Consider the following 72,089-nt stretch of genomic DNA (forward strand, 5'->3'; position numbering starts at 1 on the left):
CCCTCAGAAGCTGCCTGGAACATGAACATCAGCATAGCTTCAAGTGGCAGCAAACGTCAGACAAATCAACATGTCCCACTCTCCAGAGGCAGCATTATGGGTCATTGGTATGGCTTCGGGCAGCAGAACAGAGGAACATGGACATATGCATGGCCTTTAGTGATAACAGAGGCCACAGATATCACCATAAACCCAGGCTGCAGTAGGTCCTCAGAGCCAGATATGGCCAGATATGGCAAGGACCAAGACTTTACCATGGCCTGATATAGCAGTACAGGCCACTCACATCAATATGGCCCATACTGGTGGCAGCACTGCCCATGGACATTGACATGGCTTCAGGCTGTAGTACAGACCATGGACATCTGCATTGCCCTTGGTGGTAACATGTGGGACAGACATCATCCCAGTCCCCAGCATCATCCCTTTCTGTCTGGCTTGGCTGGCTGCTGGCTCTTCTGCCCCCAGTCTGCTCCTTACTTGATAGAGTTTAGATTTCCCAGAACATACAACCATGGGAGCTAGCATTCTCTGTCACTCTCTCTCTGTATCTGTCTCTCTGTCTCTTTATGTCTTTCTGTCTCTCTCTTTCCCTCTCTCCCTCTGTTCCTTCATTCCTCCCTCCTTCCTTATCACTTTTCCCTCTCTCCTTCTGTCCCCAATGTCCTTACTCTCTCTCTTATTAATCCCCCCTTTCTGTTTTTGTTTTACTAAAGTCTTATTGTGGGGTGAAATACATTCAAGAGCAGACTTGCTTCAGAAGATAAAAATGGGGCTGGAGAGATGACTTAGCAGTTAAGAGCACTGTGTTTCATGAGGACCAGCATTTGATTTTCAGTACCCACATGGTGGTCTACAATCATCCATAACTCCAGGTCCAGAAGATCTGGCACCATCTTTTGGCTTCCATAGACAGCAGGCACATGTCTTATGCATAGATATATATGTGCAGGTACAAACATTTTTGCACATAAAATAAAAATAAATAAATCTCCAAATTTTGGACTAGATTAAATTTTTATAATTAGTTCCCAGCCCAAAAATTATGCATTCTATACCACTGATTATCAATTTCTACTGAATCCCATTGCAAGAGCACTGATACAATTAGCATTTTTAATGATTTAAAAATATTTTAATTCATTTTGGGTGCCAATGCTTTGCCTGCCTGCACGCCTAGTGCCCACAGAGCCTGGAAAAGGTGTTGGAACGTCTGGAACTGTAGTTACACATGCTTGTGAGCCACCATGTGGGTGCAGATAATCTACCCTGAGTCATCTGAAAGATCTGTCATTGCTCTTAATCCATGAGCAATCTGTCTAGCACCTGTAATTAGTATTTTATCCATTCTTTTGTTCTCTGGAATTATACAAGATACTGAATATTTATTTCTCTATGGCACACTTAAAATAGCAGGCTACATATAAAAATGACACTCTTAACTGGTCATCTAACTTCAAGTGGTGAGCCATGAAACCTTACAGAAATGAGTGAATTAGTCGGATCACTGGGTCGTATTTATAGATTTGTTCATTTATGTGTGTACATATGTAACAAAGACAATTAAAGAAAAAGAAGCCATGTATTTGATAGTAAGCCATAAAGGGAGAGGAACTGGAATGATTGCAGAAGGAAGGCAGGGGACAATCTACACATAGTACATAAATGTAAAATTTAAAGAAAATGATCATAAGTTATTGAACATGATGGCCTATTAATATGAGATAAGAGAATCTTTGTTAAATTATAGAGGTTGATGTTTGTTGACTATGATGTAAAATCAAATTCTATGCTGGTTTAATAGTAAAAACCCAATAAAGGTTTAAAGGAGTAAATAAACACGTGGAAATATTGCAAGTGAAATGCCTTAGGAAGCCTCGACTCTATTTACTCTATTCTTTGGTGTTTCATAAGCAGGAAGTAACTTCAGTTTCCAATGCTGACATAAGTTCATATTTTTAAATCTATTGGTACACTTTAGTAGCTCATAACTGAGAATGGCATTGTCTTAAGTTATTTTAGAATTTTACTGTGTATTTCAAAGCAAAATACTAGTTATTATTGAAATCTATGTTCGCAATTTGACTTTAAGAAAATGTATTACTACCTAGTATAAATTTTACAGTGTATTTATCAATATCATATTACAGCATTTACTGAAATTTTATATAATTAAATTATTGATTTTCCAGTCTCTAAAAGTAATAATAATATTTTCTCTAATAATTCAGTATACTAGCAGCTAAGATTAACATTAAAATACTTTGGAGAATTCTAAATATTTTGATCCAAGGTCTTAAACAACTTACACATTTAGGAGCAAATGTGACAGCAACAGAAATCTTTTTCTGTACTAAGTGATGTATTGCCTTCAGGATGATAAATATTTATCTTAAATAGAAAGATACGGCACAATAATTTACAGTTGAGGAATGTTCCAGATTAACTGAAGTGTTTCAACAGAAATGTTCCTTCAGGTTATTTTCCCAACCTCAGGGGATTTGCCTGTTGTTTGTGTCACATTTTGTTTTTGTCCACATCTTGAGGAGTGTTAATATGTTCCTTGGACTCACCAACTTTTATGCATAACATTTCTTATTTTTTACAGCTGTTACTTCAAGCTATATCAAAATGTCTGCACAAAGGTACACAGTGTTGTAATTCAGAAGTTAAGGTTGACTTTCATGGGGATCTTAAATGAACTAAATTTATCATTAAGCAAAATTAAATGTAGATAATTATCAGAGGAGTGAAACTAGGAAAATTCTTACCCCTTCTCACTCTATAATTTCCCCACTTTTGTGGTCACAGTGGTTAAGAGCACAGCTGGGGAGGGAAATGTTGACCGGGAAGGCAACTGACTCCTTGCACGTGGCTGCCCAGATGCAGTACTTCTCAGGGACGTGGGGCCAGCTCTTTCTGGGCAGCTCAGCTTGTCTTTTTATTTAGAACACTGATGAAAAAACAAAGCAACATTATTTTTTAATGTGTTCATCCATCCTCTCCTTTGGTACTGTGTTTAGCAAGAGACACAAAGTCCTGTAACTGTAGTCCTCAATGCCATAATACTTAAAGTCCAGAGAGGAATCACAGAACAAAGTAATCACAAATTGGTGTGGTACTGACATCAATAAGCCAACTCCTGATCTATAAGGCAATGCCCTTCCAGAGAAGATAGTATCTGAGATGTAATGAAAATGAAGATAGACCAGAAATTACACAAGGAACTTTACACAATAGGCTTCTGAAGATGGACATACCTGATTACAAGAGCATATGCAGAGAACAAAGCGGCTCTGTAGATGTGATTACAGTGAGCATACTGAAATGGAGAGATTATACTCATCTAAGTAAGTTTAATATAACCACATCAGTTCTCAATAGGAGAAGGGAAGAGGGCAACATCCAAAGAAGAAATTATGATAAGGGAAACAGAGGTTGCAAGTATCCATAAGCATGATAGAGGGATGATCTGGACTCTAGAGTCTAGAGACTACTATTTGCATGAGAAATGAGAAAAGCAAGGAATGAATTCTATAGAGAGTCCAGAACAATGCAGTCCAGTGAACACTTGGATCTTTAGCCATTTATAATGTGTTTTGGACATCCAACTCCATGATACATAAGGGAATACATTTGTTTTGTCTGCAAATGACACCCCATTTGCAAAGGAAAACCTAGTTTTGACCATTGGAATCTCCAGATTTCATCTGTGCAGGCTCAAAGCATGCTGCCACAGTCTCTATTAGTCCAGTTCTTCTTTGATCTCATGTGATAATCTGTTGCTAGCATGATATATGTATATATGAGTTTGTGTTTGTATGTATGTTAATTCTTTCTAGATCCTTGTAGAATTTTACCTTTAGTTATTATAATAAAAATGTTCAGATGTAGACAATCTTACATTTAATATAGATCTTTGCAATGTATAATTTGTATCTTACTATTTGAAATTAAGTCTGGTCAGAAGAAAGCCTCCATACAGAAACTTGTATTCTAGAAATTGAGGTTTTCACTAGGTTTTCAGGTACACTCAGATGTCCAGATGATGTACGGAAGAATTCCCACACAAGAGCAAGGGAAATGTGGTATCTTCACGGAAATGACAACTTGGGTCCCCAAATTATTAAATGCCTTTCATGAAAAAGATTTATTTTATAGGTGTGTGTGTGTGTGTGTGTGTGTGTGTGTGTGTGTGTGTGTACATGCCTGTGTGAACTTGTGTGCACTGTGTGCATGTATGAATCTCAGGAGACCAGAAGAGAACAACACATGCCCTGGAACTGGACTTATAGGAAGTTTTGAGCTGCCATTTGGGTGCAGAGAACTGAACTGAGGTCTTCTGCAAGAACAGCAAGTTCTTAAATGCTGAGCAATCTCTCCAGCTCCCACATGAAGTTCTCTCTCTCTCTCTCTCTCTCTCTCTCTCTCTCTCTCTCTCTCTCCATCTTAAGCATTCCTGTACTTCCTGGTCCCTCCTTTACAGAGTCCTTCCCCTGTACCCTCAACTAAAGAACATACATGGGCTGGAACGAGGCTCCCAGCATATCTGTAGCAGACATGAAACTCACACTCCATGGCTGCCTTGTCTGGCTCAAGTGGGAGACAATGTGCCACATGAAGTTCTTAAGGCCACGCATCTTTGCAAGTGTATCTAGCCCCTATAGGAAAATAACAACATTCAAATTGCTTGCTAAATTGTTGATCTCCATTAACTCTGCCATTTCCTCTAGTTACAACTCTTTAGACCCCTGAAATACATGTTCTTAGGCTAGTCATAGCTCATAGACATGACCCACCACCCCACTAACCATGTGAGCAGTACCTATCCATCTTGTATCAACTACATTGGCATCCCCATTAAGACTAGGATGTGAGTACATTATTACAACTGCTTGTAGTAAATCACATGTATGCTCACAGAAGATAGTTAAAGATGTTGCTACTGGTTTCAGGCAGTAGGACTTGTTATAATTATAGTTAGGGAGCTAATAAATTATAAATATGCAGTGAAAGGCAGCTCTTGATCTAAATGAATGACCTTGAAAATTCCGAGGATGTGATAACTCTACAATCTAAGAATATTGCTAAAAATTGAGTGGTGAAGAATAGCAACTATACATTTTTAAATTCATTTTTTATAAGATATTTTCTTTATATACATTTCAAATGCTATCCCGAATGTTCCCTACACTCTCCCACCACCCTGCTTCCCAGGTGGGGGAGTCTTAGCTCCAAACTTTTTCCACATGAATGTTGGCTTTCTATCATTTATTAGATATTTTCTTTATTTGCATTTCAAATGTTATCCCCTTTTCTGATTTCCCCTCTGAAAACCCCCTATCCACTCCCTCTCCCTCTGCTCACCAACCCACTCACTCCCACTTCCTGGCCCTGGCATTCCCCTACACTGGGACATAGAGCCTTCACAGGACCAAGGGCGTCCCCTCCCATTTATGACCCACAAGGTCATCCTCTGCTATATATTCAGCTGGAGCCATGAGTTCCTCCATGTGTACTCTGTGGTTGGTGGTTTAGTCCCAAGGAGCTCTGGAGGGTACTGGAGGGTACTGGAGGGTACATATTGTTGTTCCTCCTATGGGGCTGCAAAACTCTTCAGCTCCTTGGGTCCTTTCTCTAGCATCCCCTTTGGGGACCCTGTGCTCAGTCTAATTGATGGTTGAGAGCATCCAACTCTGTATTAGTCAGACACTAGCAGAGCCTCTCAGGAGACAGCTATAACAGGCTTTTGTCAGCAAGCACTTGTTGGCATCCACAATAGTGTCTTGGTTTGGTGACTATATATGGGATAGATCTCCAGGTGGGATGGCCTTTCCTTCAGTCTCTGCTTCACACTTTGTCTCTTTAACTCCTTTCATAGACATTTTGTTCCCCTTTCTAAGAAGGACCAAAGTATCTACACTTTGGTTTTTCTTCTTCTTGAGCTTCATGTGGTCTGTGAATTGTATCTTGGACATTCCGGCTTCTGGGCTAATATCCACTTATCAGTGAGTGCATACCATGTGTGTTCTTTTGTGATTTGGTTACCTCACTCAGGATGATATTTTCTATTTCCATTCATTTGCCTAAGAATTTCATGGATTCATCATTAATAGCGGAGTAGTACTCCACGAATGTACCACATTTTCTGTATCCATTCCTCTGTTGAGGGACATCTGGGTTCTTTCCAGCTTCTGGTTATTATAAATAAGGCTGCTATGAACATAGTGGAGCATGTGTCCTTATTACATGTTGGAGCATCTTCTGGGTATATGCCCAGGAGTGATATTGCTTGTTCCTCAGGTAGTCCTATGTCCAATTTTCTGAAGAACTGCCAAAATGATTTCCAGAGTGGTTGTACCAGCTTGCAATCCCACCAGCAATGGAGGAGTGTTCCTCTTTCTCCACATCTCTAGCATCTGCTGTCACCTTACCTTTTGAACTCTACACTAAATCTATCGTGTCCTGTGCTTTTTGTTTGTTTGTTTCTTTCTTGTTTTTGTTGAAAGACTATTAATGAGAGTTTCTACTTCTTTAGGGGGTATGGAACTGTTTAGATCATTAATATGATCCTGATTTAACTTTGGTACCTGGTATATGTCTGGAAAAAAAATATCCATTTCATCCAGATTTTCCAGTTTTTTCTTTTTTGAGGATAAGCTTTTATAGTAGGATCTGCTGGTTGTTTGTTTGTTTGTTTGTTTGTTTTTTGGATTTCCTCCATTTCTGGTTTCTGTTCTTATGTCTCCCTTTCATTTTCTGATTTTGTAAATTTGGATAATGTCTTTGTGCCCTCTGGTTAGTCTGACTAAGGGTTTATCTATCTTGTTTTTCTCAAGGAACCAGCTCCTGGTTTGTTTGATTCTTTGTATAGTTCTTTTTGTTTCTACTTGGTTGACTTCAGCCCTCAGTTTGATTATTTTCTGCCTTCAACTCCTCTTGGGTATATTTGCTTCTTTTTGTTCTAGAGCTCTCAGATATGCTGTCAAGCTGCTACTGTATACTTGCTCTAGCTTCTTTTGAGAGGCACTCAGAGCTATGAGTTTTCCTCTTAGCACTGCTTTCATTGTGTCTCATAAATTTGGGTATGTTGTGGCTTCATTTTCATTAAACTCTAAAAAGTCTCTTTATTTCTTCCTTTACCAAGTTATCATTGAGTAGAGTGTTGTTCAGCTTCCACATGTATGTGGTCTTTCTATTGTTTATGTTGTTGTTGATGACCAGTCTTAGTCTGTGATGACCTGATAGGATGCATGGGATTATTTCAATCTTCTTGAATCTGTTGAGACCTGTTTCATTATAAATTTTATGGTCAATTTTGGATAAGGTAGCATGAGCTGTTGAGAAGAAGGTATATTCTTTTGCTTTAGGATGAAATATTCTATAGATATCGGTTAAAACCATTTGGTTCATAAATTCTGTTAGTTTCACTGTGTCTCTGTTTAGTTTCTGTTTCCATGATCTGTCCATTGCTGAGAGTACAATGCTGAAGTCTCACACTATTATTGTGAGAGGTACAACATGTGCTTTGAGCTATAGTAAAGTTTCTTTTATGAATGTGGGTGCCTTTGCACTAGTAGCATAGATGTTCAGAATTGAGAGTTATTGGTAGATTTTTCCTTTGACCAGTATGAATTGTCCTTCCTTATCTTTTTTGATAACTTTAGGTTGAAAGTCAATTTTATTTGATATTAGAATGGCTACTCTAGCTTATTTCTTGGGGCCATTTGCCTGCAGAATTTTTTCCACATTTTTACTCTGAGGTAGTGTCTGTCTTTGTCACTGAAGTTGGCTTCCTGTATGCAGCAAAATGCTGAGTCATGTTTACATATCCATTCTGTTAGTCTATGTCTTTTTATTGGGGAATTGAGTCCACTGACGTTAAAGAGCTATTACGTTAAAGTGACTGCTGCTTCCTGTCATTTTTGTTGTTAGAGTTGGGATTCTCTTCTTGCAGCTATCTTCTTTTAGGCTTTTCTTTTTTTTTTTTTTTGACATACATTTTTTTATTAAATATTTTCTTCATTTACATTTCAAATGCTATCCCCAAAGCTCCCTATACCCTCCCCTGGCCCTGTTCCCCAACCCACCCACTCCCGCTTCCTGGCCCTGGCATTTCCCTGTACTGGGGCATATGATCTTTGCAAGACCAAGGGCCTCTCCTTCCATTGATGGCCTACTAAGCTATTCTCTGCTACATATGCAACTAGAGACACAGATTTGGGGGGTACTGGTTAGTTCATACTATTGCTCCTCCTATAGGGTTACAGACCCCTTTAGATCCTTTGGTACTTTCTCTAGCTCCTTCATTAGGGGCCCTGTGTTCCATCCAATAGATGACTGTGAGCATCCACTTTTGTATTTTCAGGCACTGGCATAGCCTCACAAGAGAGAGCTATGTCAGGGTCCTGTCAGCAAAATCTTTCTGCCATATGCAATAGTGTCTGGGTTTGGTGGTAGTATATGGGATGGATCCCCATGGTGGGGCAGTCTCTGGATGGTCCTTTCTTCTGTGTGAGCTCTGAACTTTGTCTCTGTAATTCCTTCCATGGGTATTTTGTTCCCCATTCTAAGAAGGAACCAAGTATCCACAATTTGGTCTTCCTTCTTCTTGAGTTTCACGTGTTTTGCAAATTATATCTTGGATATTCTAAGTTTCTGGGCTAATATCTGCTTATCAGTGAGTTTATATCTTGTATGTTCTTTTGTGATTGGGTTACCTCACTCAGGATGATGCCCTCCAGATACATCCATTTGCCTAAGAATTTCATAAATTCATTCTTTTTAATTGCTGAGTAAAACAAGATTATTTTCTTGTTTTTTTTTCCCTAGGGTGTAGTTTCTCTCCTTGTGTTGGAGTTTTCCATCTATTTTATTTTGAAGGGCTAGATTTGTGGAGAGATACTGTGTAAATTTGTTTTTGTCATGGAATATCTTTGTTTCCCCAGCTATGCTAACTGAGAGTTTTACTGAGTATAGAAGCCTGGGCCAGCATTTGTGTTCTCTTAAGGTCTGTATGACATCTGCCTAGGATCTTCTGGCTTTCATAGTCTCTGGCGGGAAAGCTGGTATAATTCTAATAGGTCAGACTTTATGTGTTACTTGAAAATTTTCCCCTACTGCTTTTAATATTCTTTCTTTGTTTATGTATTTGGTGTTTTGATTATTATGTGATGGGAGGAATTTCTTTTCTGGTCCAATATATTTGGTGTTCTGTAGGCTTCTTGTATGTTCATGGGAATCTCTTTAGGTTAGGGAAGTTTTCTTCTATAATTTTGTCGAAGATATTTACTGGCCCTTTAAGTTGGGAATCTTTGCTCTCTTCCATAAATATTAACCTTAGGTTTGGTCTTCTCATTGTGTACTGGATTTCCTGGAAGTTTGGGGTAGGATCTATTTGCATTTTGCATTTTCTTTGACTGTTGTGTCAATGTTTTCTATGGTATCTTCTGCAACTGTGATTCTTCTATCTCTTGTATTCTGTTGGTGATGCTTGCATCTATGACTCCCGATCTCTTTCCTAGGTTTTCTATCTCCAGAGCTGTCTCCCTTTTTGATTTCTTTATTGTTTCTATTTCCATTTTTAGATCTTGGATGGCTTTGTTCAATTACTTCACCTGTTTGTTTGTATTTCCCCTTAATTCTTTGGGGGATTTTTGTGTTTCCTCTTTAAGTGCTTCTAGCTGTTTGCCTGTGTTTTCCTGTATTTCTTTATGTGTGGGGAGCCGCCCTCACATTAGCCGTTACAAGATGGCGCTGACATCCTGTGTTCTAAGTGGTAAACAAATAATCTGCGCATGTGCCAAGGGTAGTTCTCCACCCCATGTGCTCTGCCTTCCCCGTGATGACAACTCGGCCGATGGGCTGCAGCCAATCAGGGAGTGACACGTCCTAGGCGGAGGATAATTCTCCTTAAAAGGGACGGGGTTTCGCCATTCTCTCTCTTGCTTTTACACTCTTACACTCTTGCTCTCTTGCGCTCTGGCTCCTAAAGATGTAAGCAATAGAGCTCTTGCTCTCTTGCTCTCTGGCTCCTGAAGATGTAAGCAATAAAGCTTTGCCGCAGAAGATTCTGGTTTGCTGCGTTCTTCCTGGCCGGTCGCGAGAACGTGTGTAAGAGTTGGTGCTGAGACCCGGGACGAGAAGACCCGGGACGAGAAAACCCGGGACAGTTACCATCACCGGCGCAAGGAAGATCCCTCATTCCGGAACCAGAACTGCAGGTCATGGTAATGAAGTGTTCCCGTAAAACAGACTGTTGAGAAGGATTCGGCCTGGATTCAGAACTCCTCAGCTGGGGAACGGTGGTAATGAAGTGTTCCCGTAAAACAGACTGTTGAGAAGGATTCAACTGCGTGAATTCAGAACTCTTCAGCTGGGGAACAGGGTACCCGTAAGTATAGCTTTACAAGGTAAGTCTGGCCTTGAACTTTCTAACGAAATTCAAGACAGCCTATCAGAAGTAAAGTGGGAAATAGCTTTACAAGGTACGTCTGGCCTTGAACTTTCTAACGAAATTCAAGACAGTCTATCAGAAGTAAAGTGGGAAATAGCTTTACAAGGTATGTTTGGCCTTGAACTTTTTCTAGTGTTAGGAGCCTTTTTGTTCCTTTTCACATGTTATCAAGCAGTTAAGGCAGGGCTGAAAATTCTGGATGAAATTCAGGGCAATCTATCAGAAGTAAAGCGGGGAGAGAGAGTAGGAGCAAAGAGGAAATATGGTACACAAAATAAGTATACAGGCCTTTCCACGGGTCTTGAACCCGAGGAAAAGTTTAGGTCAGGTAAGAATACCTGGGGAGAGATTAGAAGGAAGGAAAAGAAAAAAGAAAAGCAAAAAGATCAATTAGCGGAGGTCTCTAGGAGAAGCAGCCTATACTCATCACTAGATGAGCTCAAGGAGCCAGTTCTTAGTAGTTCTGAATCAGATGAAAAGGCTATTAGGGCCTGGAAGGCACTCTCCCGAGCAGGTGAAGCCACTGGACAACTAACAAAGATCGTCCAGGGACCTCAGGAGTCCTTCTCAGATTTTGTGGCCAGAATGACAGAGGCAGGCTCTTGCAGCCTACAAGGTCTTATTGTCCACCCTGGAGTTGTAGATCAGGATTATAAAGGGGAACTTCAGGTTCTCTGTTCTTGTCCTCAAGTTGTCTTTTCTATATCACAAGGGGACAGAATAGCTCAACTAATAATTTTGGCAAGCCTACATGGCTGTTTTTCCTTCCTCTAGTATTCCTCGAGCTGCCAGAGGGATTGGTTCTACTGAAAATGATTCTGATTACTTAATAATGCCTTTAGATTGTTGTCAAATTTTATCTACTCATGTAGGGGTAAACCCTCGTGGCGTCAGGCCATTACAGGTCTGACAAATGGATGTCACGCATATTTCCTCCTTTGGGAGAAATCAATATTTACATGTTTCTATTGACACCTGCTCTGGTGTAATGTTTGCCACACCTTTAACAGGTGAAAAGGCCTCACATGTGATTCAACATTGCCTTGAGGCATGGAGTGCTTGGGGGAAACCCAAACTCCTTAAGACTGATAATGGACCAGCTTATACATCTCAAAAATTCCAGCAGTTCTGCCGTCAGATGGACGTGACCCACCTGACTGGACTTCCATACAACCCTCAAGGACAGGGTATTGTTGAGCGTGCGCATCGCACCCTCAAATCCTATCTATTAAAACAGAAAAGGGGAGTCGAGGCTCTACCCCGAGTACCAAGAGTGTCTGTGTCTATGGCACTCTTTACACTCAATTTTTTAAATCTTGATGCTCATGGCCATACTGCGGCTGAACGTCATTGTTCAGAGCCAGATAGGCCCAATGAGATGGTTAAATGGAAAAATGTCCTTGATAATAAATGGTATGGCCCGGATCCTATTTTGATAAGATCCAGGGGAGCTGTTTGTGTTTTTCCACAGAATGAAGACAACCCATTTTGGATACCAGAAAGAGTCACTCGAAAAATCCAGACTGACCAAGGGAATACTGATGTCCCTCGTCTTGGTGATGTCCAGGGCGACAATAACAAAGAGAGAGCAGCATTGGGGGATAATGTCGACATTTCCACTCCCAATGCCGGTGATGTATAATGCTCAAGTATTCCCCTGCTTTTTTACCAGTAACAAGGAACTGGGTTTGGCCTTGATTCAGACAGCCTTGGCTCTGTCTGGACAGGTCCAGACGACTGACACCATTAACACATTGTCAGCCTCGGTGACCACAGTCATAGATAAACAGGCCTCAGCTAATGTCAAGATACAGGGAGGTCTCATGCTGGTTAATCAATGCATAGATCTTGTCCAGGAACAACTAGATGTATTATGGCAAATAGCTCAGCTGGGATGTGAACAAAAGTTTCCGGGATTGTCCGTTACTTCCATTCAGTATGAGAAATTTACTAGGGCAGCTAATTTGTCAAAAAGTCTTTCTCAGTATATGTTACAGAATTGGACGGCTGAATTTGAACAGACTCTTTGGGAATTGAGACTTCAGGTCAACTCCACGCGCTTGGACCTGTCCCTGACCAAAGGATTACCCAATTGGATCTCCTCAGCATTTTCCTTCTTTAAAGAATGGGTATGGGTGGGATTATTTGGAGATACACTTTGCTGTGGATTAGTGTTGCTTCTTTGGTTGGTCTGTAAGCTTAAGGCCCAAACTAGGAGAGACAAGGTGGTTATTGCCCAGGCACTTACAGTACTAGAACATGGTGCTTCCCCTGATATATCTATGCTTAAGCAATAGGTCGCTGGCCATTCAGCTCTTGCACCCCACGAGGCTAGTCTCATTGCACGGGCTAGAGTGAGTGTGCTTCAACAGCCCGAGAGAGTTGCATGGCTAAGCACTGCAGTAGAAGGGCTCTGCGGCATATATGAGCCTATTCTAGGGAGACATGTCATCTTTCAAGAAGGTTGAGTGTTCAAGTGTCCTTCTCCCCAGGCAAAACGACACGGGACCAGACCAGGACCCCTCTGGGTGATGAGCCTGAGAGGAGGTTATGTGTACAGCTCCTTTACCTGCACACTGGGGATTTGACCTCTATCTCCACTCTCATTAATATGGGTGGCCTATTGCTCTTATTAAAAGAAAAGGGGGATCTGTGGGGAGCCGCCCTCACATTAGCCGTTACAAGATGGCGCTGACATCCTGTGTTCTAAGTGGTAAACAAATAATCTGCGCATGTGCCAAGGGTAGTTCTCCACCCCATGTGCTCTGCCTTCCCTGTGATGACAACTCGGCCGATTGGCTGCAGCCAATCAGGGAGTGACACGTCCTAGGCGGAGGATAATTCTCCTTAAAAGGGACGGGGTTTCGCCATTCTCTCTCTTGCTTTTGCTCTCTTACACTCTTGCTCTCTTGCGCTCTGGCTCCTAAAGATGTAAGCAATAGAGCTCTTGCTCTCTTGCTCTCTGGCTCCTGAAGATGTAAGCAATAAAGCTTTGCCGCAGAAGATTCCGGTTTGTTGCGTCTTCCCTGGCCGGTCGTGAACGCGTGTAAGATTTATGTTCTTCTTAAAATCCTCTATGAGCTTCACAAGATATGAATTTAAATCCACATCTTGCTTTTCCAGTGTGTTGGGATATCCAGGACTTACTGTGGTGGGAGAACTGAGTTTTGATTATGCCAAGTAGCCTTGGTTTCTGTTGATAAGATTCTTGTCTTTGCCTTCTTGCCATCCTGTTGTCTCTGCTGTTAGATGGTCTTGCTGTCTCTGACTGGGACTTGTCCCTCCAGTGGGTATATAAGACTGTGTCAGCACTCCTGAGAGATCAGCTCTCTCCTGGTGGGACCTGTACACAGTGAGCTGTGGAACAGCATCAGGTCCCTGGTACAGATGGCGGACCGGAGGCAACTTTCTGTTTTTGTTTTTGTTTTTAAGAAATTTTATTATTATTATTATTATTATTAGGTATTTTCTTCATTTACATTTGCAATGCTATCCCAAAAGTTCCGCACAACCTCCCCCCCCCACCCCACTCTCCTACCCCCGACTCCCACTTCTTGGCCCTGGTGTTCCCCTGTACTGAGGCAGATAAAGTTTGCAAGACCAATGGGCTTCTCTTTCCACTGATGTCTGACTAAGCCATCTTCTGATACATATGCAACTAGAAACAAGAGGTCCAGGGGTATTGGTTAGTTCATATTGTTGTTCCACCTATAGGGTTGCAGATCCCTTTAGCTCCTTGGGTACTTTCTCTAGCTCCTCCATTGGGGGCCCTGTGATTCATCCACTAGCTGACTGTGAGCCTCCACTTCTGTGTTTGCTAGGCTCTGGCATAGCTTCACAAGAGACAGCTATATCAGGGTCCTTTCAGCAAAATCTTGCTAGTGTATGCAATGGTGTCAGCGTTTGGAGGCTGATTATGGGATAAATCCCCGGGTATGGCAGTCTCTAGATGGTCCATCCTTTCATCTCAGCTCCAAACTTTGTCTCTGTAACTCCTTCCATGGGTGTTTTGTTCTCAATTCTCAGAAGGGGCAAAGTGTCCACACTTTGGTCTTTGTTCTTCTTGAGTTTCATGTTGTTTTGCAAATTGTATCTTGTATCTTGGATATTCTAAGTTTCTGGGCTAATATCCACTTATCAGTGAGCACATATCATGAGAGTTCTTTTGTGATTGGGTTACCTCACTCAGGATGATGCCCTCCAGGTCAATCCATTTGCCTAGGAATTTCATAAATTCATTCTTTTTAATAGCTGAGTAGTACTCCATTGTGTAAATGTACCACATTTTCTGTATCTATTCCTCTGTTGAGGGGCATCTGGGTTATTTCCAGCTTCTGGCTATTATAAATAAGGCTGCTATGAACATAGTGGAGCATGTGTCCTTCTTACTGGCTGGAACATCTTCTGGATATATGCCCAGGAGAGGTATAGACATTTTCTTCATTTACATTTCAAATGATATCCAAAAGCCTATACTCTCCCCATGCCCTGCTTCCCAACCCACCCACTCCCACTTCCTGGCCCTGGCATTCACCTGTACTGGGGCATATGATCTTCGCAATACCAAGGGCCTCTTCTCCCATTGATGGCCGACTAGGGCATCCTCTGCTACATATGCAACTAATGTTTTAAGTTACCTGTATCACAGTGCATTGGTTAAGTAGCCCAAACTGACCAACATACAACAGAATGTATAGACATGTTTAAAGTAAACATTCAAGATGAGTTATGTTATTTTAGGGAAATGTGATTTATCTTCCTTCTTGGTGTTTTACAAGTTGCTATGCTGAACATTCCTCTGAATGCTTTTGCTCACACCTCCATGGATCACTTTTCCTATATTGATAAAAGCCTCAGCCCTCTCGAGGCTCAGCTACTTGGTACACTCCAGTGCCTTGAGTTACCATATGAAATGTGACCTTCATGTTGCCCTTGCTTATATCTTCTTCCATATAGTCTTTACCTATTTTTAAAATCATTTTACAAGTTATAATTTTATCCATGTGTGGGTGTTTTATTTGCATCTACATCTGTGTATCACATGCACTCCTGGTGTCCAGAGAGGCCAGAATAGGGTGTTGCATTCCTGCAAAAAGAAGTTACAGATAGTGCTGAATCATAATTGTAATACTGGGAATTGAACTTGGGTCCTCTGAGTCTGAAGAACAGCCAGTGCTCATAGCTGCCGTGTCATTTCTCTGTCCTTGATACCTGTTTTTTTTCCTTTCTTCTGTCCTAACAGTGGAATCTTCATTGTATATTGGGAACCCATCCCTACTCCTATAGCAATGCTTGCCTCTTACTGTATACTTAAATACTAGTGGTTCTCTTATATATCTCTATGGCCCACACAAGGGCAAAGCTTGCTGCTGTCATCCACAGTCTGTAGCTCTGTCATACTCCGGCAGTCTATAGTGTGAAGTCACTGGGTGTCATTGCTAAGACTTCCCAGGAGCAGGGGACCCAAGTGAAGGGGACTATTTTCAGACTGTAGACTCATCAGTCTCAGAGATACAGGGAGACACTGTGACCTGCAAAACTGGCTTTCACCCTCCCAGCTGTTCTGTGAACCATTTAATATTTTTAGGAAACTCTCTTTCTGCTTCAAATAAACTTACTTTGCTAAATACTAAGAATCCTGACTGATATTTGGCATGAAACATGAATGTGACATTTTAATATTAGTCTGTTTTTTTTTTCTGCATAAAACTGTGAGCTTGGAGTATCTCGTTCCATTGTTTAGTAGCCAGCATAGTGTTTAAGTAAGGCATTATGGCTTCTCAATAAATGGCTATTAGTTCATTATTGAATTAATTTAAAACTATCTTTCTGACAATCTTAACCTTTTAAATGGTCTAAGAATATTTTCAGTAGCTCAAGAAGTCTGTGCTGAACTGTAGAGCCCATTTATTTACATGTAGTTGCCACAGTTACAGAGAGTATTTTAGCCACAGAGTACCTTAGCATTTAGTTGAACATGAAATGGTAACACACACCATACATTTCTCTGTGTAACATCATTAGAGAATACTACTAATTCATTTTAAAAAGTGTACAGTCAACCCAGAGATCTTCACTGTAGTGAATGGTGGATGTATTAAAGAACACCAGAGAAAAACTGCTGAGCTCTCTCTCTCTCTCTCTCTCTCTCTCTCTCTCTCTCTCTCTCTCTCACATACACACACACACACACACACACACACACACACACACACATACACACACACACACACAAAATGAACAGTGCTGTATCAATTCCAGAAAATAGCGCATGCTTGTATTTGAAGGCAAAAGTCTGGATGAAGAGAGAGACAAAGGCTTACAGAGAATGAATTGAATAACTTGAGATTCCCTGGATCCAAACATAGTTGATTGATAAATTTGTTACCTATTTCTCATTATATTTCACAGTATTTGGACATAGTACTTGACATCTCTGTTTTGCATATTGTCTCTGACCAAGAGTTTTGGTTTTCCTTTATAAATACCAAGAGGAAAATTGGCAGAACCAACCAGTAATGTTACATTGCATGCAGTCCCTGAGAATATAATCAAGCATTAGCAGCTGTTGTGGTTATCTGAATATAATGCATGGATACAATACATGACCGGACAGACACTCCAATCCAAATAAACAATGTCAACACTTAAACAGAATTTTAATGCTAAGGCACCCAACCACAGTATCTTTCAGTTATTTGTTGTTTTCTTCAGGAGATTGGTTATACACAGCAGGGATTCAAAATTGTGACTTGCAGTCATAAATCAACATTTGAATTTGAATAACTTACCCATCTTCTTTGTGTTTCTGTGAGCATAGTTTCAGGTAGGGCACTCATTGTGGTGTGCGCAGCCCCCTTTTTCTGTAGTTCAGGCAATATCCAGAGATGTAGAACTTGGGGTAGTTCTTAATGGTGTCTCCACACATAGGAGGACTCACATAGGAGGACTCCATTCACTGTTAAATGTTGAACTCCTGTAGATTGGCCATAGTTCCTCCTACAATGTCACAGAGAAGCCAATGGATAATAGCAGCAGGAAAATCATGGTCTTGATAACTGACTCTGGAACTTCTCGGCTTCTAACTCATTGCTTCTTGAGTTTGTTTTCAAACAAAACAACAAAACAAAATCAAATGATCTTGGTGCTTTTTTTTTCTTTTTCCCACTTCCTTTGACACATGGTCATGGTATGCCACACCCATAAATGTACTTTGTCCTTCATGTTCATCCCTATAGCCACTTTAAGTAAAATGACCATCCATCCACATCTCTCTTAGACATATACAGTTTATGCTTACTGTTAATTATGTCTAACTTTTTCTTTCCAAAACGACTCAGTTTGGATAATGGACTACATAACCATCCACTTAGTGGTGATGTTTGACACTCAACAATAGGACAGGTTCATGGCAAGAGAGGGTTGAAGTTGGAATGTGTGCCTCATCTGTAGCTGAAAGAAAAATTTGGATATCACTTAAAATCTCTACTTTCAACTTCAGCATCTATGACAAAGAAAATAAAAGTTATAATGGATAAGCCCACATTGTAATATTATTGTGAGGAAGAAATGAGAAGAGTGGTATAGTGCTGGATAAATAGTCAATTTGAATGATAGACCCACCACTCACATCTTTCATTTTCTTCTTCCTGCATTCACCACATCCTTCTATCTTCTTTTGTCTATCTTTCTTTCTTCACTTAACTGAGTTTTGCAATTTTAATTGGGTCATATGGACTCTTATGACTAATCCAACAACAGGGAAAACAGATTCTTCCTGCTTTGTGCAAATGCTTCTGAGCTAGAAGAGCAAAATGATTTCTTAGAATGCTGAAGATGTGTAGCAAGGTCACGTTGACTTTCTCTTCTGTGAGCTACGGGGGAGAGCAAGCATTCCAGACTTTCCATCTCAGTGATCATTTGGTTGTCGATGGAAGGGTTTTCTTATAATTCATTTGTTTTGGTAAAAACTAGACATGGTGACATACGCTTCTTCTTGATTCAGTACTGAGGAAGTGGAGATGGGCTGTCTCTGAGAAACTGGTATCAGGATTCCCGACTGGAAAGGCAATGGTTGAGGGACAGGGACAGGGACATTTGTGTTTCCAGAGTTTGGCAGCAAGTCTTGATACACAGGAGGCCTATTTCTGTCACCATCTCTGTAGTCAGGGGACCTAGAGGAAAGGAGTGGAGGGGCATTGCAGGTACTCAGATTTCTAGCCAGGCATCTTAAGGGTGACTCTCTTCTAACTGTTTCTGGTGGGCTGACTGAAGTCTCAGGCGAGCGGTTTGCACTGTGTACAGCGGCTCTGTGTCCCTGTGTCTCCAACTCCTCTGGCTGTGCAGGAAGATCATTGGGCAGAAAACTTTCCACCTCGTCCCTGGCTTCAACGCCTTTCACCTCATGAATCTGGCAGTCCAGGAAACTTTCGGGATTGAAACTCACATTCAGACTCTGCAGAGAAAGGCAGAAGCGTTAGAGGCGTGGCAAAGAGGCGCTGCTATACATTTGATTCAGGAAACTAAAACGTTTACGAAACTTTCTTGTAAAATTGACACACGATGTGAAAAAATGACAGTTGGCTTCACTTCTGACTGAGCTGTGATACTCCAACTTTGAAGTAAATATTGATTTTTCCCCAACCCCCTGCCCTGTGGCATATCTTGGCTTTATTCTTCAGAGTCTTAAAAGGACTTTCATTTATGTGATATATAAAAGACCGTAAGTTGAGTGTCAGTCTTAATCATTCTTAGACTAAGATTTCAACATTATGGTGTTTCTTTCCCCACCTCAAGCAATTACCGTTTTTGGCTTCTTACATAGTTGTTCCAGAGTTTTCTTATGATCGGGGAGACTAGGCCATACGACAGGTTTAATCCTAAAACCAGAGAACATTCATACTTGAAACAAACGGCAGAAGGAGAAGGCACACAAACAACTCTTTCACCTTATTTGAGGTAGATTGTGAAAACATTTCTGTTACTGGACAAACACCTTATTTTCTCTGACAGTATCATGCTCTTGGTTTAAGGAGTGGATAGAACAGAGCTCCTTGCTAACGATCTATTGTGAATGAGACAATGTAATTATGTTGCAAAGTACCCTAAAGCGAAGAGTGAGGTTTGCAGGGAGGCAGTATTGGTGTTTATATGGAGCTACAATGAGACCTGGTCTTTTATGCTCACTGTTGGTATTGTCATCTTATCCACTGTCTTTACTGGAAGTAAAGGTTTTACTTTAATTCCAGTGGAAATTGGGAATACGTTCTAAGCTATTCAAGAAAATTATTTTATGGTAGCGTTTTTCAAATTAGAGCACTTTTGGTCCTAGGAATACAAAATTGCCGAGGGCAACTTCCTAGAACACTGAGTAATTCACAGGGCATGGTTCTACCACAGAGCAAAATACAAAAATCATGTGAATTTGTGTGCAGAAAGTCATGAGATCAAATAGACTCCATGTTAGCATGGGTAATCACCTCTAAGTCCTTTAGGAGGCTGTGGAAAAAATATTTGGAAAACACTTCTTAAAGAATTCTTTTTTTGGGGGGGGGCGTCATGGCCTAGGGAAATAATCCAATAAATAAACCTCTTGTCATACAATTTTGAAGAACTGAGTTTGGATAGCAATGTATGATAACATGTATCTGTAACTCTATGATATGTGGAGTGGTGGAGGCAGACAGATACTCAGAGTTTACTGACCAATTAATCTGACAGGGGTGGTAAGGTTCATGTTTAGTGGAAGACCCTGCATCAAGAGACAAGGTGGAAGATAATTGAATAAAATAATATGTGTTGAGTTTGGCTGCCTGTAGGCCAGCACACATTTGCATGTATACACACATGAACACAACCATATATGTACAGATAAACAAACAGACAGACCCAGCACACATACACACATACACACACACACACACACATATACACACACGCACGCACACACACACACACACATGTGTATATACACAGACACAGATACACAAACACATGCAATGCACAGATGCACATGTGTACAGACACACACACACTATTAATATTTGTGCAATATTGTTTGTCTTATGTCTAGTTTGTATATTTTTGCCTCTTCTGAAATCAACTATGGTAAATTGACTGGGATCTAAAAATAGGAGGGCATATATTTGCTACTATAATTCTTGAAATGTCAAGTCTGTTATTTTAAACTTTTCTAGATGGTACCTGAGTCCTGCTTTTCTGGGGCTCCACAAATAACCCTCTTGTTTACTAAAGAAAATCACCTTTTTTTCCATAGCACATGGGCTAAGATGACCAACAAAAACACAGAGAACAAACTCAGAATGGTGACACTTGGCAAGACAGGATCCCATCCTCCTGGAATATAAGGAGAGATCACGGTTAGCATTCAGTAAGCATAAAGTGTGGGTATATATTTAGGGTAGTTTGATTTTACTTAATAACATGTCTCACTTATTGTTTCTTAGAAACAGTTCTTTGATAGAGAGAAAGAGTTGAGCTGATCTCGGTGACAGTGGGAAGAACATCAGCTACTTGAAATGTAAAGATGACCTTTCATGATGGCCCAGAAACCTTTATCCAACCACCCATATCCAAGGGGGAAAAAGTCTAAATAAGAGAAAAAGAGATAAATGTTCACCCCGAAGCTGCAGAAAATTCCAGAATGAAAGTAGGGCACAGGTACAGCAGGGAAAACCTCCATTCCCCTCAAATAGAAGATTTAGGTAAGTTGCTTTGGGTACTGTCCTGAAGCATGCTCTCTGGCTTCTCTGGGTGTTAGTATTTCCCATAGCATCTTCATTGTTCTGGGAAAAGAGATGTAATGGATAGCCAAACTGACCCACTTCCTTTCTAGTAGTAAAGATATTTATTACCTAGAGGGATCACAGAGAGATCAGCCATGACCCCTGACAAAGGTGGAAAGAGTAGTGTGTAAGAAATTCATGCAGATTCATTAGTAGATTCCTGAGCATCTGAGACAGTGACATCAGGACAATCTTTATCCATTATCAGGCACTATGGCTCAGCTGCCACTGCTCTCCTCCCAGAAAAATGGCAAAGGTGGCAGGCAGAAAAATTCTTCAAAGAAAGTAGAAGAGGGCTCCTGACCTGTGGGTTATTTACACTGATTTCTTCCCCCTCTCTCTGCTACACTTCAGAATATGAAGTCTTGTGGAAGGTACAGGGCTTGGACAGTCTTTGCCAACCTTGATTCTTGGGTTCTGGAGTTTCGAAGGTAGAACTTGGACTCCACTCGCTCCAGAAGCCTTTGAAGTAATCGTTATGGGGAATGGATCGGACTTTGATTTCATACATTGCTTTTGGTCGTAGTTTTCTCTGTGGGATTGTTGTTCTTGTGTGGAATAAAGATACATGCTAGGGTGAAAAAGAAGTTATGTTATTAGAAGTAAAAGGACATGTTGGCTTTCAGTCATGTTGGTAGCCTCTGGAAGTTCTTTCATGTCTTAAATGAAGGAGTTGAGCTCTATAGAGGTTCAGCAGCCGAATCGGGGGCAGGCTCTAAATGATACCAGGTGAGGTCAGAGAACACTGATTAGACGGGTTTGTACTCAGCTGAATTAGTTTCTCACTTTGGTGGGTTTCACCCCCTCCTAGGTTCACAGCTATCTCCTCTGTTCCAGCATCTCCTTTTTCTTTCTATCTCTTTCCATGCACCACAGGGAAACAAAGGGTAGGCAGTGAACACTAGTCATGTCCTTCCAGAAAGATGCCATTTGACACCACACATAATCATAAAGTCATGATTTTTCCAACACTATTGTTTCTAAGAAAAAGATATTATATTAATCTTATAGACAAAATTAGTATCCCATTGTTATTTATATCTATTTGACTATGTTAACTGAATTTATATGTTTTATAGTTATGACAGTTTTCTAAGTTTTTGGCTCATTCACCTGTTGGAATGTTTGTCTCTATCTTAATGATGAACTAATGATTTTACATAGACAGACAATTTGTTAGCAGTTCTGTGGTAGTTTAATACTAATTTTTATTTGACTTACAATTGTATTTGTGTATATTGACATAAATCAGCCTCCAGTAGAGTCTAGACATTTTTATTTACTTTTTTTAACAGACAGTAAGCTGATTATCTTAGAACCATCTATTCATAACCCTTCTTTCTTCTTCTAATGTTGCTTTTCCACTGGTGGCATAGTCAGACAATGGATGGGAGAAGGTAGGATGAAGGCCATCCAGTTTGTGTGTGGCTGTGGAGTAGGTAGAGAAAGACAGCAGATGGCTTGGATGGAAATGCACATCTGTAAGTAGCATGCCTCAGCACACTGCAAAGTAAGAACGATGACCCAGGCTGAGTAAAGGGGGCATCGGGCATATGTGAGCATTCTTTTGTTCTTCAGAAAGAGAAGCCATCTTCTATTTATCTATTTGAAACAGGGAGGGCTGAGATTGATCTGGCAGACTAAGAGAATCCCAAGTGCCCAGGATCCTCTGTTTCTCTCCCAAAGAGATGGTAAGACCAGCAAGATCATCTTAACCTCAGCAGACCATGAGGGAGTTCACTTAACCTCCAGAAAACGCAGAGCAGAAAAGCTAACCGTTCCTTCTGCAACTGAATGCTTAGACATTAACGTAAAAAACAGTGACAGAAAAACCTTCCACGATTTCTTCTGCTGACCTCCTGTTGTCCCCAAAAGTCCTAGGGAAAAATCATGGCTACTTCTTGGTTATGCTACGCAGAACCACTTTTCTTCCTGATTATCCCATACACTGGAGGCTTTGCAGAGCAAGGATCAGGTTTATCTGAGCATACATTCTTATCTAAGTTCAAACCATAAAGATAAACTAAAGCAAATTTAATGAAGAGGAGCCAAGAAAGATGCAGGAGATTTGGGGTCCTGAGGGTGTAGGACCCAGGGGACCTCTCTAAGTGAAGGCTAAGTTCTGAGAACAGAACAAGATGATACTTATTTTGTGAACGTGATTGATTTACATTACCGTCCAGTTGCTTTCACCCCTTGCTGGGCGGTAGGCCACATCATGCTTTACTTTTTTTAAATATTTCTTTTTCAAGTGAGGTGCATTAAATGTCACCAAAAAATCATTTGCTTCTTTGCGATAAACGACTTTCAGGTCAGAGGGAGCCTCGGCTTTAACTGTCAAAAAAGAAATAAAAAAAGAAAGAAAGAAAAGAAAAAGAAAGGAAGAAAGAAATGAAATGAAGTCTGTGTATGGGGTTAAAAAGGACATAAGTGCATTTAAAAATTATGTAATTATGTCATTTCCCCCTTTCCTGGCCTCCCTTCAAATCTTCCTAGATAGCCTCCTTGTTCTCTTTCATCAAATTCATAACCCCTTTTCATTAATTGCTGATAACTACACGTTTTAAAGTCCTTCTTCTCTGAAACCCATCCCCCTAGAGCTTTCTATCTTCGGAGCTGGTCATTAACAAAGCCAAATCTTTCTCCTTGATTCTCATCCAGACACCATTGTCAGACCCTTCCTGTGGCTGGAGTAGCCTTCTGTTGTGAGTAGATAGAAAGGTACCAGTTCCAGTCTTGGCACCAAATCCTCCCATGTATAATCCTTATCTTGGTATCTTTGTATATACTAAAGTCCTATGGGAAAGAAGGTTGGGTCACCATGTGGAGGAAGTCCTAAATAGTCATAAAATAAATATCATCACTTATATACATCGGAATACCAGGGGATGTGTTACTAATGGGCTCCTAAGTAAAGAATTGCAAGGATATATATATATCTGGGACCTCTGCACCTCACCTCAGATACAAATGAGTGTAGAGTCTTCATGGTAGCCCTGACTAACAAATTCCAGAGTGGCCTCCAGACGTCCTCCTTTGTCACTTTTAGTTAAATAAACCAATTTGTGTCCTAGGCCTCTGCCTGTCTCACAGAGTTGTGTTTAGAAGCATTTTGTCCTGGAAGATACATTCCTGGATGGAGAAAACTGTCACATCATTCAGCCCAAACCCAGAGAAAAGTATTTATTCTCTAAGAAAACATCTGTACCAGGCTGTAATATCCAGCTTTGGTCCCAGACAGTTTTATCAATGTGCCTAAAACAAATCAGGAAGGCAGGAAAGTAGGCCTCCAGCCTTATAGGCTAGGGGTCCCTGAAGAAATGGAAGTGGGAGAGAAAGTTGCAGGTGACTAGGATTCTGGTTCTAGGTATTAATCAGGAACATTTAGTTTAAATTTGTGGAAAGGATAATTCAGTGAATGAGATGTCTCCTGAAGAACTAGGAGGACATAATCCTATGAGAAGTATTCTTCTTATTTTAATCCCACTTGCTCAGGAGTGCAGGTACTTTCTAGGACCCCTGAGGGACCCACACCATATTTTCACAGGGATCTGTGTTCCCCTCATTGCCCCTCACATAAGAGGGTAGTCTTAAGGTCTGATGTGGAAGATGCTACATGGTCCTCCATGAGCACTAGGTATTTTGGTATAGCTGGGCCTATGGATGGGGTGGCTATCTCCAGATCCTGTGGGTGTGCTCTATGTGTTCCCATGATTACAGAAGTTTGTGTGCTTAGATGGCCTAATGTAAGCAAGAGAACAGATGTTCTCCCAATGTTGCAGTGTTTTCTTAGAGGATCAAGAACTGGTACCCTCTCTGCTCACTCTCCAAGAAATAAACCTCTGCACTATGAACGATGAACATTTAAATATGGTACCTTTGTGTAGTGCACACATTCGGCACTGATCCATAATTACTCCAAATGAGTAAACACCACCGTGTTTATGCTCAAAACCCAGAGATCTTGTACATTGGAATCCTTACCTCATCTGCCTTTCATGACAGCCTAGCTCATGCTGATATTATGTGGTCAACATGTAAAGCCATTTGTTGAATATTTCATTTCTGTGACTTCTGCTCTTTCCCTAAGATATTGTTTAGACATGGAACTTCTATTTTTTCTTTACCATAATCATTAAACAAATGAAGTAACTTTCTCACTGTATCTCATATTCAGTGAGAATAGCTCTGTTGTCTTTTCTTTTAGAGTAGTGAAAGAGACATTGATAAGGGAGGGACTTTATAGCCTGTAAAATCAGCAAACTTGCATTTATGTGATTATTCTTAATGCTTTCTCATATAAACTTCACTTGTAAATTCCCAAAGGCAGAAAAATACAAATAGTTAACATGTCATTGCATTAATTCAAATTATAATTTAACCTAAAATATAACTGCTTTTACTACTTATGTTTAACAGAATATAATTATGTGTATTCTAGGTCAAATCAATTATGCTGTTTCATTCCTCACTTAATCTCATTGGAAATATAATTATATTATAGGTCATAATGGCTATGCTATAGTATTTACTTTTAAAAAGTTGAACAATAATCAAATGATATTTTAAAGATACGATTAAGCTGGACTTGGTGGCACACGCCTTTAATTCCAGCATTCGGGAGGCAGAGGCAGGCAAATTTCTGAGTTTGAGGCCAGCCTGGTCTACAAAGTAAGTTCCAGGACAGCCAGGGCTACACAGAGAAACCCTGTCTCGAAAAACAAAAACAAAAACAAAAAAAAAAAAAGATATGATAAGATACGATTAAAATGTATGTGAGTAGATTTGGGGTGACACCTTCCATAATCAGTAGGCATTATCTGATCAGTAAAAGACCTTTAGTTTAAAGGTAGAAATTCCTATTAGAAACAGGTATGATTCAAGAATGCAATACATTCTTTCATTAAGAACTTGGACTCAGTTCTGAAACATTCACACTTAACCTGCATTTATACCCCCTAGCTTATCCTAAAGATTTTAAACATACCACTGTTTCAATCATATGAATCAGTTCTTAAAGTTAATCTGTCTCCCATCTATGTATCTATGTATCTATGTATCTATGTATCTATGTATCTATCTATCTATCTATCTATCTATCTATCTATCTATCTATCTATCATCCATTGATTTATCTACCTACATATAATCTATTTATCATTTACTTAAATATCCATCCATTTATCTCCCACCCATAAGTTTTCTTTCACTTGTAGAACTTTGAAAAACATGGAAAGCATATTTTTAAATGATTTGTTAATGAGCTATACACATTTGGAATATGATGTGAATATGGAGAAAAGACTTCAAGACCTTCAGAAGAATGAATGACAAAAAGAAAGCACATGTGAGTCTGAGGTAGATGGCCTGCTTTAGCAATATTCCTCATACCGATGTCAGACACTCTTTCATAGCTGAGTTGGAATAGTCTCAGCATATTTTCTCACAGAAGGAACTCATGATTCCAACATCAGATTTTCATTTCTTAAAAATGAGCAAAAATAGTTGCTCATGTTTATTACAAAGTGTTTTTATGACTTGCATATTTTTATCATTCTGAAAGCAAAGACACGTTTATGCAGCTATCCAAACCATAGAGACCACACCATCATATACAACTTCTTACCTATTGTGTTTATAGCCATATTTTTGCAAGTTAAATTCTTTTGTCCAAGCTTCACACATATATTGCTGCTACCAATCAGTAAGAATTCTGATGTCTTTATAAAATATATATCTTGCAGCTTGTTAAGAGTTAGGCATTTCACTCGTAAAAGAGCCCCACTGTAGAAACAAAAAGTTATGTCTTCATTTAGGTAGGATTTTCTGTATACAATTAAAATAACATTGTGCCTTTAGTTGTATGAATTCAATTTTAGTGTCTACAGGTACATAAGTCAGCAAGTTAATGGTGAGGAGGAAAACGAGAGTGAATTAAAATAACACAGTTTTCTGTTCTATCACAATTATTATGTGCAAATAAGTCTGAAGTGGTGAAAGCATGCTTGTGGAAATTAAGAGCAAGATCTATGTAGTTTTAGAATTGATCAGAAGCAAATACTTTGTTTAGGTAAAAATGTAATCAACGTCTCTTGGGAACAAATGAAAAGTATGATAACTGTGAGAAATGTTGATAGTATCCCTTCAAATAAGATGAACGGAAATGCTAAATTGGTTGAAGAGGTATATATGCAACTACATATATTTAATAAATAAATCAAGGTGTTTCCATAGAGCCTTTGTGTTGTGTTTTGTTGTTTGAGACAGAATTCTTTATATATACCCTCAAATTCATCACGTAGACCAGACTGGCCCTGAACTCACAGAGATCCAACATAGTGCTGAAAGCATGTATTACCATGCCTAGGGTCATACGGACTTTGGCTAATGAAACTGAACACAATAGGTCAAGAAAAGGAAGCAAAGTTCTGTGTGGTGGACCATGAGTATAACCTTAACATTTGAGAGTCTAAGTATAAGGATTGCTGTGGGTTTGAGTCCAGCACAGCTTACATAGAACTTCTATGACACTATGGGTATAAAATTATAAGTTAACAATACTTGAAATGTCAGAGGAGACACAATTGTATATCATATAGATATTAAAACTATAGGAAATACGTCAATTTGTGAGAGTGAATGTAAATTTTTTAAAGTGAAAACATTCTTAAAACTTAACCTCATAGAAACTATCTAAGTCACAATATAAGTCACATGGATATTAACATCTTCCCTCACAGTTAATTCTACATGCTTGAGGACTTCAGGATGCTGAGTTCTACCAAATGGTTAAGAAAGATACAGTACCAGCATCATTGAATTTCTTCCCCAAATAGAGATGATCTGTATTATTCTGTGAAGCCAGTTTAAAATTGGTACCCAAACCTACAAAATGCTGGAAAGAAAACCATCCCTCAAGACTGTATGCATAGGACTGGGGATATGACTCCCTTGTAGAATACTTACCTAGTTTCCTCAAAGCCCTACATAAATCTGGTATGGCAGAATATACCTGTAATCACAATGATCAAAATATGGAGGGAAGAACACTAGAAGTTTGAGGTCATCCTCATCCACTTAGTAAGTCTGAGCCAGCATAAGACATAAAACAGTGTCTTAAAAATGTGTATATAAACAGAGAACGGCCTGGTCTGACCCAACCCTGAAGAAACTTGAGGCCCCAAGGAATGGGGAGGTCTGGGGAGGAATGGGATGAGGAACTGTCAGAGGGTGGACCGGAGGGGGGGATAATGACTGGACTATAAAAAAGATTAAAGAGTAATAATTTCAAAAAATGTATTATTATGGTCTTCAAAATAATCATACTGTATTATGTCAGGTGTGGTGAGTACCAAGAAAACAAAGCTGGCTCAACATTCAATCATCTATTGGCATAATTTACATTAACAGAATAAAACACTAGAAAGTTACTCATCTTTCATAGAAATAGAATTTTTGATAGAATCACATATTATTTCATGATTAAAACTCCCCCAAACAACAAGAAACAGAATAAAGACACTTATTCAAATGCAATTATAAAAATTTAATATAAATCATAACGTAAAGATCAGGGCAAGGGAGACAGTTCTCTTTGTACACTCATATACTGCAGCACACTGAGGTTCTCCTCAATTCAGAAGAGAAGAGAAGCAAATGCAAGTATAAGCATAGTTGAAAAGTAGAAAGCACATTTATTTCCAGAAAAAAAACCCTATCTGTTTACATAGACATTTATAAAGACTGCCAACATAATTATAGGAAATAATTGAATTCATCAAAGCTACCAGAAAACCCCTAGCTGTATTTCTATGGATAGCATCACAAAATTAGAAAATGAACTTTAAAAATAATAATTCCTTTGTGATAGTAGTAGAGGATAAAAATACTTAGAACTGAAATTTATAAAGGATATTCAAGGCCTTTGTACTGGAAATTACAAAACATTTCAAAGAGGTATTTGAAGAAATTTACATAAATGGGAGCTATGTTCATGTGCTAGCAAATTTGTTATTGATAAATTAGAGCTTTTCCCCTAACAGATTTATATACTAATCAAAACTTTATCAATATTTTGAAAATACAGAAAAACCAAAACATCACTGAAAAAATAGAATGAACACAGGTGACTCTGAATACCATAGTGTATTAATATTATCCTTAATTCTACACAATTTTATATATATCTAAAATCTAAAGGTTAACCTATAAAAATAGGAAAATAATGTAAAAGATAATATTTTCAATTTTTATAGTAACCAAGTCTTGAACATATACCAAAAGAAGCACATTCACGCAATTCACCAAAGAAATCACCAAACCCGTTCCCAAGACTTATCACACATGTGCTCATACATGCACACACATGTGCACACACATACACACACACACACACACACACACACGGGGATGGGCATCAGAGGCAGAGAGACAGATACGTACATAATTACTGTCTTTTACTCTCACACATACAGACACACAGATAGACACACAAATGTGCACAGACACTCTCACACACTCACATGTATCTGATTAGTAGGAAGAATTCATTTTGTATAAGCAACTTGAATAGAGGCATTCTGTCAAGATGTCTACTTCTAACTGATCCCAGTTTTTCCTCTTTTCAGGATGACTTAGCTGGGCTTGAAGAAAAAAGAGCATGCAGGCAACAAGTTCACAAGGACACATTTCAAAAGGAAGGGCATTAAACTTAAAACTTGTGAAAAGAGAATAAACTAGTACTTTTCCTTTTATCCTGTATCATTTATTTTTATAGCAAGAATGCATGACTTCATTATTTCTTTAGTTTTCCCCCATTACTCACTTAACCTTGCCTACTTTCTTCTTTGTTCACTGCAGGGTTTAAAGGTGAAGGAGGGAATTGCATGTAGCAAAATATGTCCATCTCCAATGGTTTTTGAGAAATGTGTATGACATGCAAACATCAGTCAAGTTCTACCTATAGGATATTTATTTTTTCTTTTTTTAAAAGATTTTCCAAGTTGTGACTGTTTATTAACTAACCAGATTACAAAATTTTCTTTCACACTGAACAGTTGCCTTTTGAGCGTGTGACAGTTAACCTGATTCCTAAGGAAGAACCAGAATTCTCCCTTCTACCACATCTTAGTTTTTCCAGCTGGTAGTGGTTGTCAGCAATGCAATACCATTACTATTCTTTCATACTTGATTTCATCCGCTTGGTCACATGCCTAGGAGTTACATTCTAGATGATGCTTATTTTCTTATATCCCATCTTTATAACTACTGAGTAGCAAATCACTGAATGAATATGGTACACATTTTCAATCCTTATTAGATAGCTCTTGTCCTATCTTTGTACAGGAAGACAAAGGTATCGTCATAGCTTTGGCAAAGTTAGACATGGGTCAAAACCAGATGCAATTATTAAAACTAGAGATAAGGGAAGAAATTGTAAGTTTATTTTTGGCATATATAATTTAATTTTTTATATTTATTAAATTCATTTATTCACCTTACATCCCAATATCAGCCTCCCTCTCTCCTAGTAACCCCTCATGCAGATCCTCCCTCTATTCCCCCCCCCCCCCCCGTCTCCTTCCCTTCCCACTGACAGGATAGAGAGTTGTTCAAAAGCCCACACCCTCAGAATCTCTGTGTGTGGATTGAATGCAATGTCCTCCCTGAAATGTATCGTTCAGAAAATAGTAAAAACTGAAAAGCAACATAGTAACTACATACAAGTGGACAGATATGAGATGAATGAAAAGCTCAGAAGTCTGTCACCAACAACCGTTTAATAGAAATACTGCCAGGATTTGCTGAGTTAGAACAGAAGTGACAGAGAACATTGGGGGAAATACCAATTTCTGAGCTCAAGGTACCTGTGCAATGTAGAGAGAACAGAGGCTAGTGGGCTTTATGCCAATACTTAAATTTAAAACATCTTTTAAGTAAATGAGTATACTATTCAGTTATATGTCACGTTGGCACCTAAAGTAAAGCAAGCTGACTACAATGGCCAACTTTCGCTTGTGTTACTGACTTTACTTACACAGTGGGAGGATACTCATTATCAGCACCAGTGGGAGTATGTAGTTCAGTTACAAACATTTATTTGGTTAACTGTCTTAGAGATGGCTGACTTAGTGATGGTTTGAATCTCTACTATCCAACACAATAGCCCTTCTCCTGTATGTATTTGTAAAACATTTGAAATATGGCTAGTCCAAATTACAATATGGTCTAAATGTATATGTACTGTACCCTTAGAACATGTTCTATAAAAAGAGCATAAAGTATCTGAGTATACTATTTATATTGAGCACATATTGAAATAATTTTTGAGTGTATCAAATTAAATAACACATGTTATAATTAACTTCATTTTGTTATATTTTTTGAAAAAAATGTGCTGCTAGATGAGGCTTGCCAGATAACTCAGTGGGTAAGACTCTGGATTAATCTACAGAACTCCTATAATGGAAAGAGAGAATTGGTGACACCTGTATTCTGCACACACACACACACACATACACACGTACATACGTGTGCATCAATGCATGCACATTTGTGTATATACATGCATATACACAAACACAAACACTAAATTTATTAAAAATATAATTTAAAAATATTTAAAATGACCAATGTGCTCATAGATTTATGGACTGCATTATATTTATATTGACTAGAGATGTTCTAGAATATGTGTGACAATGGAAGATCACAGTTATTACTCAAGTAATACATATATAGTTGATGATTCTGATCTTGTATGCCATGACTTGGGACACTGGCCCTAAGTCACATTTTCAAATCTGGTTCTGAATGTAGAGAGTGATGGCTAAAGATCATTTAACCTAAATTTTAATTCCATTTTTCTCTTTCTTCTCCAGTCTTGTACAATTTAGTATGAGAGATGCATTTGTCTTACCTATATAAACAGATGTTCAGACTGAAGGGAAAAAATGGCAGAAAAACAAAATATAACAAAATCTATCCATCGATCAATCGATCGATCGATCAATCAATCAATCAATCAATCAAACAAAACAAAACAACAAAAATGGCCCTGAAAGACAGGATATGGCTTGAAAATACTGAACAATTTAGAGAGATAGTATAATTTACTGTCCAGAGGACTGAATACTTAACAATACTTGATAGATATCACTGCTAAGGGGTATAACATCAGCTGGCCTGTAAAGGTGACAGTCATGGAGAAAAATAGTGAGATATTCAAAGTTGTAGGTAGTATGTGGCAGTAATATCAGGGCCCAGAAAACGTGGAACAGAGTATGACTGCTTTTGTGGAAAGTGATAGAAATTGAATGAGCTCCCCCCCAAAAGACATATCTGACTTTTGAATGATGATAAATAATATTTTTATGTGAATTGCACTGAGAGATTGTCCAATTGGTGGTAGTAAAAGTAGCAGATAGTTGCCCCTGCTTTTTCCCCTATATTTATTTTATGTGGAAATGTTCATACTGAAGGAGTCAAGTGCCATTTACAGGTACCTCCCACATGCCAGGCATTAACCAGATGTAATCCAGTGTAAGTCAGTTGCTGTGATGCTGGTCTGAATATCTCCCTGGTCACTGGGCTAGTTAGCTTTAGTATTGGAATTCCATCCCAGGTACCTCTTTCAGAGTTTCTGCTTTGTTGTCTAATGCACCAGAAAACTGACTAGAATTTCAGTGAAGAAAAGGTAGGACTTTCCCCTAGATAATTGTGGATTATTCTATTGTGTAATCTGCTGGACTTTTCCACCCTCTTCACTATTTCCCCACTAATTCCTACAGGACCAGAGCCCATAATGAGTATTCATATATTCATAATAATTTTATCTCCTACTGTGAACTAGTCCATTGGTATACTAGTAATTCATATCTGTGATCTTTGTTGACCTGGTCCCTCCCCAAAGATCAGTTCACTGAAAAATAAAACAAACAAACAAACAAACAAATGGACAAACAAAAACCAAACAGTCCATTTCTTGTCCAAAGTTTGGTGTCCAGATCTAGGACAGATGTTAAATTTACCACATTCTGAGAGAAGGGTCCTAGCATCTACCAGTAATCACCTGTATAAACAAATTCAGCAAATCCCAACTTCTACTTCATACATTTATATTAAGAGACAACAAATGTTCTACAAAAGCTAGTACCCTTTAGAAGAAGAAACACACAAATTCGGAACTCTTTCATTAACATCTTCTCAACCTAGAAGGTTCATACATGTCCCACTGAAAGTGTGCATGCCTCACAGAAATGTTAGTGATTTAGAAATCTTTTTGAGCTATTTGATGTCAACCTTTTCTTCCACATTGTATACCTTAAGACGTGTGTACAGGCGTGCACACACACACACACACACACACACACACACACACACACACACACACACCTATTAAATCAGGCTTTCTAAACAAATATCTGTCCACCTGGAAAACAATGTGAAGAAGCTCTGGAGAGACTAGTATATGTAAAAGAAAATGAAAACACTAAAGGGAAGTTTGTTACAGTGGGCAAGAACATGATTGAATATGTGAGCGAAAGTGGACACAAAGGTCAGCTGTGGCTTGGTCAAGTGAAACAACAGTGCTCACCACAGCTCACTAAGAACCGGGTGGGAAAACCCGGAGTCAAACCTCTGTGTGAAGGGGTATTTTTTTTTTCCATAAGAACTGAGAACATTGTTTAGATGAGTTAATTAACTTATTTATCAAGTTGTAGGAATGATTCTCAACATCTGTCTTTTGTTTTGGTTTGATTGTGGGGTATGTTTGTATGTCCATTGTGTGTGTGTGTGTGTGTGTGTGTGTGTGTGTGTGTGTGTGTGCGTGTGTGTGCGCGCGCACATGTGTAAGCACATACATATGCTTGTGGGTGTTCATGTGTTCACACACATTGGGTGGGCCAATGTCTTGGGTTTTCCTCTGTCATTCACACTATGCTTCTGAAACAGTGTCTCTCAATGAACCTGGAACTCATTGGCTGGACTAGCGTGACTAGCTAGTAAAGCTCACACATCCATCTATCCTCATAACCCCTGTCTGCAGCACAACTCGGGGGTGGGGTGGCAGACACAACACTGAGCTTTTACATAGATTCTAGGCAGCTCAGCTCAGCTCAGGTCCACCAGCTTGCATAGCAAGACATTTACTGACTCAGGCATATCTCTAGATCTTAGATATTTGTGTCCTTGTTCTCCATAGAAAGTGTGCTACAAAAATACAATAACAAAGACAGACTGAGGGTATTCTGTGACATTCAACTCCAAGACGTTGTTCCTCCAGTGACTTCAGGAAAACTTTGTGTATAGCTTCAGGAAACTGCTAGAGATTCAGAAGAGTGAGAATCTACAGCTTATCTGGGTTGTAGGCGGCAAAGGATTTCCTTAGCGCTCATGGAACTTCAGAAGTCCTCTTTTACTACTGCAGACCTCGACATACTTTCCTTATATGGAAACTTACCAAAAAATGAGGTCATCTGATATGAATTTGGAAATAGCCACAAGCCAGAATTTCATATTAGAGTATTTTTTCTTCAAGTCACCAGAGATAATAACCCTTGGCAACAAGCGATGGCTGGTGGGGGAGGAAGAAGATACAACTCCCTGAGTTCTTTATCAACCTTCAGACCTAAAGCTTTCTTTGCACTTTGATTTCCTCCAGGGCCATATGAAAACAAGAATCAACTTGGTCCTATAGATTACTGGAAATTTTCCATTGACTAGATAGTCTGGAATTCAACTGTTTCAACAGTGTGGGTGATTTTTATACATACATTCACAGAATTATCTTTTCTCCATTACTAATTAAATATTGGATGTTGATTTGAGCTCTTTATATATATTTAATTGTTTAATTGTTTAATCACCATAACCTTCCTGTGAGATCTAGTCATTCAATTATTTTTTAAATGAAGAAACTAAAGAATTCATGTTACATAACTTGCTGCAAGTCAAAAGGTTATTAAGCATTGGCATTGGGACTGGAAGGCAAGTAATTACGCTGCATAATGGAATTTTAAAATAGAGCACTGCCTTAAGGGAGTGTTCTAGGAGAAGAAGTGTTTATTTAGATTGCTGTGAATATGGAGGGATGTAGAATTTCCAAGATCAAACCACCATTTGTATATGCCTCTGAGAACTAAAAAATGAATTGAGAGTTGCCTCACTTTAATTTCTGGCAAAGGACAAAGTATTTCAGAAAGTTTTGAGAACCTAGGAAATTTTAGAGTTTGATACTTAGGACAGACACTCCTTCCTTTGCAAGTCCCGGAAGGAACACAGAGAGAGCGAGAGAGAGAGACAGGAGATGGATTCCTAAGCACCATGGAAACTATCTTCCTCACCATATTTGAAATTCCAGATTAGCTGTGTTGATGTCTGAGTCATTAAAAGCACAAGTCAATAAATGTTGACTTCCATCCACTTCCAACTGGCTGTGGCACCAGAAGGAGTGATCGTCCGCGTCTGCATCTTCTAGGTCTCCTGAGAAGAACAAAACACAGCTGTTAAGGAGAAAAGGCAAATGACTGTATCAGCTGAAAATCTGATTCCCTTAATAAAATGTCACTTGAGTGGCAGACATGAAGGAGAGAATATATATCGATATATTTATATACCTATATATAATTTATCTAAAGGAAGATATTCTAAGGACAGAAAAAAAGTTTCAATGTGCTCTCTCTGTCTTTCTGTCTCTGCCTCTGCCTCTGTCTCTCTGTCTCTGTCTCTCTCTCACACACACACAAATACACATACCTGAAACACATATGCCAAACCCGATGTGCACATACAGATTACAAAGTGTTCTAACAAAAAGAAATCATCATAGTGGAGGAACAAGTTCCAGGTATATTTAAACAGTTCTACATTGGACTAGTATGTTGGAAAATTATAAGGGGCATAGACAAACCCGTTTCCTTGTTTATATTGGAGCTCCTTTGCTACACTTTAAAACTGTATTTAGAAAGTATTTATGTGAGATTATATTCTCCACTTCAGCCAAATTATCTTACATGTTCAGGGAAGGCAATGCCTCGCATATATAGAAGGTGCTAAATGTTAATGAACAAATCCCCAGTGAGACTTTAAAATGTTGAAATTATCTTTTTACACTGAAGTGTTGACATATTTCAGATAAGGGATCTTGTATTTCATTTGTATGCCACCTAATCTAATGTTGGTTTTCTCTGCTGGTCTTCATTTGTTCTTTTCCAAGTTCCTTTTCAAATGAAAGGTGACAATAATGATTCTGGTTCCAAGTGCACATTTTTATGGGATTGCTTATTGTCTCCTAAAAGGACATTGTAACTTAACAGTAATATTGATGACTCCATTCTGTGGCAGAGAGCATCTTAAGTGACCTACTGAGGCAACTATAGATCAGAAAACTCCAAGGGTGAAAGGTTTTAGCCTACATGGTTAGATTGTTTCAGCTACTGTATTCTACACATATCAGTAATATTCTAGAAGCAAGTGGGAAATGGAAATTTTTTGTATGTGTAGCCATTTTTGGTGACTGCAATTTGTCAAAGATGTTATTTGATTTCCTAAGCTGACTTGTAGAGCCCATAATTAAATAGGTATTTGTGTGTGTATATGTACATAAAATATATACATATGTATACATAAAGTGTGCACATATACATGTATACAAAAATCTATCTTTTATATATATATGGTTTTACATATATATGGTGTTTTATATATATGTGTGTATATATATTAGCAGAAAAATTCAGAAAAATCTTCCAGGAAATGCATTTCAATAAGGACAAGGAAAATCTTCTAGAGTTATCAAAGGTTTATATCATGATGGTGGAGTGCAGAGAGCCTCTGACAGCTTCTAGGTATTTAATCTCACCCAAAATAGAGACATTATACTTTTCTGGTTCTCATATGGAAACAGGATGTACTAACCATGGCCTCAGATGGGTGGCTTAGCAGCTATATGCAGTTTCAATTGCATCCTCTTTAACTAATACACCCCAAAGGTCTGTTTTAATAAAGATTAATTAAAATGGGTTAATAAAAGGCCAACCAGGTAAGTGACAGTAGTAAAGAACAGATCTCAGAGCTCACCTAAACATAGACTGGGGTGACTGTTCCCAGCTATGGGAAATTAACTTCCTAGGCATTCCAAGAGCCTAGCATTTCACAGTTGGAACATCATCAAGTTTCTTTTTTTTTTTTTTTTTTTTCCATTTTTTATTAGGTATTTAACTCATTTACATTTCCAATGCTATACCAAAAGTCCCCCATATCCACCCACCCCCACTCCCCTGCCCACCCACTCCCCCTTTTTGGCCCTGGTATTCCCCTGTACTGGGGCCTATAAAGTTTGCAAGTCCAATGGGCCTCTCTTTCCAGTGATGGCCGACTAGGCCCATCATCAAGTTTCTTGATGTATGGTAGAAGTTGTTGCCTGTCCCTACATGACAGCTCTCAGCTCTCATACTGTCTTGTGCTTTGCTTGTGCCTGTAACCAACTCTCTGTAACAGATATGACTTACTGTTTGGATTTAGGTATCCTGTGGTTCATCTTTATTACCTAACATTTCCACCTATGACAGGAGACAAAGAGAGCATACTTTAAGCAGATGACAGACACCAGCTGAAGAGTGGACCTCTATACACTTCAGCCACCCAGTCTGACAAAGTATGTCTCAAGCTATCTCACACAATATGCAAAAAGCTGATCACGCCATGTTTTCCGCAATCAAAGCAGTTGTCTCTGAATGACCTGTCCATTGACCCTTTAGCAGATGTTGCTACTGGGGCACAATTGCTCTGTAACCCACAGTGGGGGAAAGTCACATGCCATTGTGGGAGAATATTCTATCTGCTGTGAGCTAAAGAGCTCTTAGCTGAGAGTGGATATGCATACTGATCTTTGCTGTTCTAACTTTGTAGCTGGGCTCTCTTACTGCATACACAGACACTCAAAGCCCATATTCATATGCACACACACATTATAGAAGCCACTGGATGGATTTGCACAGAGGTTTCATTTACATTACAGTAAGTTCTCAGTAAGGGTGAGAGCTCTCCCAGGAGTCTTGGAGAAATCAGTATGAAAGGCAATATGTGAATTATAATTATGCAAATATACATGCAGCATTTGGAGTTTTTTTGAAAAAAAATTGTAGTATATCAATGGAAGCTTTTATTCTTACTGTGGTTTTGACATTATGTGGAACAATGGTCACAGTGTTCAATAGGAAGCATCTAAGCATTAAGTAAAAATTCTAGGTATAGAAATTTAAAGCATTTGGAATACATATTCTAAGTAAGGCAGTGTCATTTAGAAGACAGTGATTACTTGATGAAGAGCTTGAACTGTCAGGGCTTTTGCGGTTCCCTTTGCTTGATTTGACTATCCTTTAGTTACTAGAAAATTGACTAGTAGATTGCTGCCAGCACAAAGTGGGAGGTATCGTGACATGCCTATGTGACGCATATGGGTGGTTATGATCATCAATCTAAAAACATTTCAAAATTTAAAAAGGTGAAGTGAAAATCCTGTTTAACAGCAAGAATTTTTACTTTTTTTTTTTTTTTGTAAGAAATAGCATGGCCAAGAGGGAAGCATAGGGGCAAAGGATTGTACCAAACAGCAGCATGGTTCTCGTGCTTCCTGCCAGCTATTTGCACACATTTAACATGAGATAATGACTCTCCCTCACCAAGTGACTCATGCTCCGTCATGCTGAAGAGTGTGACTCCTCTGATGATTCTCTTCATAAGAACATGCAAGGGTTTTCCATCCTTGCTGATTACAAAGTAAAGTCACACAAATATCTAAGCTTAGGATGCACAACTAAAGGCATTTGACTGAAGAGCTAAACTACAGAGCTAGGCTGATGTGTATTGATACTGTGCATAAAGAAAATACAGATGTATTTGATACAAGCTTATGCAATGTAGCTTTAACTGGTCTGGAACAAAGATGATTTTTCTGTCTCAGCCTCTTAGGCTTCAGGACTACAGGGATGTACTACTGCACCCAGTTTAGGAATGCACATATAGGCCAGCCATGGTGGTGTCTGCCTTTAATCCTAGCACTCAGGAACCAGAGGCAGGATGCACACACACACACACACACACACACACACACACGCACATACACAAAGACACACACACACACATTCCCCTTTTAATGGTGTGTGTGTGTGTGTGTGTGTGTGTGTGTATGAAAACAGTTTAATTAATTTGTAGAAACAAATTGGAGATTCACATTCCATGTAGCTGCTGTGTCTGCCAGAGACGTTTGAGTACAGTCCTGTAATTAAAATGCCTATTTTTAAGAAGTCAAGGTCTAAGTATTTTATGGATTCTGAGGAGAATTATGATGACCATATAATGGATTCTCTGAATATAAAAGCAACCCTGTGTATTTCAAAGAAGACACCTTCCTTAGCATACTACTGAATTATTCATCAGCAATCTAACATGAATCTGCCAAAGCTAAAGTATGTTGAAGAAATACATTATAGAGTAACTTCTAAACTCTAGACACTAGAAATACAGTTTTGGTGAATACACAAACCTCTCGTTTCTGGCCATTAATTTATCATGGGTATCTAGGGTTTTAGAACTCCATAAACAGTCAAAACAACAATGGCTTGATTTTTCAGTCTAATACAGTTTTGGAAGCGATCATCCAAAAAGCTCCAACAAAGAACTGATATGAGGTTTCTTTTTTGAAATTACCAGCATACATCCACATTTATGAGCCAGAATTTGAATGAAACTCAATGCTTCTTGACAGTTCTTGAGAGTTACAAGCCATTTGCAGTATTGTCATCATTCCCTCTGTCCTGGTGATTAATACCCACAAAACAACCTAATTAGTGCTAAATTCTTGCTTGCCCTGTTAGAGAACTGTGTAACTTGATCATATATGCTACAGGTAATCTGAAATCCTTTAAAAAAGGAGTTAGAAATGACTCACCATCCTGGGCATTTCCACTTTCTCCAGAAACAGCTTGAATTAAGCAGAAAACTATAGCGAAAGCTCTACCCAGAGCCATCATTCTGAGAGAGAGAGAGAGAGAGAGAGAGAGAGAGAGAGAGAGAGAGAAAGAATAGAGAAGAAGCACGCTTGTATGTGCAAGTGAATGAGAGAGAGGGAGACCCAAACCAGCTCTGTGCCTGCTAAACCACAGACAGGGAACTATGAACATCACAGAAGAAGGCAAGTGCCAGAAACAGGAAGTCTGAGCAAAAGGATTGCTGCTGTAAGCAGAGGTAGAGAAAACGGAGAGGTAGAGTGTGACTTTTTTTTTTCCTGCATCTTGGTATTCCCTGAAGCTCCTGAACTTAACTGCTTACTTTTGAGCAAGGTGGTAGACTTCAAGTGATGCTTCAGATGATCTCAGGGTCCAATGTAACAGGATCACAAGGCCAAAATCCACACTTACGATGCTCCTCAGTTGGTTGGGGATGCTCTTGTTTTAGGAATAATGATGCTAGGATAGAGTTGTCCCACTTAGGGCTGAACCCTCAATGGTCACGCCCAGTTCTCTGCTCTCTGAGAGAGAAGTGAGAAAAGAGCTTCTCTAATGAGAGGCAAGGCTGCACTATTCTATGGGTATAAGGACAAATGTCTAGAAGACAGTTTGATACTCTGTCTTTTAAACAAACAATAGTCCTGTGTTTTCCCCTATGCTCTAAGACCTCCCTGGCACGGGTTCGTGGTCAGATTTATAGTACCAGCCATGAAACACTCCCCTCAAGAACTCAGGGAACACCATGGAGGAGAGAAGGAAAGATCAGAAGAGGCAGGAGCCAAAGAGAAATACAGTGAAATTATCTATTATAAAAATAATAGGATCTTTGTGTTCATAATTTCACAGAAGCTATGGTTGTGACACAAGACTGGCATGAGATCACACCAATCCACATTCCAATATGGACAGAGCAGGTGTTCAAGAGGCCACATCCCTAGCTGAGGCCCTCCTGGCAGGTTGACAAATACCAGGCGATTAAGAGTTAGTTTTCTTTAAAAGTGTGTCCCATGGTAGGTTGCTCAAGCTCTAGTGGGCAGTTATACACTCATGAGCACAAGAGCTGAACTAAGTAGGTTCTGTGGATCCTTTTCTTAAATCATTTTAAGAATTGATTAAGTTATTTATTTATCCTAAATTCTGACTGCAGCGCCCCCCCCCCCATCCTTTGCTCCCAATCCCTCTTTCTCCCTTCCCTCCAACCTTCTCTAACATTCTTCCATTTCTCCACAGAAAAGGGGAGGCCTCCCTTGGATATCAACCAGCCTTGACATATCAAGCTGCAGTAAGACTAGGCACATCTTCTTCTCTCGAGACTAGAAAAGGCAGCCCAGTTAGCAGAAAGGCTTCCAAAGGCAGGCAATGTAGTCAGAGACAGCCCTGGCTTCGGTTTTAGGAGTCCCACATGAAGACCCAGCTGCACAACTGTTACATATGTGCAGAGGGTCTAGGCTTGTCTTGTGCATGATTTCTGGTTGAAAGTTTAGTCTATATGAAAACCTATGTGCCCAGGTTAGTTGATTCCGTAGTATTTCTCAATGTGACCATGACCCCTCTGGGCATCTTCAATCCATCCTCACTCTCTTCCATAGGATTCCCCAAGTTCCACTTAACGTTTGGCTGTGGGTCACTGCATTTGTTTCCATCAATGCTAGGTGAAACCTCTCAGATGATAGCTATGCTAGGCTCCTGTCTGCATGTATAGGAGAATATTATTAAGAGTGTCGGAGTGGGCTCCCTCTCATGGCATAGGTGTCAAGCTGGGCCAGTCATTGGTTTGCCCTTCTCTCTAATTCTGTTTCATCTTTTATGCCCGCACATCTTGTAGGTAGGACAAACTATGAGCTAAAGATTTTGTGAGTGGGTTGGTGTCCCAGTTCCTCCATTGGAAGTCTTTTCTGGTTACAGGAGATGGGCATCTCTGGGACTAGCTAGAAACAAGGGCAATGAAAACTCCCAGGAGTCTATGAGGGTGACCCTAGCTACGACTCCTAGCAATGGGGATATGGAGTCTGGATAATTAAAGAACTAGAGGACATGAAACTGAGAAGGAGAGTAGGTGTTGGAATGCGGTAGGTAGGGAAGACAGGAGGGTGGTTATGGTTTCAATATCCTCAATACATATATACAGTTTCTAAAAACAAAGAAATGTACAAAATAAAGATTTCATCTTTCATAAGCTATTAAAAGATCATTTAAAAATATTTTTTACACTCAATCTTTCAGTGTACAAATGTAGCCATTTTTCTCCTTTGAGTTCTATATATCTCTAGTATACACCTGTACTTAACTATTAAGTACAGGCACGGAGAAATTATTAAATGCAAGTGTTGGCAAATTATGACTCAGGAATGGAATTTGATCCTTTACCTTCTTTCATAAGTAATTCGTTGTTGGAGTCCAATGTTACCCATTTGTTGTGTACTATCTGCAGCTGTTCTCATACATATAGTAGAGATGAGTGGGCAAAGAGATGATATATAAATAGTAAAACTTACACCATCTGACTTTAGAAAACTTCTGATCTCTAAACAGCTACATAAGTACAATCTCAGAATATTTAAAAGAGAGTTTCATCATACTGGTTATCAATTTTTCTTTAACAAAGGCTTCACATAAACTTTATTGGCTCCAAGGCATGTAGGATAGGTGTTGGAGGCAGTCATTATTCAGACTGTGGCTAAACTTGTATGCCAATCCACTTTGTTTTTAACATGGCCTCAAGATGAATTGGTGCTTTTTGTTAAGAATGGCTGAGATTTTGATAAAGTTGGATTATTTTCTTTAAGTTCATTATCAGGGTCCTGTCATAACTAGATAGATGAGTGGCCCCTTTTCAGTTCTTTGAAGGAATCAAGAAATCTGGATCCAGACCATAGAGTACAGTTTTTTTTTAAATTTTGATTCATAATCACACTGTTTGTAAAGAAGCAGTAAGAATGATTATAATAGAAGGAGTTCAAAACATCTGAGTGGATAGGATTTTATGAACTTCTGTTATAGCTAGATTTCTGGAAGAATCAGTTACTTGAGTCTATAAAATGACTAAGTTAGAGTAGATGATCAATGCCACCCAGAGGTTGAATAGCATTAGTACCTGAGAGTTTTAGAGTTTGACTACAACTTGACTTAACTTCCCTCAACATGTCTTAATGAGATGATCTAATAAGAAAAGAAAGGAGATGTATTATTTGTGCTGTTCTCTGAAAATGCCTCCTCAGGTTGAGGGGATCTTAGAGGTGTTATGTGATTTTCATCTGTTATAACATCAAGTTCTTGACTACAATCCATAAAGAAATGTTAGAGAAAGAATTCAGTTGGAGGTAGCATATTCTATCTCTGCCATGCATTTTGGGCCTCTTTTGGAGAATTTCAAATTTTCTCCCAAGCAACAAAAGAAATGATTTGGGGAATCAGGTAATTATTTACACTCTGGCTTGTAATCTTGCTTTGAAAGCTTCATCAGAAAAACATACCGCAAAATCAGCCTGTTTTGCACACTAAGTTGAATGTGCTTTCTAGAAATCTACAATGATAAATTCTCAAAGCTATGTGAAAATGTTTAAGGAGAAATTCATATGTATTATATCTACTAACCCCAACCTCATCAGCCTTTCATGGGCTATCACTCCATGGTGAACAATTGTATCATGTCTCTTTAAATTCTCTTGTTTATCATTTAAGTGGACCATCATTTTGATTGTATCTCTTTCCTTTAGTTGTGAAGATGTAAAAGAACAAAGTTAAGACATAATATTTTGGTACAGCATGTGCTAGTTTGCTCAGGGGATTTCCACTGGTGTGCTTACCCCTTTTGGGTGGGGCAGGAGATGCTGAAAGGACATCAGAGAGAAATCTAAATAGAGTGCGGGAAGCTTAAAGAAAAATGAGAAACATCACTAATACTTCTAGAGATTGTGGGTGAGCAATGGTAACTCTGTTTCTTAACGTAGGATCCTTTGAAGCCGAAAGCAGGCAAAGAACTTCCCTTTTCTTATCTGTCCTCCCTGACCTCCACATGACAGACATGGATGGCACTGCTTTGTCAGAGTTGTTTGAAAGGAAGATGAAAAAAGAGTCTTTGGGCACCTGAGAAGCCAGGACCCAAGGGAAGGTCCTTGGGTTTATTCCTTGGTTTTGATCCTTAGCAATTTGCTCAGATTGTCAAACTCCTCTCTTCAGTCATCTCTTCCATTTCTTATTCTTCTTCTATAGTCCTTTTCTCATGTGTTCTTCAAATGTGAATCCCTAGAAAGGATCACATATCTTGTATGGGAGCAGAATTGGAGGATTTCATAGATTTTCCAGTACCCCTTGTGCAAGTGTCTGGAATTGTCTCTGCTTTTGTAATCATTTAGGGTGTCTATGAAACAGACAAGACATATAGAAAAGGTTCTTATTTTTGTGTTGTAAACTGTCCTCATACATAAACCTTTCACTGTGGTCCTTGAGAACTGAGCTTTTAGTGAGATCCCAGGATGCTAAAACTGGATGAAGAGCTGTGGGAATTCGTCAAGTGAGTACTCCTTGTTTACTGATTCAGAGTGTACTCAGGAAGGCATATATTACTCAGAGTCTCCCAGTTAGGAATGTTAACACATCTTCTGGAAAACTCTCAGACTTGAGTATCTTTTAAAAATGAGTTACTATTTTTTTTAGTCATTATATAAATGACTGGGTGTCATGATGACATTTTCATATGTATTACTTTATGTTGGTGGTACTTACCCTAATTAATTTCTTGGGCGTCTTATTACCATGTCTATTTACTTTCCACAGTACTCCCCCTTCCTCATGTTATCCATTCATGTGTATCTGTAGGAGTTATATGTATTTCATGAGAGAAAACATGAGACATTGTTTTTCATTTTAAATCATAATTGTACTTTTTCTTCCTCCTCCTCCTCCTATTCCTTCCCTTCCTTCTGCCCTCATCGTCTTTCCTCTATTTACAAAACTTAACCCCCCTACTCACACTTAATTTCCCACAAATGTGAGATACTGTGAAGCTTCATCCATCTTCCTCCAAATAACAAAATTTCATTTTTTCTTATTTTTATTGCTTATTTTATTTATTTGCATTTCAAATGTTATCCCCCTTCCCAGTCTCCCCTCCACTAACTCCCTATCCCTTCCCCTACCCCCTGCCTCTATGAGGGTGCTCTCCCATCCATTATAGACAGATAAGAGTCCACGCATTCCTTATCCATCCAGCTTTTGTCAGTGAAAAAGTACTTGTCTGAATGTTTTTTACTTGAAGGCTGTAAACTATTCCTTACACATATAGTAAGAGTCCCCAAATAAGGACAATTGGGAAGTCACTTACCTTGCTCTTGGGTGTTGATGTGGAAAAAACAAACAGAATAAGAGGCAGGGAATGCTAATCCCGGGTCCAAATCTCATGTCCCAGGAATACTTAAAATGTATTCAAATGCATTCCATCAGGTCTGTACTAACTGCACCCCTCTACCTGCCTTAGTCAGTAGATTCTGTAGTTAAGATATGAAAGAAGCCTGGGCACCTGCTTTCTTCTGGGAAGATAATTACATCTGCTTAGCAGAGCAGGTGGTAAGTGAGGTGAAAACTCTCATGGGGATCAGGTAGGCGAGGGTGGTTAAAGGAACCCATGTACTTCAACTCCAACTGAACAGCATTGTCTTAGCACTTTATGAGTTGTGCTGACTCAGTCCAAGGGCTCTGAGGGGGAGCCCCAGCATTTTGAAGTTTCATTTCTAGGAGTACAACCTTTTCCTTTTGTGACTCTTCTTACATTTCTCTTTTCTCCTTACCATACATCTTCAGTTGTGTGTCTTCTTCTTTCTGCTTCTTTTTCTTTCTCTTCTTTCTAGGTGTAATATGAAATACTGTAGTATTATGCCTCCAAAGCCTCCATAAGATTTCTGACTGTATCTTTGGGTATGCCAGACAGAGTCTGTGAGTTCTGGTGGTTTACTCCTTGTTAAAGACATTTCTATAAGCAAGTGAGTATTTTAGCGTCAGGTTCAATTCAAATTTTGATTAAACTGCTAACAAGAGGAAGAGTTCTTAGAGAAAGCAAGAGGCTTTCAGGAAAGGAAGCTCATAATGCCCTGGTAGGAATCAGAAGCAGGCATGAATATCCCTTCCACTACAGTGGTGATGCCCTAGTCAGGAAAAGCACCCAGAGTAGTTTGAGGAAAAGGCCAGCTAAGAGACTGCTTCTGTCTGTGCTCTGACACAGGCCTGATGAGCCTGTGTTCTGCCTTCATCCCTCCCCATAGTCCTATAAGGCACTTTCTGAGGGACTTCAGCTATTTGCCACCACTCTCGCAGGGATATTGCGACCCAGGTGTTCTCTGGAGATTAATTTTTTTTCTTGAAACATATTGGTCAGAAAAAATAGTTGTTATGGTTACTTTAGTTTCAAATGAAGAAGAGAAATGTGAACCCAACTAAAGCTAGAGATGTATTAGCAAAAGGAAGAACACGAGAAAAGATGATGGGCAGGTTGATGGGGAAGCAAACACCTTTTGCATGTGTTACACATGTAGCAAAGAACCATACATGTAGTAGTGATGTGAGTATATAGGTCATGAAGCATAAAGGTAGTCATCACTGTTTATATCTGGAGGGGGAAGGGACATTTGACCTAGAAAATAGAGTAAAGCAGCAGCTTCAAAGTTGGTAGATTTTTTCACTTGTCCACCAAGAATAAGAAGTTTTTTTTTTAATTTTTTTCCCATTTTTATTAGGTATTTACCTCATTTACACTTCCAATGCTATACCAAAAGTCCCCCATTCCCACCCACCCCCACTCCCCTACCCACCCACTCCCCCTTTTTGGCCCTGGCGTTCCCCTGTACTGGGGCATATAAAGTTTGCGTGTCCAATGGGCCTTTCTTTCCAGTGATGGCCGACTAGGCCATCTTTTGATACATATGCAGCTAGAGTCAAGAGCTCCGGGGTACTGGTTAGTTCATAATGTTGTTCCACCTATAGGGTTGCAGATCCCTTTAGCTCCTTGGCTACTTTCTCTAGCTCCTCCATTGGGAGCCCTGTGATCCATCCATTAGCTGACTGTGAGCTTCCACTTCTGTGTTTGCTAGGCCCCGGCATAGTCTCACAAGAGACAGCTACATCTGGGTCCTTTCAATAAAATCTTGCTAGTATATGCAATGGTGTCAGCGTTTGGATGCTGATTATGGGGTGGATCCCTGGATATGGCAGTCTCTACATGGTCCATCCTTTCATCTCAGCTCCAAACTTTGTCTTTGTAACTCCTTCCATGGGTGTTTTGTTCCCAATTCTAAGGAGGGGCATAGTGTCCACACTTCAGTCTTCATTCTTCTTGAGTTTCATGTGTTTAGCAAATTGTATCTTATATCTTGGGTATCCTAGGTTTGGGGCTAATATCCACTTATCAGTGAGTACATATTGTGTGAGTTCCTTTGTGAATGTGTTACCTCACTCAGGATGATGCCCTCCAGGTCCATCCATTTGCATAGGAATTTCATAAATTCATTCTTTTTAATAGCTGAGTAGTACTCCATTGTGTAGATGTACCACATTTTCTGTATCCATTCCTCTGTTGAGGGGCATCTGGGTTCTTTCCAGCTTCTGGCTATTATAAATAAGGCTGCTATGAACATAGTGGAGCATGTGTCCTTCTTACCAGTTGGGGCATCTTCTGGATATATGCCCAGGAGAGGTATTGCTGGATCCTCCGGTAGTACTATGTCCAATTTTCTGAGGAACCGCCAGACTGATTTCCAGAGTGGTTGTACAAGCCTGCAATCCCACCAACAATGGAGGAGTGTTCCTCTTTCTCCACATCCACGCCAGCATCTGCTGTCACCTGAATTTTTGATCTTAGCCATTCTGACTGGTGTGAGGTGGAATCTCAGGGTTGTTTTGATTTGCATTTCCCTGATGATTAAAGATGTTGAACATTTTTTCAGGTGCTTCTCTGCCATTCGGTATTCCTCAGGTGAGAATTCTTTGTTCAGTTCTGAGCCCCATTTTTTAATGGGGTTATTTGATTTTCTGAAGTCCACCTTCTTGAGTTCTTTATATATGTTGGATATTAGTCCCCTATCTGATTTAGGATAGGTAAAGATCCTTTCCCAATCTGTTGGTGGTCTTTTTGTCTTATTGACGGTGTCTTTTGCCTTGCAGAAACTTTGGAGTTTCATTAGGTCCCATTTGTCAATTCTCGAACTTACAGCACAAGCCATTGCTGTTCTGTTCAGGAATTTTTCCCCTGTGCCCATATCTTCAAGGCTTTTCCCCACTTTCTCCTCTATAAGTTTCAGTGTCTCTGGTTTTATGTGAAGTTCCTTGATCCACTTAGATTTGACCTTAGTACAAGGAGATAAGTATGGATCGATTCGCATTCTTCTACACGATAACAACCAGTTGTGCCAGCACCAATTGTTGAAAATGCTGTCTTTCTTCCACTGGATGGTTAGCTCCCTTGTCGAAGATCAAGTGACCATAAGGTGTGTGGGTTCATTTCTGGGTCTTCAATTCTATTCCATTGGTCTACTTGTCTGTCTCTATACCAGTACCATGCAGTTTTTATCACAATTGCTCTGTAGTAAAGCTTTAGGTCTGGCATGGTGATTCCGCCAGAAGTTCTTTTATCCTTGAGAAGACTTTTTGCTATCCTAAGTTTTTTGTTATTCCAGACGAATTTGCAAATTGCTCCTTCCAATTCGTTGAAGAATTGAGTTGGAATTGTGATGGGGATTGCATTGAATCTGTAGATTGCTTTTGGCAAGATAGCCATTTTTACAATGTTGATCCTGCCAATCCATGAGCATGGGAGATCTTTCCATCTTCTGAGATCTTCTTTAATTTCTTCCTTCAGAGATTTGAAGTTTTTATCATACACATCTTTCACTTCCTTAGTTAGAGTCACGCCAAGATATTTTATATTATTTGTGACTATTGAGAAGGGTGTTGTTTCCCTAATTTCTTTCTCAGCCTGTTTATTCTTTGTATAGAGAAAGGCCATTGACTTGTTTGAGTTTATTTTATATCCAGCTACTTCACCGAAGCTGTTTATCAGGTTTAGGAGTTCTCTGGTAGAATTTTTAGGGTCACTTATATATACTATCATATCATCTGCAAAAAGTGATATTTTGACTTCCTCTTTTCCAATTTGTATCCCCTTGATCTCCTTTTGTTGTCGAATTGCTCTGGCTAATACTTCAAGTACTATGTTGAAAAGGTAGGGAGAAAGTGGGCAGCCTTGTCTAGTCCCTGATTTTAGTGGGATTGCTTCCAGCTTCTCTCCATTTACTTTGATGTTGGCTACTGGTTTGCTGTAGATTGCTTTTATCATGTTTAGGTACGGGCCTTGAATTCCTGATCTTTCCAAAACTTTTATCATGAATGGGTGTTGGATCTTGTCAAATGCTTTTTCTGCATCTAACGAGATGATCATGTGGTTTTTGTCTTTGAGTTTGTTTATATAATGGATTACATTGATGGATTTTCATATATTAAACCATCCCTGCATCCCTGGAATAAAACCTACTTGGTCAGGATGGATGATTGCTTTAATGTGTTCTTGGATTCGGTTAGCGAGAATTTTATTGAGGATTTTTGCATCGATATTCATAAGAGAAATTGGTCTGAAGTTCTCTATCTTTGTTGGGTCTTTCTGTGGTTTAGGTATCAGAGTAATAGTGGCTTCATAAAATGAGTTGGGTAGAGTACCTTCTACTTCTATTTTGTGAAATAGTTTGTGCAGAATTGGAATTAGATCTTCTTTGAAGGTCTGATAGAACTCTGCACTAAACCCGTCTGGTCCTGGGCTTTTTTTGGCTGGGAGACTATTTATAACTGCTTCTATTTCTTTAGGGGATATGGGACTGTTTAGAAGGTCAACTTGATCCTGATTCAACTTTGGTACCTGGTATCTGTCCAGAAATTTGTCCATTTCGTCCAGGTTTTCCAGTTTTGTTGAGTATAGCCTTTTGTAGAAGGATCTGATGGTGTTTTGGATTTCTTCAGGATCTGTTGTTATGTCTCCTTTTTCATTTCTGATTTTGTTAATTAGCATTTTGTCCCTGTGCCCTTTAGTGAGTCTAGCTAAGGGTTTATCTATCTTGTTGATTTTCTCAAAGAACCAACTCCTCGTTTGGTTAATTCTTTGAATAGTTCTTCTTGTTTCCACTTGGTTGATTTCGCCCCTGAGTTTGATTATTTCCTGCCATCTACTTCTCTTGGGTGAATTTGCTTCCTTTTTTTCTAGGGCTTTTAGATGTGTTGTCAAGCTGCTAGTGTGTGCTCTCTCCCGTTTCTTCTTGGAGGCACTCAGAGCTATGAGTTTCCCTCTTAGAAATGCTTTCATTGTGTCCCATAGGTTTGGGTACGTTGTGGCTTCATTTTCATTAAACTCTAAAAAGTCTTTAATTTCTTTCTTTATTCCTTCCTTGACCAATGTATCATTGAGAAGAGTGTTATTCAGTTTCCACGTGAATGTTGGCTTTCCATTATTTATGTTGTTATTGAAGATCAGTCTTAGGCCATGGTGGTCTGATAGGATACATGGGACAATTTCAATATTTTTGTATCTGTTGAGGCCTGTTTTGTGACCAATTATATGGTCAATTTTGGAGAAGGTCCCGTGAGGTGCTGAGAAGAAGTTATATCCTTTTGTTTTAGGATAAAATGTTCTGTAGATATCTGTCAGGTCCATTTGTTTCATAACTTCTGTTAGTTTCACTGTGTCCCTGTTTAGTTTCTGTTTCCACGATCTGTCCATTGAAGAAAGTGGTGTGTTGAAGTCTCCCACTATTATTGTATGAGGTGCAATGTATGCTTTGAGCTTTACTAAAGTGTTTCTAATGAATGTGGCCGCCCTTGCATTTGGTGCGTAGATATTCAGAATTGAGAGTTCCTCTTGGAGGATTTTGCCTTTGATGAGTATGAAGTGTCCCTCCTTGTCTTTTTTGATAACTTTGGGTTGGAAGTCGATTTTATCCGATATTAAAATGGCTACTCCAGCTTGTTTCTTCAGTCCATTTGCTTGGAAAATTGTTTTCCAGCCTTTCACTCTGAGGTAGTGTCTGTCTTTTTCCCTGAGATGGGTTTCCTGTAAGCAGCAGAATGTTGGGTCCTGTTTGTGTAGCCAGTCTGTTAGTCTATGTCTTTTTATTGGGGAATTGAGTCCATTGATATTAAGAGATATTAAGGAAAAGTAATTGTTGCTTCCTTTTATTTTTGTTGTTAGAGTTGGCATTTTGTTCTTGTGGCTGTCTTATTTTTGGTTTGTTGAATGATTACTTTCTTGGTTGTTCTAGGGCGTGATTTCTGTCCTTGTATTGCTTCTTTTCTGTCATTATCCTTTGAAGGGCTGGATTCGTGGAAAGATATTGTGTGAATTTGTTTTTGTCGTGGAATACTTTGGTTTCTCCATCTATGGTAATTGAGAGTTTGGCCGGGTATAGTAGCCTGGGCTGGCATTTGTGTTCTCTTAGTGTCTGTATAACATCTGTCCAGGCTCTTCTGGCTTTCATTGTCTCTGGTGAAAAGTCTGGTGTAATTCTGATAGGCCTTCCTTTATATCTTACTTGACCTTTCTCCCTTACTGCTTTTAATATTCTATCTTTATTTAGTGCATTTGTTGTTCTGATTATTATGTGTCAGGAGGAATTTCTTTTCTGGTCCAGTCTATTTGGAGTTCTGTAGGCTTCTTGTATGATCATGGGCATCTCTTTTTTTATGTTTGGGAAGTTTTCTTCTATTATTTTGTTGAAGATATTAGCTGGCCCTTTAAGTTGAAAATCTTCATTCTCATCAATTCCTATTATCCGTAGGTTTGGTCTTCTCATTGTGTCCTGGATTACCTGGATGTTTTGAGTTAGGATCCTTCTGCATTTTGTATTTTCTTTGACTGTTGTGTCGATGTTCTCTATGGAATCTTCTGCACCTGAGATTCTCTCTTCCATTTCTTGTATTCTGTTGCTGATGCTCGCATCTATGGTTCCAGATCTCTTTCCTAGGGTTTCTATCTCCAGCGTTGCCTCGCTTTGGGTTTTCTTTATTGTGTCTACTTCCCCTTTTAGTTTTAGTATGGTTTTGTTCATTTCCATCACCTGTTTGGATGTGTTTTCCTGTTTTTCTTTAATGATTTCTACCTGTTTGGCTGTGTTTTCCTGCTTTTCTTTAAGGGCCTGTAACTCTTTAGCAGTGCTCTCCTGTAATTCTTTAAGTGACTTATGAAAGTCCTTCTTGATGTCCTCTATCATCATCATGAGAAATGTTTTTAAATCTGTGTCTAGATTTTCGGTTGTGTTGGGGTGCCCAGGACTAGGTGGGGTGGGAGTGCTGCGTTCTGATGATGGTGAGTGGTCTTGATTTCTGTTAGTAGGATTCTTACGTTTGCCTTTCGCCATCTGGTAATCTCTGAAGCTAGCTGTTTTAGTTGTCACTGTTAAGAGCTTGTTCTTCAGGTGACTCTGTTAGCCTCTATAAGCAGACCTGGAGGGTAGCACTCTCCTTAGTTTCAGTGGGCAGAGTATTCTCTGCAGGCAAGCTCTCTTCTTGCAGGGCAGGTACCCAGATATCTGGTGTTCGAACCAGACTCCTGGCAGAAGTTGTGTTCCACTCACTAGAGGTCTTAGGATCACGTGTGGAATCCTGTGTGGGCCCTTGCGGGTGTCAGGCGACTCCGCTGGCAAGGTAGCCCGGGGCTCGAGTAGAGCGGAAGGGGTTTGTGCCCCAGATCAGGCCCGGGTAGCCTGCTTCCCTATGTACCGCAGTCTCAGGTTCCACGTGATTGGATTGGGGCAGGCGCTGTGTTCCACTCACCAGAGGTCTTAGGGTCCCGTGGGGAGTCCTGTGTGGGCCCTTGCGGGTATTGGGCTAGACTCTGCTGGCAAGGAAGCCCGGGGCTCTAGTGGAGCGGAAGGGGCTTGTGCCCCAGATCAGGCATGGGTAGCCTGCTTCCCTATGTACCCCAGACTCAGGTTCCGCGCGATTGGATTGGGGCAGATGCTGTGTTCCACTCACCAGAGGTCTTAGGATCCCGTGGGGAGTCCTGTGTGGGCCCTTGCGGGTGTTGGGCAAGACTCTGCTGGCAAGGTAGCCCGGGGCTCGAGTGGAGCGGAAGGGGCGAATATGAAGTTTTAAATTAACTAACAACCATATTCTCTGATACCAGGATATACTGAATACAATCAAGCTTCTATAGATGGTGTTTCAAATTTGGGTGCTCAGTGAATTTCTTGAACTTCTGAGTAATATGCATCAGCAAAAGATTGCATTCTTTTGCTAGAATTTCAAGAGCATCCGTGACCTAGAAGTTTTACTATCAGTGCACTTAGGAGTTCACTGTACAATAGTCATTTAACAATCACCATAAGACCACTGGCTATAAGAAAGCCATGTCATTTTGTCTAAGACTAGATTTGAGTTTATGAGTCTTGGGATGTTACACAGTGCTGGGCAGTTCACTCACCTTCATCTTGACAACTGGGTAGAGTCATATGTAATAGCATACTTCTGGCCTTTGCATATGCGCTGCTATCTCTCCTACTATGAAGCAGATGGAAGAAGACTGCCCACATATAATCTACCCCCAGGCTGGGAAGAAGTTCTGCCTTTCCTATGCAGGTTTCCCAACACTACCTACTTTCCGAGCACTGCTGATACAAACAGCATTGGGCATCTGCTTCTTTTTCTAACTGTTCTGTCTGTTGCTGGAAACCATGATCAAGGGATACAAATTCATCAGATGTAATCATAATCTTACGAAAAAGCAGGGAGCTTTGGATTTTAAACTAGTGCTAAGTTTGTGCCCATGTTGTCTTGTTCTATTTTTTTTTTCTATTGAAAGGGTTCACCCTTTCCAATTTATTCATAGGGCTGAATATCAACTGTCTATTTCATTGTTTTACATCACCAAAAGCAAAATCTTATTTTAAGTACAGCTTCAGGAGAAATTGTACAGTATAATATGATTGAGTTCTCAGATAGTCTTAGTCAGTGTTATCTTTCTGTGAAGAGACACCATGACCTTGATGCTTATAAGAGAGTGTTTAACTGGGGCTTACTAACATCTTTAGAATTTCAGTTAATTAACACCATGGCAGTAAGCATTGTGGCATGCAGGCAGAGGATGGAGCAGTAGCTGAGAACTATTTCCTGATCAGTAGGGAGGGAGAGAGAGAGAGAAAGAGAGAGAGAGAGAGAGAGAGAGAGAGAGAGAGAGAGAGAGAGAGAGAGTGACTGTGAGTTTGGCATTGGCTTTTCAAAGCTTAAAGCCCTGAATGTAGGAAGCACCATTTTATAGGCTGAATTATCATATTGAATAAGTGAATAAAGTGAGATAATCAAAGAGCAACAACAACTCAAAATACTTCCCCAGTGACAACATCCAATGAGACAAAACCTCTTGATCCTTCTAATCCTTTCAAAAAGTGCTGCCCCTTGGTGACTAAACACTGAAATACATGGGCCTAGGGAGGCCATTATTAATTAAACTACCACAGAGAATGTTTTCTGAAAAGGCCATTATTGTAGAATTATGAATCTCAACCTGGAGCTTCTATCCTACCTTTGATTATTTAGTTCCCAGATAAAACACACACACACACAACCTCTATATTTATAACAAGCCTTAATTAGTCCTTATGTTGGGCAGATATCTACCATCTATACTTGTACTGGCTAGTTTTGTGTCAACTTGACACAGCTGGAGTTATCACAGAGAAAGAAGCTTCAGTTGAGGAAATGCTTCCATGAGATCCAACTGTAAGGCATTTTCTCAATTAGTGATCAAGGGGGAAAGGCCCCTTGTGGGTGGGACCATCTCTGGGCTGGTAGTCTTGGTTCTATAAGAGAGCATGCTGAGCAAGCCAGGGGAAGCAAGCCAGTAAAGAACATCCCTCCATGACCTCTGCATCAGCTCCTGCTTTCTGAGCTGCTTGAGTTCCAGTCCTCACTTCCTTTGGTGATGAATAGCAGTGTGGAAATGTAAGCTGAATAAACACTTTCCTCCCCAACTTGCTTCTTGATCATGATGTTTGTGCAGGAATAGAAACCCTGACTAAGACAAATTGGTACCAGCTTAGTGGGGTATTCCTGTGACAACCTGACCATGTTTTGGGGAGGACTGTGGAAGGACTTTGGAACTTTAGGCTTGAAGATCCATTCGTTGTTAAGAGCTTTGTCATATGTTTTGTAGGAGCTTGGAAGATAATGTTGAGAACAGTGCAGAAGATGGAGGTCTGGCTTGTGAAATTTCAGAGGGAAAATTAAAGACTCTTTTCAGGGCCATTGATGTTTTGATTGTGAAGATTCTGGTTAGCTGGGGCTGAAGAATCAGCTGTGACTAACAAGATACCAGAACTACTAAAGCAAAAACTTTGCATTACTGGGACTATTGATGCTGGTTAGCTGGAGCTAAGAAATTAGTGGTGATTAAGAAGAGACCAGCATCGTTGAGGTGACATCTTCTGGGAAGTGTTTTCTGAAAGCACAAAGAGGCTGTGTTCCAGAGATAGCCAAGGTTGTACTCCTGCTGCAGCGGGACTTGGTAATGTGTAAGGGTCACCCAGGTGGTACTGGTTTTGAAGGCATGAAGGGGTCACACAGAGCAGCTGAGGCTCAGCACTGTGAGAGGCCTGGCACTGTGAGAGGCCATGGAAGGCCATTGGTGAAGTTGCAGCCTCAGTTGCAATTGACGGCCCAGGACTGAAGTGGTCATGCAATGTTTTGGAGATGCCAGTACCATGAGATGACCACCAAGAGCAGCTGCAGCAGTGGAGTACAGGCATCTGGAGCCTAAAGGACAATGCGTGTGCTACAAAGGGCATGGCTGGAGAAGTGACCCAAGCACTTGGATGAACCCAGAAGATCGTGAGTTGGATCCCAGACTTTGGATGGTTGGAGATTGATTTTTGTTTTTGATTGTGACTGTGTCCTGATATTTTCCCTCTTGAAGGAAGAAACTTTTTTAGTGAAGCCCACAGTTAAGAGACTTTTAATTGTAAAGATTTTGGATTTTAAAAGAAATGGATATTTTAAAGAGATTGAAATTTTAAGAATATGTAAAGACTGTGGGACGTTTAAAGTTATTTAGACCTTGGGAATGAATAAGAATGTAAGGGTTGAGGCTTACTAGTGATGTGTTTGTGTGTCAAGTTGACAAGGGGTCAATTGTACTGGCTAGTTTTCTGTCAACTTGGCACAGCTGGAGTTATCACAGAGAAAGGAGCTTCAGTTGAGGAAATGCCAACATCCAATGAGACCAAACCTCTTAATCCTTCTAATCCTTTCAAATAGTGCTGCCCCTTGGTGACTAAACACTGAAATACATGGGCCTAGGGAGGCCATTATTAATTAAACTACCACAGAGAATGTTTTCTGAAAAGGTCATTATTGTAGAATTATGAATCTCAAGCTGGAGCTTCTATCCTACCTTTGATTATTTAGTTCCCAGATAAAACACACACACAACCTTTATATTTATAACAAGCCTTAATTAGTCCTTGTGTTGGGCAGATATCTACTATCTATACTTGTACTGGCTAGTTTTGTGTCAACTTGCTTCTTAGTCATGATGTTTGTGCAGGAATAGAAACCCTGACTAAGACAATACTGTTAAAATCTATTGATAACACTGAGTTATTACTTACTACATTTCCTTTGGGCTGCTCTTGAATCCAATTGACCAGCCCTCAGGGCCATGCTTTCTTGACTCCTAACCCATGATGTCTTTCTTTTCTCCCCAGTTCTCTCTTACTTCCCATGTGTTACTATGTTCTGTGTGTTCTTAACTCCAATTGGCCAGCCCACACTGCCATGCTTTTTATGGTTCAACTACTCCATTGCTGCTTTCCTTCTCCGTCATGCACGTTCTTCCTCTTCCTTGGTGACCTCTCTCTGGGGCAGCCAGACCTTGGGGACCTGCACTTAGCATTATAATCCATAGCAACAGACCAAACCTCAACGGGCCATAGGCCACCAAAAGATGTAGAGAGAAGAGAAAGAAAGTTGAGTTCATGGCCTATGAGCCAAGTTTCAATGCTAATTTGGAGAAACAAATCACTCTTCCATGTCTTGTTTTAACCATAGGTTTTACTTTCTTTGTTGTTCTTCTCATCATACTGTATTTATATTTAGTGTCAAACATCTTGAACCTTCCATGAAAGAGTTAGCTGCCACTTTTAAAATAAAGAATGTCTTCTTGGGTTTTATAGGCAGAAAGTCTGATTCTCTAAGCCAGGAAAAGGTAGGATGAAGAGAGAAACAAATGGAAGAATTCTCAATCCCTTTGCTCTTAAAATGCCAGTTCTTCCAACCTAGAAACACAAGGTTACAGTGGTTCTCAACCTTCCTAATACTGTGACCCTTTAATACAGTCCCTCATGTTGTAGTGACCCCCAACCATAAAATTATTTTGCTGAGACTTTATAACTGTAATTTTGCCTCTGGTATGAATCATAAAGTAACGATTGAAAATGCAGGATATCCAGTATATGATTTCAAAGGGGTCTCCAACCACAGGTTGAGAGCTCCTTCAATAGAAGAAGTAATAAGAAAAAGATGGCTACATCCAGGCTAAAGGGTAATGGAGGATTCAAAGAGAAAGTCCTGAAGTTCAGAACTCTAGCCATACACCAAAATGTTGGCATTCTTGGAAGTTAGTCTGATCTCTCCTCTTCATTCTATAGTGACCTAAATATTAATATCACCAGGGTCCCATGGTTCCAAGCAAAGATTTCCCTTCAATAGACTCACCTATTTCCCATTTGGATTCAAAGGAGGGAACATTATTTCAATATTGTTCCTCCCTTTTCATGCCACAACCATGCCTTTAAAGGGAAATGACTCAGAGCCAAGATAACGAAAATCTTGGTTTCATATTGTAAAATATGAAAAAATATGTAAAATAGGTTTCATATTGTAGTTCTCTATGCAGGATTTTATTTTAAAATTGATTTCTACTACTTGAAATTCAAAAAACACTGCAATGAACTACCAAAAATGAGGCATGGAGTTGGAATTGTGGCAAGAGTTCAAAACTTCCTCGGGCAGAATCTTTCATATGTACTTTCACAATTTGCAAAATAGGGGATGGTTCATTACATGGCCATTCTGCTATCAAAGTATATTATTCAGTGCTGTCACATGTCACTTAGTAATCATGAAGATAACAAATACAGCAAACTACACCATAGAACATAAAGCCATATGTCTCTTTTCACTCATTTTTACTCCATGGCAGGTTTTTATTGCACCTAGGGAAAATTGTCATGGCAGCAAAGGCATCCTTTAAATTTCACCTTACACTTACTTCTAAACCCACGTTCTAGAAGACAGGGAAGAGATCAGCTATCAGGAAAAGCACACTTCCCCTTCCTACATTATTTTAAACTAATTTACTATACACACACACACACACACACACACACACACAGAGAGAGAGAGAGAGAGAGAGAGAGAGAGAGACAGAGACAGAGACAGAGACAGAGACAGAGAGACAGGGAGAGGCAAAGACACATAGATACAAACAGAAACAGAGAGAGATAGAAACACACAGAAAGACAGAGATGGAGAGTCAGAGAGACAAAAAGACAAAGAAAGAGTGAGCGACAGAAACAGAGTAGAGAAACTGAGAGAGACAGGAACAGAGAGACGCAGACAGAGACACAGACAGAGACACAGAGAGAGTGTATATTAACTTCTGAAATGGAAAAGGTGGGAGAATTAAGTCAGACTGGAAGCAAGGTAAACACTGGCGGACCTGCAGCTTGATAGTTCACTGTGCTGAGAAAACCCCATAGGCTCAGGAGTTGGAAGAAAAGAAGCAAGTTGGCTTCCCTTCTAAACAGTGGGCTGGGTGGTGTCTCTAACCGGGTCCACTGCTCTACTACAGAATTTTCTGAAACCATCAAGGTCACAGAGAGCAGAGGACAGGTTAATTTCTCGGGGTCCCCCTCAAGAAGACTTTAGCTGCTTTCCTCAGTCCCCACGCACTCCGAATGCCTCAGAAAGAGTGACCATTTTTATTCAGTCCTGAAAGTTGGAGGCTATGTAATGAAGAAGTTTTAAGATGGAGGAATTAAGGGAATACAGCCCACATGCACGGAGGTTTTGAGGACAATGTTAAATTGATACCCTGGCAAATACCATGAACAGGAGCACAAAGAATAGAAGAGGTATCCAAATGAAATGCCAATCACACCCAGAAAGAGTGAGGCAAAATGAAAAAAAAAATCCAACTTACTAAAGTCAACAAAAATAGGAATTCAATCCTGAATGAACAGAGCCAAACTTTTCATCGAGGCCAGAATGAAAGACGGAGGTAAAACTGAGTTCTTGACATGTAGAAATAAAGGGTCATACAGCTTACATACCACAGTGCTCTCCTTACCTAAAAAAAAAAAAAAAATAGTGCACTTTCTAGATGAATCTAGAGAAACAAAAGTCCCAGGAGAAAGGCTGGACCCACAGTGCATGACAGACCTCTGAAGATCTTTTTTTTTTTCTCTCACCCATCCAAATCCCCTTTAGGCAGCATTGTAAGTGATTTGCTTGCTGCAGTTACAGGAACTCCATCAGCAGAGCTGTGGCTTTGTAGGCTCATTCTGTGAACTGTTCTTTTAGTGACTCTGTGTCTCACTGCATGCATTTCTCTGTAGCAAAAAGTCATCCAGGTAATTATGAGGCCCGAGGCCATTTTAAGCAAAGAGTAGGAAGCCAGGTCCACTACTCCACCATTTATCTTTTTTTTTTATATACAATGTAGATTTCTTAGGGAGTATAAAAATACTTTGTCTTAACATTTGTTAAACAATGATATATCCAGATACTTTCCCCTCAATAAGTAAAGAATCCTACACTTGTTTTGAAAATGCCATTGGGTTCCATGCTCACCCATGACCTTAGCCTCAGGAACTGAAAGCCTCTCAATGTTGATGCTGGAAATACATTCCTTTAAAATATGGGTAAACTAAAGGTTCTTCTCTGAGTTTTCCACTGACAAAGAGATAAATGCAAAGATGGGAAGAAGCCATGCAAACATGTGAGTTTGTGAGGTGTTTCTGCACCAAGCTGGCAGGACTCTGATTGGCAATGGGGACAAGACTGGCATGTTGAATTATGCTCTGGTGTTGATCCCACAGACAGAATAAGATTCAGATGAGGAACCATTAACAAAAGTTGCAATATGTAAAACTTTGCTGTCTACTTTTATAGGAAGGAGATCTATAGTTTACCCCAAGTTTCCAAGTATCTATAATCTCAAAGATGTTAACAAATATTGTCTGCCTGACGTGAAATGGGTGATAGACAGACAGATACAAAGAACTCTGAACACTTACTGTCTCAGGTCCCATATCTGGTTCCCACATCCCTATTCTGCCATTTTCATTTCCATTGGTTTTTACCCTGACTGAGTCTCTGACTCATTGCACAGTATGAAAAGTTTGCCCAGCTTTGTCCTTAACCTGCAGCCTCAGTATGTGTTAGCATGGCTTTAGGAGGAGGAGTGTCTCCTGGATATTTTGCACGTAGGGTACTGGAGAAAGTGCTTATTTCTTTCTGCTACTGTGTCGTAGGGTCCTAGAGGCTCTTGCCTGTCCACACCTGCTACTGAAAACTCCCTTCCCTTGACTCAGTGAATTTGAACTTTTCCAAACAAGTTTTACATTGAGAATAAAAAGAAATGAGATTAATATATAAATCAATTCTCAATGATAACTTGGTCAAGGAAGGAATAAAGAAAGAAATTAAAGACTTTTTAGAGTTTAATGAAAATGAAGCCACAACGTACCCAAACCTATGGGACACAATGAAAGCATTTCTAAGAGGGAAACTCATAGCTCTGAGTGCCTCCAAGAAGAAACGGGAGAGAGCACATACTAGCAGCTTGACAACACATCTAAAAGCCCTAGAAAAAAAGGAAGCAAATTCACCCAAGAGGAGTAGACGGCAGGAAATAATCAAACTCAGGGGTGAAATCAACCAAGTGGAAACAAAAAGAACTATTCAAAGAATTAACCAAACGAGGAGTTGGTTCTTTGAGAAAATCAACAAGATAGATAAACCCTTAGCTAGACTCACTAAAGGGCACAGGGACAAAATCCTAATTAACAAAATCAGAAATGAAAAGGGAGACATAACAACAGATCCTGAAGAAATCCAAAACACCATCAGATCCTTCTACAAAAGGCTATACGCAACAAAACTGGAAAACCTGGACGAAATGGACAAATTTCTGGACAGATACCAGGTACCAAAGTTGAATCAGGATCAAGTTGATCATCTAAACAGTCCCATATCACCTAAAGAAATAGAAGCAGTTATTAATAGTCTCCCAACCAAAAAAAAGCCCAGGACCAGATGGGTTTAGTGCAGAGTTCTATCAGACCTTCAAAGAAGATCTAATTCCAGTTCTGCACAAACTATTTCACAAAATAGAAGTAGAAGGTACTCTACCCAACTCATTTTATGAAGCCACTATTACTCTGATACCTAAACCACAGAAAGACCCAACAAAGATAGAGAACTTCAGACCAATTTCTCTTATGAATATCGATGCAAAAATCCTCAATAAAATTCTCGCTAACCGAATCCAAGAACACATTAAAGCAATCATCCATCCTGACCAAGTAGGTTTTATTCCAGGGATGCAGGGATGGTTTAATATATGAAAATCCATCAATGTAATCCATTATATAAACAAACTCAAAGACAAAAACCACATGATCATCTCGTTAGATGCAGAAAAAGCATTTGACAAGATCCAACACCCATTCATGATAAAAGTTTTGGAAAGATCAGGAATTCAAGGCCCATACCTAAACATGATAAAAGCAATCTACAGCAAACCAGTAGCCAACATCAAAGTAAATGGAGAGAAGCTGGAAGCAATCCCACTAAAATCAGGGACTAGACAAGGCTGCCCACTTTCTCCCTACCTTTTCAACACAGTACTTGAAGTATTAGCCAGAGCAATTCGACAACAAAAGGAGATCAAGGGGATACAAATTGGAAAAGAGGAAGTCAAAATATCACTTTTTGCAGATGATATGATAGTATATATAAGTGACCCTAAAAATTCTACCAGAGAACTCCTAAATCTGATAAACAGCTTCGGTGAAGTAGCTGGATATAAAATAAACTCAAACAAGTCAATGGCCTTTCTCTATACAAAGAATAAACAGGCTGAGAAAGAAATTAGGGAAACAACACCCTTCTCAATAGTCACAAATAATATAAAATATCTTGGCGTGACTCTAACTAAGGAAGTGAAAGATGTGTATGATAAAAACTTCAAATCTCTGAAGAAAGAAATTAAAGAAGATCTCAGAAGATGGAAAGATCTCCCATGCTCATGGATTGGCAGGATCAACATTGTAAAAATGGCTATCTTGCCAAAAGCAATCTACAGATTCAATGCAATCCCCATCACAATTCCAACTCAATTCTTCAACGAATTGGAAGGAGCAATTTGCAAATTCATCTGGAATAACAAAAAACCTAGGATAGCAAAAACTCTTCTCAAGGATAAAAGAACTTCTGGCGGAATCACCATGCCAGACCTAAAGCTTTACTACAGAGCAATTGTGATAAAAACTGCATGGTACTGGTATAGAGACAGACAAGTAGACCAATGGAATAGAATTGAAGACCCAGAAATGAACCCACACACCTATGGTCACTTGATCTTCGACAAGGGAGCTAAAACCATCCAGTGGAAGAAAGACAGCATTTTCAACAATTGGTGCTGGCACAACTGGTTGTTATCGTGTAGAAGAATGCGAATCGATCCATACTTATCTCCTTGTACTAAGGTCAAATCTAAGTGGATCAAGGAACTTCACAAAAAACCAGAGACACTGAAACTTATAGAGGAGAAAGTGGGGAAAAGCCTTGAAGATATGGGCACAGGGGAAAAATTCCTGAACAGAACAGCAATGGCTTGTGCTGTAAGTTCGAGAATTGACAAATGGGACCTAATGAAACTCCAAAGTTTCTGCAAGGCAAAAGACACCGTCAATAAGACAAAAAGACCACCAACAGATTGGGAAAGGATCTTTACCTATCCTAAATCAGATAGGGGACTAATATCCAACATATATAAAGAACTCAAGAAGGTGGACTTCAGAAAATCAAATAACCCCATTAAAAAATGGGGCTCAGAACTGAACAAAGAATTCTCACCTGAGGAATACCGAATGGCAGAGAAGCACCTGAAAAAATGTTCAACATCTTTAATCATCAGGGAAATGCAAATCAAAACAACCCTGAGATTCCACCTCACACCAGTCAGAATGGCTAAGATCAAAAATTCAGGTGACAGCAGATGCTGGCATGGATGTGGAGAAAGAGGAACACTCCTCCATTGTTGGTGGGAGTGCAGGCTTGTACAACCACTCTGGAAATCAGTCTGGCGGTTCCTCAGAAAACTGGACATAGTACTACCGGAGGATCCAGCAATACCTCTCCTGGGCATATATCCAGAAGATGCCCCAACTGGTAAGAAGGACACATGCTCCACTATGTTCATAGCAGCCTTATTTATAATAGCCAGAAGCTGGAAAGAACCCAGATGCCCCTCAACAGAGGAATGGATACAGAAAATGTGGTACATCTACACAATGGAGTACTACTCAGCTATTAAAAAGAATGAATTTATGAAATTCCTATGCAAATGGATGGACCTGGAGGGCATCATCCTGAGTGAGGTAACACATTCACAAAGGAACTCACACAATATGTACTCACTGATAAGTGGATATTAGCCCCAAACCTAGGATACCCAAGATATAAGATATAATTTCCTAAACACATGAAACTCAAGAAGAATGAAGACTGAAGTGTGGACACTATGCCCCTCCTTAGATTTGGGAACAAAACACCCATGGAAGGAGTTACAGAGACAAAGTTTGGAGCTGAGATGAAAGGATGGACCATGTAGAGACTGCCATATCCAGGGATCCACCCCATAATCAGCATCCAAACGCTGACACCATTGCATACACTAGCAAGATTTTATTGAAAGGACCCAGATGTAGCTGTCTCTTGTGAGACTATGCCGGGGCCTAGCAAACACAGAAGTGGATGCTCACAGTCAGCTAATGGATGGATCATAGGGCTCCCAATGGAGGAGCTAGAGAAAGTAGCCAAGGAGCTAAAGGGATCTGCAACCCTATAGGTGGAACAACATTATGAACTAACCAGTACCCCGGAGCTCTTGACTCTAGCTGCATATGTATCAAAAGATGGCCTAGTCAGCCATCACTGGAAAGAGAGGCCCATTGGACTTGCAAACTTTATATGCCCCAGTACAGGGGAACGCCAGGGCCAAAAAGGGGGAGTGGGTGGGCAGGGGAGTGGGGGTGGGTGGATATGGGGGACTTTTGGTATAGCATTGGAAATGTAAATGAGCTAAATACCTAATAAAAATGGAAAAAAAAAATATATATATAAATCAAGCACCCTCTGGAGCTCAGATTTCTCTTCCCTATCTAGATGACCTAAGGACAACTCCGCACTGAACTGTTGCCACTCATCTTGGATCCCTTTCCTTGTCAACCTTAGGCCCAACTGGCAATCTGCTCTTCCCACATCCCAAGCCCACCTTCTGTGGTCAAGATTCCTATCTGTTTTCACAACCTATGTTTGTGCTAAAATGTTCTCACTCTGCACTGCATCCATCTGTAGGATGAGTGTTCTTTCTTACTACCTAGAGGACCTGCCCTCCTAGACTAGCCTTATGACTCTAGAAAGAAGCCTGTCATAGTCCCTATCCTGACCGCTATCATGTCCTCCATCCGATGTCACACGCACCATCTTGTCACATGTGCTGTATGCCACTCACACAGTCATTCTTGCCAGCACTGTGTCACAGAACTGTCTGAGAACTGGTTCAGTACAGTGGTGAGCAATACAGCAGATTCTCCTCTAAGATCTATTTTCAATACCAGGAACAATTTTCTTCCATATTTTTTGTGATATTATATTTCTTCTCTTTTTTCTGTTTTTAATTTTATTTATTCTTTAATCCTTTTTTTTTTTTTACTGTACAGGCTTTATCCCCCTCCAGGTCCACTGCTGACTGTTTCACATCCCACCACATCCCCTGTCTCCAAGAGGATTCTCCCACACCAACCCCCCCACCAGCCTTCCCCACTTCCTGGGGCTCCATGTCTCTGGAGGATTAGGTGCATCTTCTCTGACTGGGACCAAACCTGGCAATCCTCTGTTGTATGTGTGTTGGGGGCCTCATATAAGCTGTTGTGTGCAGCCTGCGTCTGCACGATCAGTGTCTGAGCAATCTCATGGGTCCAGGTTAGTTGAGACTGCTGGTCTTCCTGTGGGGTTGCCCTCTTCCTTAGGTTCTTCAGCTTTTCAACCACAGGAGTCAGTAGCTTCTGTCCATTGGTTAAGTGTAAATATCTGCATCTGACTCTTTCAGCTGCTTGTTGGGTCTCTCAGAGGGCAGCCATGCTAGCTTCCTGTCTGTAAGCACACCATAGCATCAGTATTAGTGTCAGGCCTTGGGGCCTCCCCCTTAGCTGGATCCTAATTTGGACCTGTTATTGAAACTCCTTTTCCTCAGGCTCTTCTCCATTTTTATCCCTGAAGTTCTTTCAGACAGGAACAATTCTGGGTCAGAGTTTTTGATTGTGGCATGGCAACCACATCCTTTCACTTGATGCCCTGTCTTTCTACTGGAGGTGGACTCTATAAGTTCCCTCTCCCCACTGTAGGGCATTTTACCTAAGGTCCCTCCCTTTGAGACCTGAGAGTCTCTCATCTCCCAAGTCTCTGGTACATTCCAGAGGGTCCCCCAATCTCCTCCCTCCTGAGGTTGCCAATTTCTATTCTTTTTGCTGGCCCATGGGGCTTCAGCCCTGTTCTCCCCCAATACCTGATCCTGTTTCTCTCTTCCACTCCCTATCCTCTTTCCCAACCACATCTGAAAAGCTAGTGGTTACTGTTAAGGTGTGTATGCCACTGTTGTACCTTTATGGATATTGTGCTGTGTTGATTATTATTGTAGTTCACAAGCATCATAGCTGTATAAGACTATTAGTTGCTTCTCTTCTTCAGAAGCTTGCATCTGGCACCATGGAAACTAGCCCTCAGGGAGAAGGCTTTCAGGTCTGCTAACTCTGTCTGAAATGTGTGGTATCTCCAGCAATAGGGATTTATGTTCAACCTCTGGAAAGAAATATTCAAGGGCAGTAGAAAGAGTCTATAATGTTTTGAGATTCTCTTGGACAATCCTGTCTAACAACTATTGACAAAGATATTATACTTTATCATCATGTTGTGAATGACTAAAATCACAGCATTACCATAGGAAGAGATGAATCAGAGTACAGAAGACGTGATTTAAGAATTACACATGACTCATGACTCATGAGATTCCCATAAAGTTGACCAAGATCTCATATGTCACGTCACATGGTGATATGATCATATATGTACATATGAGTCAGAGATAGTTCATCTTTAAAACTGTCCTGCATTTCACAGTGCTATGAAGTGTGATGGCGAGCATGTCTGACCAAGAGGACACTGCACTGACAGTTTCTTTTTGGGCATTGGGGCTTGGGCAGGATTACCATGTGGCTGAGTGAATATTGGTTAGCTCTGTCATACACAGTGGGTGAATATCTGGAGAAAATTCAGGCATGTGTTTAGAGATCTTAAGGGGGGAATAAAAGAACATAGGGACCAAAGGAGGAAGGACAATGCCATGACCTGAGAGCAAACTGAGTCTTGGGGTCCCTTACTATGTGTTTTCATAAATGATAGATAGCTCTGAAACCTATTCTAAAGAAACTTGCAGCAAATCAGCATGATACACATACGCATACACATGTATATGTACATATATATTATACACACACACACACACACACACACACACATATATATATATATTAGAGAGAGAGAGTCTGTTTCAACATGATTAGTCTTAAACCAGTTGTATGGCACAAGTAAACTACAGAAAGTATGTTCTGGTTTTCACAGAGTTTCAGACTTCTAGAAAATGTCCTTAGAGACACCAAGAGTAGGTAGAATTACACTAACTCTGCCTCCTTTACAGTTAGTTTGGGCACCTTGTTGATTTATTTAATTGACTCATCCCTATTCATAAAAACTAGTTATATTTATGTTAGCTCTCCACCCTGTCACTGTGTAAATTTCAATGTGTTGATACAATCTTGCTTTTCCCTCAGGTCTCTAAAATATAACCCTTGTTAGCTGGGTTATTTTTTTTCTTTTTTTACATTTTACAATTCTTTTCACAATTTTACTTTGAAAATTTTACTCTAAAGAGCCTCTGTCAGAAAATGAAGAGCTCATGTAGTTTCTGCTATAATTTTCAGAGTTATAGAATAAACAGAACTCTGTAAGAATTTGACTCCCTATTGTGAGGAGCGGGTGTGGCAGCAGTCCCAAGAAGGCGCCAGGGACTGCAGCTAAGTCTTATGACTTGCACCTGACTTCCTTATAGACCTGAAAATAAGCCACGACCATCGTGAGAGCTGCACAGGTGCACCATGATGCTGGCGGTTTAAACAAGTCCATATTTGGTGGAGACATGCCCCTGCCGCCCTGATTGGCTGAAGCTGCGTGCCTGGTGAGGTGACATGGCCTGCTGTGAGTGGATGGGGACTGAGAGTATATAAGAGTGAGAGGCCCAGGGTTCGAGGGAGATAGATGAGGAAAAAGGTGAATCGAGAGAGATGAAGACTGAAGTTTTCTGAATAAACTGCTGTTAGAAGGACTGGTGGTCATGTCGTTCTTGCTGGTCGAGAGCGGACGCGACAACATACGGGGAACCGACTCTCCCACCAAGAGTTCAGAACTTTCAGCAGTCAGTGTTTGCCGGCAGGGTAAGTTCATGGTAAGTGAAACTTACGACCCCAGGAGTTTGGGAAGGACCTCGGATAAAATAGAGGTGAATATAAAGTTGCCGGGAAGCAGGCACAAAGTAAAAGTGATTTGGGAAGGACCTCGGATAAAACAGAGGCAAATATAAAGTTGCCAGGAAGCAGGCACAAAGTACCCCAGGAGTTTGGGAAGGACCTCGGATAAAATAGAGGCAAATATAAAGTTGCCGGGAAGCAGGCACAAAGTAAAAGTGATTTGGGAAGGACCTCGGATAAAACAGAGGCAAATATAAAGTTGCCAGGAAGCAGGCACAAAGTAAAAGTGAAACCATTGGGACAAGTTAAGGAACTATGATAAGCTCAGTGTAGTGATCAATAGATCCTCACTGTGTAGTTATGCTTTTTTCTTCCATTGACCCTTTGTGGGTAGGTCTGATAGTTTTGGTCTTGTTTATTCTGATATATGGACTCTGTTACTGTTTGAATCGAGAGGCAGTCAAGATAGGTCAGAAAATCCTTATAGAGCAACAAGAGAGTATGTTGGAAGAGGAGAAGGGCTTAAAAAGAAAAAAGAAAAAGAAAGGAGACACAGTGTTATCAGGTGGACAGAAAGGACAAAAAAAAAAAAAAAGCCGAGGTGTAGGAGGAAGGCGAATTAGCTTCCGCGCCCCCTCCCTATGCCTCCTCGGCAGCCGCATATAGACGGACCTTCTGTCCGGAGGTTTGGAGAGAGGTTAGATTCTCCTTGCTGGGGTGTCCTATTTTCACCGACCAAGCAGGGCAGAGATATCATGAGCCTCTAGATTTCAAAGTAATCAGGAATTTGGCTGAGTCCATGCGGATGCACGGCTTAACTGCCTCCTATATTGTGGCTCAAGTAGAGGCATTGAATAGACACTGTATGACGCCGTCCGATTGGGCAGGCTTGGTAAAGGCATGCCTTTCACCTGGGCAGTATTTAGATCGGAAAGCCTTCCTTATTGAATTTACAAATGAACAGGCAGTGGCTAACGTTGCTGCAGGAAATCCAGCGTGGGATAGGGATATGCTGCTTGGTCAAGGTCGCTTTGCACAACAGACAGGATATCCAGTGCAGGTGTTTGAGCAGGTGAATCAGATTGCCATAAGGGTGTGGAAATCATTGCCCACCGGTGTTGACGGTGTTGCAGAACTCCAGAGAGACAATGAGGCGCTGAATCAGGTGAGAGAGGAGCGCTCTCAGTTGGTTTGGGAGAGAGGGTCTGTCTGTGTGTTTCCCCAGGATCACCGACAACAGCTGTGGGTCCCAGAATGAACGGCTGACCAGAGCAATTCAAAACAAGCAGAGCTATGAGGACGTGGATGTTCCTGTGGCTGGGAATGCTCCCGCTAGTGAGAACTGAAGAGCTACATTGGGGAATTATGTCTGTGTTCCTGAGGCCCATGCCATTGACGCATTCAAGTGTTTCCTCAATTCTTTACATCTAATGCTTCACTACAATTGCTTTTTTTCTATGCTGCTTCAGCTAAAGGGATTGTTGCATTTTCAGATGATTCAAAATATTTCACAGATGAGTGATTGTGTTCAGCTGTGTCTACTAAAGCTAATGCTACCTGGATTCGAGGGGTGTGGCCTGCCAGTATATCCAAGGGCAATGGCACTATACCCTCCCAACCTAGATGGCCCCCCCCCTCCTTTTTGTAGGAGTGTTCCTGATTCCCTTACACCTTGGGCAGTGCCCCTTATATGTATGGTTGTTATGTGGGGTGAATGGTAGTTGCACTGATCTTTCCCTCTAAAGCCAGGTGGCAGGAGGGGCCTGGGGTAATGCAAATTTTATTGGAATGGTTCTTATGTGTTTGAAACTTCTGTATTTCAATTTGCTGGAGGAAGGAATGTTTCTTTTCAGGCTATGCCTGTTTTTTATGTGACCTCCTTTTGTGTTTATTGTTTATAAGATCCCTTGCCTCAGGGCTGATGGGAGCCCTGGGATGTATGCTTGTAATAGTGTGCGTGTGTTGTGTGTTTGGCGCATGTGTCAGGTGCAGCGTGTGCAGGCCTGCACTTTCACCATGGTAGTGCAGGCTTTTGCCACAGTGGAGGCAGGACAATCTCCTCAGATTCGGTTTGCTGCTCTAAAGAAATAATGCTGTGTTATGCCATGGGTTGCGAGGCTAAGCACTGCACAGAGGATAGCTTGCTGTTGGCATCCTGTGGAAGGCACGTCTGATTGCATGAAGGTTCAGTGTCCTAGTTCCCTTCCCTCAGGAAAAATGACACGGGAGCTGGCCAAGACCTCTCTGGGTGATGAGCCCAAGGGATGGTTTTGTGTAGGGCCCCTATGCTTGCACATTGGGGATCAGACCTCTACCTTCACCCATGAGACTTGCTTGTAGCAATCAAGATTGGGCCATAGATTAATCAGCATCCTGGCCTTCTGGTGCATCTGCCGCATGCAGACAGGACAATCTCCCCATGTGTGGCTTGGCATGCTAGAGAAGTAGTCAGTGACGGATAAGACTCCCTGGGCATGTCACCAACCTAAGACAGGGATCAAACCAACGCTGTTTGTCTCCCAAGGACAGGTAAGGGGCATTGCTGCAGGGGGCAATCTAAGACAGACATTCTCTCTGCCAAAAAAGAAAAAAGGGGGAGATCTGAGGAGCGGTGTGGCAGCAGTCCCAAGAAGGTGCCAGGGATTGCAGCTAAGTCTTATGACTTGCACCTGACTTCCTCATAGACCTGAAAATAAGCCACGACCATCGTGAGAGCTGCACAGGTGCACCATGATGCTGGCAAATCCATTTTGGTGGAGACATGCTCCTGCTGCCCTGATTGGCTGAAGCTGCGTGCCTGGTGAGGTGGTGTGGCCTGCCGTAAGTGGATGGGGACTGAGAGTATATAAGAGTGAGAGGCCCGGGGTTCAGGGGAGATAGATGAAGAAAAAGATGAAGTGAGAGAGATGAAGACTGAAGTTTGCTGAATAAACTGCTGTTAGAAGGACCGGTGGTCGTGTCGTTCTTGCTGGTTGAGAGCGGACGCGACACCCTATGGCATTGTATTCTAACTAGTGGCATTGTTCATTTACCTAAGACAAATCATGTTCACTCTACAGACTGTTCCGTGGCAGGTGTAATTGTGTTGCAACTAGACATGTTAAATATTATATGAGCGAATGAACTTTCAAAGCAGAACAAAAATAATCATTCAATAAGACATGTTTTAATTGGTTAATGTACTGCATGTAAACACCACAATGCATATGTGTGACATATGGTTAGTAAAGCATGCTTCACATATAATGTGTTATCACTGACTTTCATAGGAATCGTTAGTTAATTATTCCACATGAAAGAAAGAAACAAGAATTTATCACATAAGACTTTTTGATCGTTCTGGGAAAAATATAGCAAACTTTCTGTATTCAGCAAAACTCGGTATTTTTAAGTCAAAAAATTAGAAATGAATGCATTTAATATACTTCAAATATAAATGTTTAGGTCATGATTTTTCTTTAATAAACCTGATTATTCTATTAATTTTAGTTAACTGATAATCCCTGCTTCTCATAGATTAGGACTTTCAGCGGCAATCAATTTATTGCCATTAATTTGTGCAGGGATTTGTTATTTTATTGATGTATTATCAAAATAATTTTAATTGAATGCATGATTCCCATTTTATAAGTTAAATGTCTAAAACTAAGTTATGGACTGAAAGTTATATAATTAGAATGCCATCATCAAAAAACAAACAAAGGGAATAAAAACCAAAATTCTCTCCTACACAAATTTTAAAAATTGTAATCTTCATTCATTAAAAATAAGCAAAAGAACAACTAAGGGCTAGAAGAATAGCAGATGACTTCTTAAATAAATATGTCTAAAAGCAACATGATTGGATGAAACAATTAAACCAAATACCATAATCCAATATGGAAAACTACTGTGACTATTGGAGGACCATAGATCTCATCGGAAGGCA

The 72,089-nt window shown here is 40.1% G+C and overlaps 1 protein-coding gene across 3 annotated transcripts; it reads right to left on the minus strand.

Moving 5' to 3' along the window:
* Positions 1–16,711: 16,711 nt before the first annotated feature.
* Il7r (interleukin 7 receptor) lies at positions 16,712–40,494 on the minus strand. 3 transcript variants are annotated; one of them, NM_001355680.1, is made up of 8 exons: positions 40,214–40,429; positions 35,607–35,745; positions 26,888–27,045; positions 23,438–23,595; positions 21,664–21,832; positions 20,719–20,812; positions 19,277–19,335; positions 16,712–18,911 (listed from the first exon to the last, which is right to left on the minus strand). In NM_001355680.1, coding segments are annotated over exons 1-8 (861 nt in total). In that variant the 5' UTR covers positions 40,296–40,429; the 3' UTR covers positions 16,712–18,909. The 3 variants fall into 3 exon arrangements, 2 of the variants coding, with proteins under 2 accessions (NP_001342609.1, NP_032398.3); NM_008372.4 differs by having other exon boundaries at positions 19,260–19,335; XR_003951356.1 differs by having other exon boundaries at positions 18,133–18,911; positions 19,260–19,335; positions 21,566–21,832; positions 40,214–40,494.
* Positions 40,495–72,089: the final 31,595 nt, after the last annotated feature.

The sequence above is a fragment of the Mus musculus genome, chromosome 15, assembly GCF_000001635.26.
Source record: "Mus musculus strain C57BL/6J chromosome 15, GRCm38.p6 C57BL/6J".
Lineage (NCBI taxonomy): Eukaryota > Metazoa > Chordata > Mammalia > Rodentia > Muridae > Mus > Mus musculus.

Excerpts from the sequence above, each read along its gene's own strand:
- Il7r (NM_008372.4), bottom strand. The coding sequence starts at position 40,295 with ATGATGGCTCTGGGTAGAGCTTTCGCTATAGTTTTCTGCTTAATTCAA. Across the intron at positions 35,746-40,213 it reads AAGTGGAAATGCCCAGGATG|GAGACCTAGAAGATGCAGAC; the intron begins GTGAGTCATTTC and ends TGTTCTTCTCAG. Across the intron at positions 20,813-21,663 it reads TCCAGAACCCAAGAATCAAG|GAGGATGGGATCCTGTCTTG; the intron begins GTTGGCAAAGAC and ends CTTATATTCCAG.